A 72089-nucleotide genomic window follows, 5' to 3' on the forward strand; every position below is an offset into this window, starting at 1 on the left:
AACCACTCAATAAAACTAAATAAATTAGATGACAAACGCAATTTAAAAAACAAGACTAATTGAAAACAGAACTTCTCCAATAATTATTGATTCCCTGTTAACATGACCGATTTGATATATCTTATGTTCAATACCTTTTCCCGTGTTAAACACTAACGACTACCATGTCTATAATTTATACGTTTTTCACTGCCAATTATTGATTATAAATTATGGAGCAGGTTCACGTATCAATTCTATTTTATCGAAGGGTCCGAAAAAAAGGGAACAATTTCTGTATGTGCCTGAACCAAGACAGGAGCTTAATTGTTATTCAGATGTTGTTGTTGGTCACTGTCTGTCACATTTGTTGTTTGTTTATTGTTTGGTGGAGACATCTGGTCTCGATTGAATTATTTATATTTCAAAATATCGGAGTCCGCCTATAGCCTACTAGTCAATATACGGTTTTGCTCCTTATTTCAAATACTCTATGCTGAACTACAATTACTTACACCTACGTGTGTTAAGTCTCTGATGGACTGTTGTATCATTGGCAGTCATACCGGTACCATATTTTTTTATTCTTATATATTTACTTGATCGTTGAAGAAGTACAATTTCCTCCTTTTGGAAAGTATTTGGATAAACATAATTCTCGTAAGAAAACTTTAAGAAACGAATTAATTTATACATATATTTCGAAGCTAAATGTTTGTTCTAGAACTGAGACTTGATTTTGATCGCATCGATTCTATAGAATATTGAACTAACGCTGTTGCATATCGTGTTCTTATGTTTTAGTTTGCGAAATAATAATTTTACTTGTCAATGAATACTAGTAGTTAATACCTGGTTTATTGATTCAACGAAGATTAAACATTTGGAAACATGTAGCTTTCAATATAAAAATAAGGAGATGCGATATTATTGCCAAGGAAACAAATATCCGCAAAAGTTCATTTGACTTGGATATGAGCAATTATAGGCCGACGTTCGGGGTCTTTTACCGAGAGAAAACCCCATACCATGTTATCACGAAAAATAATTCAAACGAAAAAACCAGCGGCTTAATTTATTCATAACAGTTCAATTTACGAAAAAAACATATTTTACAGGTATGAACCAACGACAAACACTGAATCACAGGCACCAGACTTTGAAAATATATAAAGCCTGTGGCGGTGTTAAACATGTTTGTGTGTTGACACCTAACCCCTTGTTTTTATCATATTGTTCTGTTGACATAAATTTGTTTGACGCCATGAATTGTCTTACATTTCTCATTTAGACTTAAACTTTTAATTTGTGTAGACGCATACGTGAAACATTCAGATGAAGATTGCAATACAAAAACTATTCGTTTTATTTATTTGTTTCAAATATTTATTTATTAACTTTAACGGCACATACTTCTCTTCCATTATCTTAAAATAATAATTTGATATAATAAAATATTGATATATTTTTTCATATAGGCATTTAAGAATATAAACCTAGATGACACGAAATAGCAAGGAAAGAACAAACTCGTAAATACTGAGTGTTTAAAAGGAAAGGAACGTCAAAAAGAATATTAACTTTTTTTCATCTGTCAGCTACAGTTTTAAGTGTTTGAACTTATTTCAAAGATATAATTAAAGGGATTACATGTTGATTTAAAAACATTAAAGTGTTAAAGGTTTTAGCCTCATGAAACTTTTAAATAAATGTGAAGCTTTTAAAATATTCCTCTGTCAATTACTTTCTAATTTAACATACCCACACGATGTATTTACATGCATTCATTTAAACTAAGTCTAGTAACCTAGTAAAGGTATTTGAATGTGCATCAAGAAAATCCGCATTAATTGTACAACTTATAAATAAAGATGATGTATTGATCACGAATTGAAATTGTATACCATTCAATGTGTTAATTGATTTATATTGTATCTACTATTTCTATAAAGTATCTGCATACAAATTATATCGGATTTGTTGCACATGACTTAAACAACATGCAGATATATTCCTGATTTCAACCACGCATTGTGTAAACAGGTGTACTGTTTATTATTTGTGTTTACATGTTATCCTTTGTTTTATAGGTGCTGATCCTCTTTATCTTTATTACTTGATTTGATTCGATTAACAGGAAGTTGATAAGCGCGACTACTCTATACATTTCGCAGATTATCATGTCAAAACAAAGCTTGTGACCAAGTCTTACGTAGCTCTGATAATGCAATATAAATCTTTAGAACGGAAACGCCAGGATATTCCTTTATTTCGAAATGGTCCAAAAAAAAAGAATTGCTTGGACACCGTTTGAAATCATAATATCTGAAATCTCTCAACTTTTTAAGGAACTACATATTATAAAGTATAGAAATACAGAAAAACATGTGAATGTACTATCGTTAGTAATAAAAACCAAACCAAAAACTAGATGCATTGACCAAGTGAATCTTTTTTTATTGCATTTAGTACGCACACATATTGTTTAAGAATGCATATTATAAAACCCACAATTAACCTTTATCAGGGTCTGATTTTTATTTAGGTGTGAGCCGGAGGGGGACTTGGGGGCGATGAGGATTATCATTACTTCAATCTCCAACTTTATTGGCCATTTTTTCACTGTTCATTATTTTTGGTCCATTATGTAAAGCCAACTTACAACCTCATTAATAAGGAATTATCGACACCATGGAAATTCCCCCCAAAGTTTAAATCTTTTTGGCCTCATTTAGCAGACAGATGTATGTCTGTTATAGTCAAGGGTATAGAAGCGGTAGTTTTTGAACGATAAAAATATCATAACAAAATATTTCTAGAAATATTTCACATATATCGGAAGCATGAATATACTTCTGGTGAACGATTTTTTTTTAAAGATTATTTGCTATCTTTTAAGAGTTTTGACTTTTCCCCAGTAATTTGCATTTCTTTATATTATAACAATTCATTCTTGTCTATTTTGTATCCACTTTCCCTGATTTATAAATTTTATGTTCGTTACACTTAATTTAATTCTGTTAACCACATCAGACCCTATTAGATTTGATTAAGGACTTTCCGTTTTGAATTTTTCTCGGAGTTCAGTATTTTTGAGATTTTACTTTTTATATCAAAGACAATCTTGTATAACTCGTATAACACGATCATAATTAATCATTTTAATTTACGTAAGATTATACAAACAAGTCAATAATATTGATCCCAATAACATCAATGATCGTAAATTTTGAATTACAAAACAACAACTTCATAAATAACGAAAAATATTTATAAAGTGTCCTTTAAATATTTAATAAGAAAATATATGTTTTGTTTATGAACTTACCTAATTCTACCGTGAACTTAATCTTAAAACTTTGATCGTAAATCGTTAATTAAAAATCAAAAACTATAATATAAAGCGTCATTTAAACTGTTTAACAGAAAATGTAGAATGTCAATCGTAAATTACAAAACAAAACCTTAATAAAAAAATATAAATAAAATAACACAAAGCGTTTTTAAATATTTAAAAAGAAAATGTCTATTTTGTTTATCACCTTACCTAATTCTTCCGTGAACTTTACTTGATCGTTGAGTTAAACCTCCTTACACCAGTATTGTCTAGTAAATCAACACTAATGTTTATCGTGTATATGTTTATATTGTAGATATCCCACCTATAATCCCATACGTTCATGTTAAAATTGACTTTAAGTCTATTGATCACCTTAAGAAATAACCGTTCAATAAGTTATACACTTTATCATTAGTCTGACACATTGTATAAGGAAATTAATTGAATTTGGATAAATTTTTAAAGAATAAAACGCATTGCAATTTATTGTAAGGTTTTGTCCCGTGTGATATACTTACCGTATATCAATAGATATTCTTTGAGGATATAATCTGCATTGTTTGGTTTTGTTTGTATCTGAATACATTAATTTTTAGAAGCGTTTCGTTACTGCTCTAAAGGAGGTATGTGGGACGTATTACTTATTGCATCGAGTCTCTGTCAGGTCAAGAAAAAATAGTCCAAGCTAACCCCACGTAAACAAATAATTTCAGCTGTATGCTGTCTGTTGTTTATCGATATACAAGATGCATATGTGTATACACAGTCATGTCCAATAGAGTACATAGTTTACGAGAACAGAAATAACCGTTTTAACACGAATTCACATTTAGATCATAACGTTTGCTATGAAAAGTGTCTGTTCGAATTATGGATCATAATGACGTAAAGTTTAACGCCCAGCGGCAAATATTAGGAATATTTCAATCGAATATCGATATAAATCCTGCTTAAAGCTAAAAATGAAAATGTAGAATCGGATTGTTAACGCGCTATATCACAAGGTAATAGTCCGAAAGAAAACACGGACTTCACCCTATCAGGTAACAGTATTCACAACAATCTCAGTCAATATAGGAAACGCAAGCTAGATATTGATATACCTTAATTTTGCCATGTTATAATGTATGATATTGGCTAACTTGCTGTAAGATGCGAGAAAGATGATGTTTTATCTTCAGAGGTACTTCATATAAATATTGAATGCACTGTTTGAATCGATAAACTTACAATACGAATCGTCACAAATCTCTTTATAGTCTAACGATTTAAATCCCTTTGTATAATCTGAATTAAACCTGTCAAATTGTTTGATACTTGTTTGCAATAGGAGAGTGGATAGCTGTCATCTTAAGTTCGATTTTCTCTTTAAAGATGTTTATCTAGATGATATTTTACTTTCCACAATAATTGACATATGTACTTACATATGTATTCTGTTAAGAAACGCCTTTTGTAAATGTGTTAGAATTCGTTTTAAAATCCTTGTAGGCGACAAAAGTGTACTTTGTCTTTTTATGTAGTTGTTGACATTAAATTATGGGTGGTTTCAATCAGAGTATGTATTTTTAAACTCTCAATTGTACAAGTAAAGAAAGGAAATTTGAAACCTATACTTAAAATTGATTATATATTTTTCACTTTTAAGAATAAGATAACTGTTTATCAAAGTACATTAACATATGAAAAGTACCAATTGTTTCGTTTTCAACGTATATTTGTAAAAAAAATTGGAGGCTATATTCATGTTTTATCAATCAAAAATGTTTAATAAAAAAATATTGTAACACATTGTAAGAAGTGAATATTGAAGGCTTTTTTTGTATAAGGTCCATTTTAAATTTGTTTTTTATATTTATGAAAACTAGTTAACTCTATTTAGGGGGAACACTTGACAAACACATATACCTGGAAAATTGCAACAACAACAAAAAATGGCAAATTGGTAAAATGCATTTGTTGCAATATTACGTTTTCGACATCAATATCTAAATGCATTTTATATTTCATTTGTTGGATTCATGAAAAATATATTTGCAGTATTCATCATATAGATGAAGAACACACATATATATATATATATCTTGACCATTACAGTACTAGTATTGAGGGTAACATATCCATTTCGTGGACCTTTACCTACATAGGTCATTTTGGTCTTTTTACTGCCAACAGTAGAACCTGTTTCAAAATGAGACGTATGTTCAACTATGTGTGATGGTTAAGTACTCAGTAACGTCTGGTGAAAAAAGACGATAAATAAAGGCTACAGTAGTATACCGCTGTTCATAGGTCATGCATTGGTTGAGAGAAGAAAACAAATCCGGGTTACAAACTCTAACCTAGAGAAACACATCAAGTTTAAGAGGAAAAAAAACGAAACAACGTTCAGAAACACTGCAGTGCAACAAAAACCAAACGACAATACAACACAATCAAAAACGAACTATAAGATAACAACTGCCATTTTCCTGACTTGGTACAGGGTATTTTAAGAAAAAATGGTGGGTTAAACATGGTTTTGTATGCCGGATAAATATAGGCCCCAAGATGTTTCATTATTTCAGACCACAGCTGGCAAATTGCAACAAAATTATGAAAAAATCGACAGTTCATAGAAAAAGTTTTGCTCACATTGATAATCCTACTTCTTGTATGTTTGGTTATGTCAAATTATCGAAGAACTGAATTGGGAACTTTATAACTACTGCCATATGACCTAATAACTCCTGTGTTTATAATGCTGCTATTTGTATCAGGAAGTTATGTGATTATTTGGTTCATTCTTGACCATTACAGTATTGAGGGTTAAATATCCATTTCGTGGACCTTTACCTACAAAGGTCATTGAGGTCTTTTTACTGCCAACAGTATATAGAAAACTTTTGTAAAAGTACTCAGCCACATTCGGTCAAAATATGGACGTTAAATATGGGACCCAAGCAGTTGAATAATTTGAGTTTCGTATTCATTTATGTAAATACTTGAATCGAACGAGTATTTCTATACTTATTTTTTTTTTAATATTTAGGGAACAACTTGTCCTTAAAAAAATGAAAGTGGTAAATTTTACCCTTAAGAAAGGTTCAACAAATACTTACCTAATACATCTGACCATTTTGTTCAATGAAGTGAATCATATACTGTCTTGTTCGATCTGACGGATATTATATTGGTCATATAATCATTCATTATCACCTACTTAAAGCACATAAGTATATCAAATCCAATAACTATTGGTAATCGATTTCATATAGATTAAAATTCCATATACAAGTCACTCATAACCATCGTCAGAATAAAAAGCAAAGACATCATATAATCATGATAGTAATGTGAAGTTTAAATCAAATATATGTATACAAGTGTAAGGGAACAAAATGTTTATAAACAGTATCATTATTCATATTCTAATTACGTACAAATTATGTTTGTAAGTCATCTGTAAATATGAGTGGCAATAAAGTTGTAAAAATGTCCACTATCAAAACGTTAATTTTTTATCGATCATTGCACTTTCACCCTTCGAAGACACAATGATTGATTTAATGGATATTTTTTTTTTAAAAGATATATCATGTAATATCTGCATAAGTTTTAAAACAACATTGTTTGCTTTTTTCTCATTTGTACTGTTCTAAATCTTATCATTGTTATACTAATTTGAGGAGAGCTATGTTGTTTAGCATGTCACATATTGGTTTAATTGTTTATTCGTGTTATTTAGTAGCAATACGCTTGTATAGATTTTTTCTTATATCATATGTCTTTTGTTCCATTAAAAATTTAGTTGAAAATTGCCCTTTACAATTTTCAAGATCTTTTGACGTACGAAAAAATGTATAAGTTTAGATTCTTCAACGAAAAAAATCTGAAAAATGTACAAGTTTAGATTCTTTACCATCTACAATAGATCTTTACAGCATTGTTGATAAAGTGAAAATTGTACTGTTCAAAGATCTTACGTCAGGTCAGTGACATTCATTTAAGGACGAATCAATAGATGGACATGTATGCAAAAAAACATTGATTTCATCAACCTAAAAATAAAAACCTCTACAAACTCCACCTCAACAGTGCAAGGCTCCAATACAAACTCAATATATCGTAACCTTAAAGGACCTGTCACTATATAAGATCATAGTCTACTATCTTTGTGCTATTATAGGTTAGTCAATTCTATACGTATCAAATTGTAACGTTTTTGGAGATGTTTTAAAATTTAAAAAACGCTGAGTGTGAGTATACTTTTTATAACGAGTTACGCAGATAAAACTTGGCAACTTTGGTGCAACTGATTCAGGTAGATTCACTGTATACCGATTTGCTATCTATGTGTAAAAATGTTTATTTGTAGGAAGAATAATAAGTGATTTATTCTATTATCCAAAATATTTAAATAAATATTAAATATTTGTGTTTTTAAAATCAATTTATAAACTTTGCATTTAAGAGGAGATAACTCTTAAATTAAAATTTCATACTGCCATGATAGTGAAATCTTACATGTAGCTAAAAAAGAAGTTCGGTGACACAATTCCTTACTTTTTTATCCACAAAAAATGTGATTTTTCATGAATAATCTATGCAATTTTTAGGCATTTTACATGACTTGTAGATTGAAACATTTTATGGCTTAACTCTACCAAAAGACATATCAACTAAAACAAGTGCACATACACTAAACGAGTAAATTTGATCTACGACACAATGTTATTGTAAAATTAATAAAATCATGTGTAAGATCTTACATTGTCTTAGATAATATCAGAAAGACAACCATAACCTTGGAAAAAATGCCGCCAAATAAAATAATACAAACAGGTAAATAAAACATCAAACAAATGAAAAACAATTGTCTGGTAGTCATATGTATGACTTGGTACGGTCATATCCTTATATAGATAGAAGACGCCTTTTTTGCTAAGCAAGCACAAAACATCATAACCGTCAATCTAGAAGAAAACGTAATTATTGTTTTAGGTTCCCTTGAAATAGAGATGTTTGATATCAAACACAGATTTAAGACTCGGAATTTATTGTTGATACGTATAAGTCAACCGACTGCTTATGTAGATCACCTGATCACATCCGTTTGTAATCGAGTGGTTACAGTTATCAAAAGTACCAGGATTATAATTAAGTACGCCAGACGCGCGTTTCGTCTTCAGAAAAACTCATCAGTGACGCTCATATCAAAATATTTATAAAGTCTAACAAGTACAAAGTTGAGGAGCATTGAGGATCCAACATTCCAAAACGTTGTGCCAAATACGGTTTAGGTAATCTATGTCTGGGATAAGAAAATCCTTAGTTTTTCAAAATTTGTAAACAGGAAATTTATAAAAATGACCACATTATTGATATTCATGTCAACACCGAAGTGTTGACTACTTCGCTGGTGATACCCTTGGATGCAGGATTATAATTTAGTACGCCAGACGCGCGTTTCGTCTACATAAGACTCATCAGTGGTTAATCAGTCGATATCCACTACAATACGGACGTGTCCGAAGATTGATAGTTAAGGTTCATCAGCAGGATATACAAATTTGACCGTGCCCTATTTTCCCAAAAAAAGGAAACTAATACTATAAGTACAGACATACCTGTTCAACTGAAAGAGTTTAAATGCTCAACAGGAACTATATAATGATACTTCAAATACATTTGATCTTTTATAAAATCATAAACCTACATTTTGATATTCATTTTTTATTAGTCCCAACAGAAAGTGCTGAAATAAACTAATTTCACAGAATAGTTCGACACTTCCCCTCGTTTAATATTTGCAGTGTGTTGTTTTGATGGACTTGGACATGGACACTAGACTGGCAATATATATGTATTGGTTACAGAACAAAGGTAACAAAACAAAACCGACCTTGAATCAATCGTCGCATTATTTTTTTTCAGTGATAGTAGTTAGGTCAATGTCTGTAGCAGTAACTGATAGTTTAAGCCAAAGTTTTCTTTTTATTTTAAAACAAAATGTACAGTTTTACTCCATTAACAATATTATATTTTTTATTCACTGTTACTGTAATCCTAAAAGACCGAAAGAACAAATCTGGCATAACATACACTATGTATCTTTCGTATGAAGCATGCATTATAATATAGAATATTTTCATAAAATTCACAGAAGATACCAGACTTGTAATTCTGTACACCAGACGGTCGTTACGTCAACGTAGGACTCATTAGTGGACTGGATTTATAACAGTTGGATGTAAAATCGAATACAACCTTATAATAGAGTTTTCAAACCAATTATATTCAAAATATCTACCTTTAGCACAAACGCAGTAACACACAAAAACGGATGTTCCGCTTTACGACCAAATTATTTATACTGCCAGATATTTTCTTAATTTTCGACACCAAAATCTCAGGTTTACGGAGGCAAAGATTCAGATACAATATATGTTTCTATTCCACAGCAAAATACACAAATCAGTTCATTTCAATTTATTTTTCTTGTTAAAATTTCATAAAAAAGAAAATTCCGCAAAATGATGGTATAGCCTAGGCATGGCAACGAAACAAGATAACGTCACAAATATGTTTCCGTAAACAAAAAATCAAATGTAAATACAGGGCGTTTTAAAGCTTCTTAAAGATTTGTTTTAAAACAAATAAAATTACATTGGAAGAAAATATATCAGTGAAAAATGGGATTGAAAAAAATAATCATTTAATTATATTATATTACTAATATACTCAAAATTGGGTACAACGGAACAGCCAAAAACAGTATCGTATGTATAGATCTTTCATGGTTTAACAAAATTACCCATGGTTAGATGAAAACAAATCTACGGCTGCCATGAAATATTTCTTAATAATTCCGAAAGTTGTGCATGTGACTAGGTAATATATATGTTTATGAAATATGTCAATATTTTATATCGAACTAATTTACAGGAAACGAACAAATCGATGATTATACCAAGAGTTCCAAATGGTGAAGTTGAAATCATCCCTTCGTAAATTTTACGGACGCCATCTAGAGTTGGTGGCCGTTATGGAATAACCGTTTCACAATTGACATCGGATATGTTCCTTAAGTCGTAACTACAGTCCCCTCCCCTTTCATGAATGTGACCTACCGAATTAGACTATTTACCAGATTTGTTATCACATAAGCAACACGACGGATGCCACATGTGGAACAGGATCTGCTTACCCTACCGGAGCACCTGAGATAACCCCTAGTTTTTGGTGGGGTTCGTGTCGCTTATTCTTCAGTTTTCTATGCTGTGTCATGTGTACTATTGTTTGCTTGTTTGTTTTTTTTTCATTTTAAGCCAAGGCTTTGTCAGTTTATTTTCGATTTATGAGTGTGATTGTCCCTCTTATACATTTCGTCCCTTCTTTATACAAAAAAGCAGACATTTTAATCGATTGCCCTTTGTTCGCTTTGAATGATACAAACAAACAAAAAAACACATTGGGGTAAAACGAGTGTGCAAAAATTGAACGTCTAAACGTACAGTAGTTTCAAAAATTCATTTCAAGACTGAAGTTAATCAAATGCCCTCATATTCTGAACTGTAATAAAAGGAAAACATATACACTCTGATCCAGTATTTTTTTTCCTTTAGAAACTTTAGTCATGCAAACAATAAACATATTCATGTATGTCGTGGCTCTTTGTAAAAAGATTTTACTAATCTTATAAAATGGGAACCAAGTATAGTTGCATTAAAATGATAAATTGATAAAAGCAAAAGATGTTTTATTGTTCAAAACTGCAAAAATAAAAAAAAATAAAAATAAATCTAAATCCACACATGTAGAAGAAAAACACATTTTGTGTGTGGTAAAAAAATCCTGATTATCTAATTCCTCACATCTTTCTATAACTATCTACTAGAACAAATTTCTCTCTCTCTCTCTCTCTCTCTCTCTCTCAAACTTAGCTACCATGTTGTCATGCATTTTAATTAATAACAACATAATCGTAATTACAACAACAATTTCTCTCTCTCTATCTCTATCTCTTTCTCTCTCTCAAACTTAGCTGCCCTGTTGCCATGCAACTAAATTAATAACAACATAATCGCAACAACAATCTCTCTCTCCCTCTCTCTCTCTCTCTCTCTCTCTTTTTCTCTTCTCAAACTTAGCTGCCCTGTTGCCATGCAACTAAATTAATAACAAAATAATCACAAGAACAATTGTCTCTCTCTCTCTCTCTCTCTCTCTCTCTCTCTCTCTCTTTTGCAAACTAAGATGCCCTGTTGTCATACAACTAAATTAATTACAAAATAATCACAACAAATATTTAGGTTATAAACTACACACGTTTTCAATTTTGATACTTCATACAAATTCAAAAATACTTATGTTAAGGTGTAATGGATGACTTTTACTTTCAACATGATATGTTTTTTATAGTACTATTCATTTATAAAACATTACAAATGCGGGGTTGTTTAAAATGAAAGAAAACCAAACAAACAATATCTCAAAGGAATGAAAGCAACACAAGTCCAAACAGTTAGAGACAAATATTAAACCCCTAAATTATGGGGGAGTCTTGTGTCGTGTTTTCGTGAAACGAAATAATCTTGCGATGTCATATTTTTTATGTATTAAGAAGTACGTGACATGGAAAGTAGTTGACGTCATTTGTAGTGTGATGTTGACTTCCAAATGCGTAGTCCTGGTATCAGTATTTACAGTTTTTTTTTCATCAGATGATATTTCTAGAATATGTAAAAGTTTCTTTCATTAAAAATCAACAAAGTTATTGATGTCTAAATAAATTAACACTAACTGTTTGATAATTTTACTACAACAGAGTAAGGAATACTAAGGAATAGTAAATACATTCTAAACGTTGAAAAAAATAGTTCCAATTTTATATCATAATCATAGGAAAGTTCTGTAAAAGTTGATACATATATATATATAAGAAAATTATAAAAGATAATAACGGTGTACTTATACTGCTTTCACAGATCTTCAGGTAATGTGACTTGTATATAAAACGATTGATTGACGTTAACAATAGCATGACGTTAACAAATACAAGGGAGACTACTAATGTCATTTTTAGTCTTTAAAATGTAACATTAAAATAAGAATATTATTTATCATTTAATCCCGGGTTGAGAATAATTATGAATAATTCTTTTTTCTTCCTCCGGAAAAAATCATTTTTACGATTGACCATATATATATATATATATATAAGTTTTTTTTATTGTTGAAGGTCGTACGATTGCCTATAATTCCTTACATTCAATTTATTTAAAAGTTGGTGGATTGGCAATCAAACCTCATTTCTTAATTATATATAGTCTAGCGTTTGCTTCTGTCAAATTTTTTTAATATACCATACGGATTTTGTTATTACATATATGTAATAATTTTTTAGAGTTATTGTTTGTACATGCATAGATTTTTTTCAATGTTATGAAATTAAAAAAAAAGCAGTGACGGGGTCTATGTTAGTAAATGATACCAAAAGTGTTTTATACAAATACAAGTATGAAATTGAAAAAAGTGATTAGTCAATCGGTGTTAAATAATCATTTACGTGTAAAATATAAACCTGTAAATCCTTACACCCAACTATTATTGTCAAGTTATTCTTTTTGAAATACGTAGTTGACAGTTTTCTTATTGTTTGTATTCTTAACAGCAAAATATCCACGAAATCTGTTTCTGTAGTCTGTAAAAAATAAAACAGCTGTATTGTTGCTAAATATTATTGTTCATGTTTCATAGAATCGTTGCTCAATTTAAAGTTTGTTCATATACAATTTACCAGTTTTTCTAAATTAAAATATTTGTTTATGTACTCAGTACAAAGGTGTATATATTAATAGTGCTGCATTTAAAGAAGACGAGCACGTCCACTAAAATTGAGAAAGGAAATGGTGAATGTGTCAAAGCGACAACAACCCGACCATAGAGCAGACAACAGCCGAATGTCACCAATGGGTCTTCAATGTAGCGAGAACCTCCCCCTCCCGGAGGCGTCCTTCAGCTGGCCCATTACAAATATGTTTACTAGTACAGTGATAATAGACGCCATACAAAACTCCGAATTATATTTATATATATATCATAAGAAACTAAAATTAAAAATCATACAAGACTAACAAAGGCACTCTTTGTTTGTATTACATGTATTTCTATTTGAATCCATTTGATAAGTTTAACTTATAAAAAACTAAAATTAAAAATCATACAAGACTAACAAAGACACTATTTGTTTGTATTACATGTATTTCTATGTGAATCCATTTGATAAGTTTAACCTTCGACTTTTTTTTATAGTTCGTTCTTATGGTGTACTGTAACACCACTGTCCCAGGTTACGGAAGGGTTTTGAATCCCGTTAACATATTTCACCCCAACACATTATATAAAAAAGAAGATGTGGTATGATTGCCAATGAGACAACTGTCCACAAGAGACAAATACGACACAGACATTAAAATTATGTATGTATGTGTCTGTTTCAATTCAGTAGTCTCTTTTCCTGTGGTTGTTGTTTGTTGATGTGTTACATATTTTTCGTTCATTTTTTGTACATTAATTAGGCCGTTAGAATTCTCGTTTGAATTATTTTACATTTATGATTACGAGGTCTTTTATACATGTTATATATGACTATGCGGTATGGGCTGTGCTCATTAATGAAGACCGTACGGTGACCTATTGCTGTTAATTTGTCTTTGTCATTTGTTCTCGTTTGGTGATTTGTCTCTTCATTTCTCTTTGACATTCACACCACGTCTTCTTTTTTTTTTATAGTACATGTGTCAATACCTCTAGCACACGTACAAGTTTGACTTAGCTTAACTTTTTCTGATCTTTAAAGTGATGATAATCATAGAATAAAGAGTTAAAAATATAAAGTTATCGTACATGTATGTTGTAAAATATAAATTTGCGGACATGCCAGTGTGTGAAAATATAAATTTTACACTCCAAGAAGCTGTATGACAAAAAGATGAATTGCTACAAATGTTATTTCATAATTATATCGTAAAAATTATTTGAAAATATCCCTGCTTCGAGACAATGAATCTTAAGTAACCATGTTTACGATATGAACTACGGAATCATAAGAAAGAAGGAAAAAAACTGTAATGAATTGCACATATTGATTCATATCTGTTTTTCTTGTCGTTTTCAGCCTCTCGTTGTCCTAGTGTATCATTTGAATGTGATTTATAAAGTGTTCTCTTTTAATAAAAGTTTCGCAGTTTTCCCTATCTGGATATTTTCCTATCTATTTACGATTGTGATATTTTGACTGAGAAGAAATTCCCTTGGCAGGTGGTGCATGCATTGCTAGAAACGATAACCCTGTCCGAGGAAAATTCTAAATCGAAAGTCAAATGGCATAATCAAACACATCAAACGAATGCATAACAACTGTTTTATGCTTCAATTGGTGTATACACTCACTTAATTAGAAAATGAAGAATTAAACCTGGGTTTATAGCTAGCTAAACCTCTTACTGGTATGGTAAGAAAATCGATATATTAACAACGATGTTTGACAACCAACACAATAGGTAAAAATGTCAAAAATAGAGGTGCATGAGTCAACATTGTAATATAATCTTATGCACTATGAAAACAAACAATTAAGTAACAAAAAAACACACAAAAAAGGCGTATAGACAAAGCACATTAACAAAAAAGAAAGGCAAGAATACAAAAAATTACCATAGCACAATAACTCAATGACAGGATTCTTAGTACAGAGCAACGTCATTTTTTGCAGACAAAAATAATGGTTATAGATTCATATATTCCCTGAAATTTCCATATTCCCACACCTTTAAAATAATCAACATTACATGATTTTCAAGGAATTTTGTATGCTACAAGACTAGTAACGATATTTGTATCCAACATTCATGTATTTGGTTATGATGTTGTATTTGTAATTCTGATTGGATATTGTTAAATGTTCTATTTTTTTCTTTTTTTCTATTCGTATGTAAAAGTATAGATAATTAATCACCAAGATCATTTGTAAGATTTAATTTAAGCAACTAAACGTACACACTTTATTTGTTTTACAGTTTGATTCAGAAGAAAAATCGACAAAGCTAGACAATACAATTACTTATCTAATAACTAACACAATTCTATATTTATAGTCTTGTCATGTTATTAAATATATTTACTTGTGACGTTATTTTGTAGCGTCAACCCAGTCGTGTGATATACAAATGTGCTGTTTGATTTGCTGCCCCAGGTCATTTGTATTATAAATTTACTGTTTGCAAAAGTATGAAATATTCTAAATGGTAAGGTTTTTATTATCAAAGGCATAGATAACCTTAGCCGTATTTAACACATTCTTTTGGAATTTTAGGTTATCAGTTCTCTTTACTTTTATACTTGTTTGGCTTTCTGATTATTATGATCTGAGCGCAACTGATAAGTCTTATGTAGATGAAACCCGCGTCTGGCGTATAAGTCTGGTACGTTTGACAACTATTAGCATATTGAAATATATTATTGTAATTTATTTGTGTATTTCTGTGTCCTGTTCCATGACAGGAAAACGGTAGTTGTTATCTTATAGTTATTTTCTGTGTGTGTTACATAGTCGTTTTGTTTTTGTTGCATTTAAGTGTTTTCTGTTGTTTCGTTGTTTTCCTCGTACAGTTGATGTGTTTCCCTCGGATTTGTTTTCTCTCGATCGATTGGTGACTTTCGAACAGCGGTGTTCTTCTATTCCCTTTAATTATAAAAAAAAATATCTATTATAAATTTCAGATAGTTACGTCTATACACAAACTTGCATACTAGTAATACTTTCAAAGCAATAACAACATGAATATACTTACGTATGACCAATGATATTAATAACACCAAACTCAGCAGTGTTAAAACACTAGCGACAACTATAGTGACGACTTCGAATGGAGCTGAGGATTCAATTGCATGTAACTCTGTAAGCAAAACAAAAAAAAACAGCTTTTATTATTTTTATTAGCTCAAAATTCAAATAACAGGAACAATACAGCTGATAACAGTAACATTGTTGATCTCTTTCATTATCCTTTCTTATATGGTCGGATAAAATTAATGTTTACCTCAAAGCAACCTACTTAATGAACTTAGTGTAATTATTAACTCTTTAAGGTGGTACATAACACTGATGTGAGGTAACTTTATAAAATCGGCTGAACGTTTTAATCATGTGCTATTGTTAAGAAAATATGAAGCTTTTCAATGATAAAAAAAGTGTTTGTCAAACTGTAATATATCTTACCAATTTTTTTCCGATAATGTGTCTGGTTCAAGTTTTTGAAATTTTGATATTTTTGCCAAAAGGTCAAAGTAAGTATTTTGTACAAATTTTATGTAAATTTAACGAGCCGAATTAATTTTAGTCAAAAATATTTACAAAAAGGCCATTTATTCTGTTGGTTTATAAAGTTTTACGTTTGATTTTGTCTTAAATACGATATTCTTTAGAACTATATGAATTATTGAGGTTTTTCTTTGATTAAATACATACGCGCATTTCAATCCATCAAAGTTACGAACCCAGTTGGAGATGGGTGTATACAGTTATTAAAAATATAGGGCTTATAATTTTGCACTCGTGTTTCGTCTTCATAAGAATCTTGATACCAATGTCGTTCGATATGGAATCGGATACACAATCCATTCAATAGTTGAAGAGCATTGAAACCAAAAATGTCCAAACATATACCAACTACAGAGCTACGATTATCTTTGTCATTTTAATGATATAAAAGAATATAAAAGAAGCACCTAGAATTTAACAAATGTAGCGTCCTACTTTGTTATTTCGTGTGCGTTTTTCCCCTGTAATGCATACTTTCAGAATGTTGATCCTCACTTTTGTTAATTAAATGTAAATGTAATAATTCTGAATGTTTTCGAGGAAATTAAAAAGATTTGCATCCACTCCCCCTACTTAAAAACAAAATATTACAGATATGGTTCGAGAACACAGTTATTTTGTAGTGCATTTCTTTTAGACATTAAATGAAAATTAAAAAAATCCCACCTGAGCTTTTTTAACTATGGACTATTTTATGTTGAGGTGGACTTGAAATCTTTTGACAGCTCTCCAAAGTGCTGATTCTAAACTTTTTGAGCAGAGGACCAAATCTTTACTTTAAAATTCATTTCCAATTTTTTTACAGTGTCATTTCAGCCCCCTACTTGATTTTTGAGGCATTAAACAAGGAAAAATAAATTCGGAAGAGGTTTAAAAAAAAATGGCAAGTAACACACTGTCCAACCTAGGGACTCTATTTGAAAATCAAAGGACGATAACTGTTTACTCGGACCTAATATCTTGAACTCAATTATGACAATATAATTTAAAATCCATATGTTTTTTTCAGTTTGCTAAAACAGTCTAACATGCGAAAAAGTTGTTTCCTAAAATTATTTCAGTGACAGCCCAAAAAGTGAAAAATGAGACGGTTCCGCATGAAAAAAAGAGTAGAACGATACCAAATTACATTTGCACTTATTAGTTAAAAACAAGCAGATCATATCATGGCAAACGATAAAGATCATCTAAAGAGAACTATTAGTATACAAAACCAAAAACTAAGCCACAGATTGAAGTATTGATAATAACAAAAAGTAATCGAGTAAAACATGTACTAAAACTGAAAAAAACAAGATGGTAATATTATGATAAGAAAACAGAGCAAACTTACCTTGACAAAGAGTGAAGTTTCGTTTCAGCAAGTTTTTTAGTGTGCTATTTATGCAACAATCAATCTTAATATGTCTTTCATATTTTTCTAGTCCGCAGTCAACGACACCCACCACTTCTACTTTCTTTTGAAATTTATTAATATCAAAAACCGTTGCATTAAGTGTAACTTCAGATATAATCTGTCCTTTTAACTTCTACAAGGAAAATAATGATAGCAAATGAGAAACGTAAAAGGTGCGATAAAGGTTAAATACAGATGTTCAGAAAGCCGTGTAATTTGAAATATCAGGATTGTTTATTGTGAGCTAATTATCAATATGTTACCTAGTTGATAGTGAAAAACAAAAACATTTTATGGTCTCAAATCCGATGACGTTTCGATTATTTTGACGTTTTGTTGTATTTTCCAACATACAACACCACCTTTCAATGATGTATACCGTAAAAACAAAGTCGTTGACCCTTTCATTATCTAACATCATGTAAACAGTAATTTCAGTATCAACAACAAAGAGTTTTTCCATAAAAAATATATGGAGTAAAAATTAGAGATTTGATGATTTTTAAACAAATTTTTCGCTGATTTTCTGTGCTTTCCATGAAAATGTTGACCTATTTAAAAAGAATTCAATCAGTAATTTTAAATGACAAAAGAGATAAATGCAATTTTGTTTGATTTCTGTTTCTATTCTAGTTTAAGGAGCCAATGTTCATGATGTTATATGCAAAATTTTAGCAATATTTGGACATAAAGTGCGGATAATGAAATATGATGCCAGCCAAAAGAAATATAAAGATGGTCCAATACTATAAATAAAGATGAACTACAATATTAGATACATCGATTTTAAGTTATGAATATAATGCAAGTTAATATATATTTCTTATATAGTGAGAAAATATGTATGTTCGTTCCTTTCTCGGCTTTAATTTATACGATTGTTATCCCCTTGTTGTATGTTTGTCATTTAGTTTTTGTAATAGATGCCCCGCTTGCACTATATTTTTTTGATGTTCTGTAGACTGTTGAATTGAGATCTTAACTCTTGCAAGTCGACAGACCGAAAAACATAATGCCCAAAAATGAGAAATAAGAATGTTGTATAAAACAAAATAAAAAGCCTAGCATATTCATTGAGTGTTTTTATCCTGTCAAACATCTTGCGTCTTAAAGAAATGCTTTGTTAAGTCTTGTATTGTAAGTTAGACTTAAAAACATTAATGTTACTTAAATGTTATAATATATGTCAGAAACGGCTTTACTCAATAAAATAATTTCAAATATCAGATATCAAAAACTCGGTATGAAATATGCGAAAAAAAATATGCTCAAACTCAGATATCCAAAACTCGGTATGAAATATGCGAAAAGAAATATGCTCAAACTCTTTTAAGATTAAACTCACCTTAGATACCAGGATTGATGAAATTTCATATATACGCCAGACGTGCGTATCGTTTACAAAAGACTCACCAGTGACGCTCGAACAAAAAAATGTTGAATAGGCCAAATAAAGTACAAAGTTGAAGAGCATTGAGAACCAAAAATTCGTAAAAGTTTTGTCAAATACAGCTAAGGTAATCTATTCCTGAAGTAGAAAAGACTTAGTAATTCAAAAATTCTAAATTTTTGTTAACAGTTAATTCATAATTAAAGAAAGCATTAACTATTGAACTGAGTATATTTCGCTTACTGTAATGTTAACCGAGCACAATGGTACAGGATACACTTCTGCAACTGTAATGTTTATATGTAATCTTCCCTTAAAATCTACTGCAGTATTGTCAATAATGGAATTTTGTGCTGGCATTTCTAGTAAAAACAAACAAATGAATAGGTTATCTATTTTACATAATACTTTATTAATTTTTCATTTGATAAGCAACACCATGTAACCTGTTAAATGTTAGATTTTTCATTATTCAAAATAAAGTAACTATTATAAAAAAAAATACTTTTCAATATAAAAGTGAGAATGTTAACTAGAGCCGCTTCACTTTAGTTCAGTGGAAGAAAACCTTTTTCCAAATTGCCATTCTAACTTTAATTCAGAGAAAATAAAACACTTATGTGAAATTCAAAATTAATGATAACACGTTGTTTACAAATAGTGATGTCTTGAAATATCTCACAAATCTAGGTATTAATAAATCAACCGGGACTAATGGAGTTGGCCCAAGAATATTGACAGTATCAAAATCAATATTTGTAGATGCTCTTACCCATATTTATAACCTTAGCTTATGAACTGAGGTATATTTCCTGATATCCTTAAGTATACAAAAGTAACTCCATTTTCCCCAGCCTGTAATAAGGATGGTCCTAACAATTATCGTCAATTTTACTCACATACTTTCCAAGATTTTTGAGAGGACTATGTTTGAACAATTATATTCATTTTCAACTTAATACAAACTACAAGTACAAGTACCACACTCATGCCACAAATGAATTGACAAAATTATTACCAAAAAGTTAAAAGAATTTGACAACTTAACTGTTACTAGATTTTCAAAAGAATTATAAACCATAACACCTTACTATCGAAACCGGATTTATATGAATGTGATGATCACTCTTTTAAGGTGGTTTTCGTTTTACCTTTCAAATAGATTGAATAAGGTTAAAATTGGAACGATTAAATCAAGACACAATAATGAAATATTCGGGTTCGCACAATGTTTGGCATGCCACAAAACCAGGTTCAACCCACCATTTTTTCCTTTAAAAATGTCCTGTACCAAGTCAGGAATATGGCCGTTGTTATATTATAGTTCGTTTTTTGTGTGTGTTACATTTTAACGTTGCGTCGTTTGTTTTCTCTTATTTTTGAGTGTTAATTCACATTGCGATAAGACGTGTCACGGTACTTGTCTATCCCAAATTCATGTATTTGGTTTTGATGTTATATTTGTTATTCTCGTGGGATTTTGTCTGATGCTTGGTCCGTTTCTGTGTGTGTTACATTTTAGTGTTGTGTCGTTGTTCTCCTCTCATATTTAATGTGTTTCCCTCAGTTTTAGTTTGTTAACCCGATTTTGTTTTTTGTCAATGGATTTATGAGTTTTAAACAGCGGCATACTACTGTTGCCTTTATTTACATTAGGACCTTTATTGTTCCTGATCTAAATGAATTTATTCCAGTTTACATTTAAACACACAAAGTCTGAATTACAGCATTGTATATGCTGATGACACAACTCTGCATATATCACCCAAATATATTTTAACTTATACTCTTGTGTAAATTAAGACTTTGAAAACATTATTGAATGGTGTACTGCAACATTATGATACTATTTGATAGGAAGTCTAATTGTATGCCCCTTGTATCTGAGAGAAAACTTGAAAATTGTAATGATGTCTTGTGTGAAAATTTGCAAAACCAATTTCATTTGACTATGTGGAAGTAGAAACACTTATTGGTATCAATATTAATAAAAATCTATCATGGTCAATTGACAGAGATAAAGTATGTGATTTTTTTCAAGCATATTATACTCGCGAAATAGATAAAACGACACTTGCAATAATTTATATAACAGTTATATATTACGAATTATTGACTATTGTTGCACCATATGGGTCTTACCGCAAATTACAACTTTGGGCTGATTCATAATCTGCAAAAACACACAGCAAGATAAATTTTGAATAAGCCTTTTGATTACCCATCAATATTAATTTTTAAAGAACTAAATTGAATGACCATTTTTACACGGGTAAAATATTTTCAAACCATTTTAATGTTTAAATGTATTAATGGATTATATATATATCTAGCGTCAGATTATCTTACTAGTAAATTTACTGCGTGCGATGATTTATATAGTTATTCTCTTAGGTCAACAACATCTGAACATCTTGATATACCAAGGCAAAAATCTGAATACTAAGTACTTTAAAACAGACTTTTCAAAAAGCGACATGTATTATATTAAATAAACCAGTAAAGGTACATTAACAAAATCCTTTATAATAATGTTTTAGAAAAGGGGAACGAAGATACCAGAGGAATAGTCAAACTCATAGATTGAAAATAAACTGACAACGCCATGGCTAAAAATAAAAGACAAACAGACAAATAATAGTATAGAAGACACAAATAGAAAACTGAGGACTAAGTAACACGAACCCCACCAAACACTTGGGGTGGTCTTCGTAACGATTATACTTTATTGTATTCGTTTCGTTTATACAAATCTGTAATTTGTGTTCATCACTTCCGTTTTGGTTTATTGATCATTAAAAATGGCACTCTCCATGTAGTCACATGTTTATATGCATTACCACTCATACGGCCCGAACAGCCAAACACACAACGTAACACTCTGGAAGGGTAAGCTGATCCTGCTGCACATGTGGCACCTGTCATGTCGCTTCTGTTATAACAAATTAGGAACATAGTCTTATTCGGTAGTTCATATTCATGAAAAGGGAAGGGTATTGTAGGTACGACATAAGAAACATATCCGATATCATATGTGAAATGGTTATTTCATAACGGTCAACAACTCGTGATGGCGACCGTAAAATTTACGAGGGGATCATTTCAACTTTAACCTTTGGAACTCTTGGTTTAATAGTTTCATTGTGAGAGCAGCAATCTTCTATACATGAAATCATGATAGGAAATACAAGCACGGGAATATCGTATCATTTGGGAGATATATACTCCGTACCCAGGCGCTGCTGGAATATTGCTACATAGAAATAGAAAGTTCACAATTGGGAAGCTGAAATCATCTCATTTGTCGTAAAGTTTTGTTTTCAACCGACCCTCATTGTTACTTTTTAGATTTAAGTCAAGATATGAGACAGACTTAACTGTATCTTTAGTATCCTTTATCTCTAGTTTGATGGGATATATTCGTTCAACATAGTCACCAAATGTTTTATTATTTAGTGAGAGAACATCATCTATATAGTAATAATAATGAAGAATCAAGTCGACAAGAAGTGGAGAACAATTGGTTCCCACTGGAATTCCGACAGTCTGTTAAAAAAAACGTCCACCAAACGTAACAAATATGTTGTCAACCAAGAAATAAATCATCTTGATAATGTAATTTTCAGAGAATGTTTTTGTTTGAATAAGAGTGGTTCTTTACAAAGTATGATTTTAATCCTCCCCAAGACAAGATACAGACTGAATTTTCAGAAAATGAGGTATTTTTGACTGAACGAATTTATGATGAAGGATATAACCTAAGTTGACGCCATCGAGACTTTTGTTGGCAAAGGAAAGTTTAAGAAAAGATCTTTTTTCTCTTTTTTATCTTTTCCAGTGCGAACTGGTTGGAAAATGCTAACAGTTAAAGCTACATTTGAGTTTTATTCCACTGCTCTAGAAATTTTGAAGAAGATTTGTAAAGCCCATTTTAGTATATGGTAGTTAGATTAAGGGTTCCTACAAAAAGTACAAAACATGACCCCCACCCCCTTCAGATGTTATTAACTCTTTATTTAATATATGTTCAAATCTTGAACAAGAAAAGTTGGACTTGAAACTCATAACTTTGTGTTTCACAAATGGATGTCACAAATAATACTTTCATAATCACCTGGAAACAAAAATAATAGAAATTTAGATTTTAAGGTTATAAAGATTACAGCTATTTAACGGCAAGTATCAAAATCATCTTATTCGATCTTAAATATAAAAAAAATTAACTATGGCACTGTGTTAGAAAATTTAAAGATCAAGTCGAGTGATACATAAGTTATAATCTTGAAATATATAACGTTCTTCACGTAAATGTAAGGGCAATAAGTGGTGATCGGTAAATATTCAAATCGTCAAACTCCAACTAGGCCAGCGAAGGGTTGCTGAGGCGCGAACATATTTTAACACCTTTAGATTATGAATGTGCATTTCCCGAGGCAGGCACTAGTTATTCGCTGGTTGTCGTTTCATGCTGTATGTCATATTTGTGATTTGATTATTTTGTTTTGTATTATATAAATAAGATCGTTAGCTGTCTCGTTTTAAGTGTCATACATTTGTCATGCCTTTAAACTCTTGAAGTATGGTATGGCCTTTGTTCATTCTTGACTGTCAAATGGTCCCATACTTCTACAAGTATTTGGCAAAACTTTTGGGGAGATTTAGGTCCTCAATGCTCTTCAACTTTGTACTTGTTTTTGGGTTTCTTACTATTTTGATCTGAGCATTACTGATGCGTCTTTTAAAGTAGACGAACATGCGTCTGGCGTATCAAGTTATATGCCTGGTTCAATTGATAACTACAACATGTGGAACGGTTTGCCCGAACCTTTCTTGAATGTTATTGTCTATGACATTGTGTTAAAACTTTAAAAGATTTGGGAATTTTTTACTAATGTTACAATACAGTACTTAAATTTATAACGGTCGGACGTATACATCAACAAGTTACCCCCTCTTTGATGCGTTCTGTTGATGAAAGTCAGATTACAAACAAATAAATTCCAGACAAAGTTGGTATTTGGAAACAATTCATAAACTTATTATATTTTTTTTGACTAAGTAAACAAACTGCACAAGCTTGTGCAAATAAAAATGAGAAGACATATTTGAAACGCCAGTATTATCAAAATGAGACTTATATGTAAAGCATACTCACTTAAAATGGAAATAAGGTCTGTAGTCAGGTTTGTGGTCATTTTATGTAATCCATAAGAACACCAGTATTTCACATTTAAATCAGTCTCACTGAAGTTATGAATAACCAAGGCAAATGTCGAGGCGTGATATTGAATCGTTGGGCTATACTTGTCAGTCTCTGGGGAACAGTCTTTATGGCATATGAACTCTGTCAGACCTTTCACTCCCCACTGCGGAATATGACGATCTTGTAAAATTGAAGTCGTGTGGACAGTACACGTCAAGGTAACATTCTTACCAAACTCGACTTGTTTTGGTGACACATCCCAACTAACTGCAATGACAAAAACAAAACAGGTAACAACATTAAAATAAATCGCCTGATTTATTGTTAAAATTATTTCAGCGGTTGAGTTACGTAGTCGTTCACATATCAACCTTACGATATATGAAAAAGGGCATACGATACAGTTACACTATTAGACTATTTACCAGATTTGTTACCACATAAGCGACACGACGGGTGTCACATTGTATTGTTTGTCTGTTTGTCTGTTTCATTTTTAGCCATGGCGTTGTCAGTTTATTTTCGATATATTAGTTTGACTGTCCCTTTGGTATCTTTCGTTCCTCTTTTACAGGGGAGGTAATGACGTTGCGAACGTAATTTTTTTTTTGCGACGTCAAACTATGACTTATCGGGAAAAGATTCAGTTTTCGACTGATTTGTATCATGCAAACTTATTTTACTTGAAAACTAGTCATGGACCCCTCTTTTCTAAAATGCCATTTAGTTTGATTACGTTAGAAGATTATGTATGCCAATTTTTATGAAAACGTAAATAGTGCATTTTTTTTAAAATTTGATATAAGTATAGGGCAATTTTTTTTGTTTTTTTCTACACTTATGAACATTTGATAAATATGAGTTATTTCTGAATAAAAAATGTATAAATTTTTAGGATACTTATAAAATACAGAAATTACAAATTATTCAACAAAAAAAACAATTTGTGTTTATCTTTTAAATCAAAAAATTTATGTCTTTCTTTCGAAAGGGAAAATACGGCCACAAATCCGAATTAAATTTTGAGCAAATATACAAAATTTCGACCTCATTTTACTCCAAAATAAGCACATGAAGGTATATTTTTTATTACATATTTGATTTAATCAGGTAAAAAATAGTCTATATGGATTTTTTTTTATCAAAATGTAAATACGGGATCAAAACTGTATCGTATGCCCTCAAGGAAAGTTTTGAATATTTTTTTATTCCACTGTTTATACATAGTTTAATTAATATTGATTGGTCGAGACTATCCCACAAGTCTTTGAACAAATCTTCATATTCCATTCTGGAGATCATATTCCTTCTGAATTTCGGGATTACATCGTGCTACGTTATGCGCGGTTATCATTGTACATAACGTTTTGAACTTCTTATTTCTCTTAAAATAGTGATAGAAAAAAATCATCATGATGTTCAAATTTATTTCAGACGATAAAACAAAACAACTATATCTAATAATTAAATTTTGATCCGTACTGTTTATCAATGAATTTGCCGTGTTTAGTTATGCTCATAAAAACAAACTGATTAGGGAAAAAATGTATGCAAAGTAATAATTAATGTTTTGATAGTAAACAAAGCATAGGCAGTGGAATAAAACATTTATTTCCCTTTGTCCCGGGAGATATGGAAATCTGCTCACCCTCGAAAAATCATATTTCCCTCGGGCAGAGCCCTCGTGAAGTATGAATATTTTTGTGTTAACACATCTTCAGATCTCCCTCAGACACGGGAAATAAATGTATAATATTTTGAAATATAAATTATGAATATGCTTCCAATCCTGTATTTGCTTTTTATATGTTGTTGGTAGAGTGATTGATACTTCAAAGTAATGAACTGAGATATCATTTGATATGATGCCGTAACTTTTACTGACCGAGGAATTCGAAAAGTTAGAATGCATTTTCTTCTAAATATTCAACAAATTTGACTGCATGTGCCTTCCGTGGCAAATTAAAAATCATTCAGAATGAGTAATTTCACAGTTAGGGCATAAAATGTAATTAAAATTTATAGAGGACTTGAATACTTCTTTTTGTAATTTTACAGTGCTGTAGAGCCTTAAACATGTTTACGATTCATGAAAAAAATCCGCTTCAGTAAAGGCATCAATTAATTGAATTTTACAACAAACTTTTATTGGCGCTAAATGATAAGTTAGTAACTAGCATTACATTTGCTGATTTAAGTAAAGATTTTTATACGGTTTGGATTTAGGCTTTACTATACAAACTTGAAAAATATGGAATAAAAGGAGACTTGAACCCAAATAAAACAGATGTTATGATATTCAGTATAAAAACTATACAAAGTAATTTTTCTTTTGATTTTGATGGCACTACATTAGAGCCAATTCATACGCATAAACATCTTTGTGTAATATTTAGTAGTGATTGTAAATGGAGTAAGCATGTTGATAAGCTGATAGTAAAAACTTCGTAGCAGCATAATGTTTTGTGAAAACTAAAACTTAGACTTAAGAGAAGGGAATATTTGGAAAGAAATAATATGACTTTTATTCGGTCAATTTTGGAGTATTCGTCAGAAGTATGGGATAACTGTGGACAAGCAAATTCTGATCGGTTGGAAAGTATCCAAATAGATGCTGCTTGAATAGTTACTGGATTAACAAGTTACGGATAGGCGGAACAGTATCTATTTAGAGACGGGATGGAAAACATAAAGCGTCAGACGGGAGGTAAAAACATTTTCTATGTTTATAAGATTATAAATAACCAGGCGCCAGATTCTTACACGATTTGGTTGTGGATTTTGTATCAAATATTACTATTCCCGTAAATCGTTTATCAGCTAATCAACAGTCGTATTTTCCGTCATCTATTGCACTGCGGAATTCTTTAGACTTAAGTATAAGACATATTCCTACATTTTCCTTTTGAATTAAACTTGCACAAACTATACTATAGAAATAATAAATCTCCGAGATTTGGTTCTTTAGGAGATCGTTTGTATTCTGTATTACGCACAAGGCTGCATGACAGATGTAGCACACTACGTGCGGACTTGTTCAAAGCAAATTTGATACAAAATGCAAATTGTTCGACATGTGGTTTTATTATTATAAATGTTGAACACTATCTACTATATTGTATTACTTTTTCAGCTCAAAGAAATCTGAAGTTTAACGAAATTAATGTCTTGAATTTCAATATTACTATCGATTTATTATTATTTTGTGATGGTGCTTTAAGTACTGAAGAAAATGATAATATTTGTTTATCTGTTCAAAGGTATATAAAAAATACCAAACGTTTTTCTCTGCATTGATTCTTTAATTCTGTTTACAACACATGTGATTAAAGATATTTCTATATACATGTAATGACAATAATCGAATGATCTTGATGAATATCTACTGTTATGTTTTGTTATCAATAACGATTCAATGGATTTTAACCAAAGAATATGAGAATAAGTTTCAAATCTATACTTACCATTGTGTAGCTGACATCCTTTTCGTAAAATTGGAGAATACATTAAGATCCCACTCTTTATTATGAGAAAAACACACACACTCATTTAAGTTATGTCCACAAGAACAAAATTTGCGCATAGGTAATTCCACTAACTATTCGGTGTGTTTGTGTCTTATTTATACTGTAAAAAGATGCACTCGATTTAAATCCATTCATTCGCTACAAACATTTCCCTTTATGTTTTCAAGTCTTTATTCTTAAATTATTTGTAAGTATGAAATATTCGATGTGTACATTAATTAATGTGTATATTTTGTTTTTGTTTTGGAGAAGACGTTACTAAGTTGTAAAACTTGTGTCTGATCCTTTTGTCATTTTGAAAAATAAAATATGTTTAAACTAAGGCTTTTAAATCCCAAATAAGGGGGCTCGCGGGTGTAAATCATTTTTTTTTAAATAAAGGATTTTGCTATGTTGTTTTTCTATACACGAACTTAATCATATACTTAATAGAAAAATACATTTAAAATACTGGGTTACCGTTCATTAAGCTCACAATCTTTTTATGCATTTTTGTTAACGTACTTTTTTTCTATTGATTTAATAGAGCTTTCTTACAAATTGACGAAAGGTACGAACGAACATAAAAGGAGCTCGTATTTCATTTCTACAATAACAGTTACAAAAGTCTTTGTTTTATCCAGTAAAACAGCATTCTTTTCTAAATCAAGTTTATTTAAAAAAAATAATATCGCAAATAATACACAATTTTAATATAAACAAACAGAGAAAAAATAGTGTCAAATACACTTACGTCCGATACGTTACTTACGTAAACCACGAGTAAACACATTTCCGCGGAAATTTTTTAAGCACGAGTTACACAAGATCCACATTTATTTTTATTTGTTACAGTACACTTTTAATAAATTGTCGAAGTGGAATATCGAGATTTGCTAAAAAAAATTATGCTACAGTGTTTATAAAAAGTAATGTTGAATAAATCTAGAAAAAAAGATTTTGTATATCAAGAAAATAAATCTACAATTTTGCACCATATATATTGTGGACTTTATAATGACAATTAAACATTTCACATGTTTGGAAGATAGACGCGAAGTTGTCACTTATCGTCCAGTGGTCAATGTTTCATGAATGTTCAGGACTATAGGCAAAACGCAGTTATACGCTAAAATAACCGTTCCATTGCTCCGGTGAATCATATATACACATTTAGGGGGGCAATGAATATTATCAGAGGAGAGCATATGGCATAGTATGAAGATCATATTTTTCTCTTCATTTTCATTTTATTATAAGGTATCCGAAGTATTTGTGTTTCTGTTGGGGTTGAAGACAATGTATTTGCTTTGACATTTTTCTTTTGTTAAACAGTGCAACATTGTTATATTGAAGAGTGGGGGAGGGGCCGGTTTTTAGTCTTGTAGGGGCATTTTGTTTGTCTGACTACTCTATATTTAGAATGTTTTGTAGTATTATATCCTCCGACCTGGTGGTATCAATAATCATATTCTAACCTATCGTACGTCCCGAAATCCAAAATATATCTCAAGAAAAATCCAATTTGATAAGTGTCGTTGCATGCACGATAATTGTCCGAAGTTTCACGACTATTATTTAAAAATGTCAAAATAAAGGATCCCTTAAACGAGTCTTACGTATGATTCGTCAAGCATACGTACCTTTCGTCAATTTGTAAGAAAGCTCTATTAATAGGAGAAGAAGAGGTAATTTCGAAATAAAAAAAGAACTAAATAACAGAAATCGCTATTTTTTTTTTAGTTTAAGTACAGATTATATGAAAAAAAAAAAAAAGGTCACCGATGATTTGAAAAAGATATTTCAATTTTAATTTTAAACAAAAACATTTTTGCACCAAAAAAAGATAATGTGGAGCTTTTTCAATAATATAAACATCTCAAAAGTCATCTTGGACCAAAACAAACCGATTAGTTTGGTTTATTTTTGTACCATATCATGAAGTTCCAATTAATAGTATAATAAATAAAATTTGTAATGAATATAAAAATGTTTAAAATTTGCTGAAATTTTTGTACCCTCGAGCCTCGTTAAGAACAAGCATGCTTAGCAGATCAAGTATCATATGGCAGAACCCCCTGATTAATAGGTTCTCATACTAAATTATCATTGGTATGTTATGTATAGTTACAGAGATATAAACGTGTGACCAGTTTATGTATTTAAATTCCTTATATAAGATAGAGGCAAACAAATTATTGTTAGGAGGATTCGATTGACATAATTTTAGTGAAACTTTTCCCCTTTAACACCCTGCCATAAAGGGCTTTACTGTTCTCTCCATAAATGAACCAAATGGAAATTGTTAAACTGACCATAATAGTTATCAAAGGTACCAGGATTATAATTTAGTACGCCAGACGCGCGTTTCGTCTACATAAGACTCATCAGTGACGCTCATATCAAAATATTTATATAACCAAACAAGTACAAAGTTGAAGAGCATTGAGGATCCAAAATTCTAAAAAGGTGTGCTAAATGCGACTAAGGTAATCTATGCCTGGGATAAGAAAATCCTTAAGTTTTTCGAAAAAATCAAAGTTTTTGGAGACTTTCATCAGTTTACATCTTGGATATGTTTTAACTACGATATATGTACCATAATGTTATAAATCAAATTTCACATTTCCAATCCATCCGATCTGAAAAAAATGGCAACGAAATTCTATTGAAATTGAATAATCTTCAACATAAGGAATCGATGTACAAAAAATACGACGTAATGGAACATGTCAATAAATGTTATGCAACTTACTGTTGTCACGTGGTTACAAGAGCTCATTTCCTAATGCTTGTAAATTAAGACTTTGGTTGTCTTGCTTGTTTTGTTAATATCAACTTTTGATTAAGCATTGTAAATGAGATTGACATTTGCAAACAATATAGATTGGATGGATTTCAACCTTGTCAACATTGTCTTGTGATGTTTACGTGTACAATCTGGTGTTGAAATGTTCCCAACATACATGTTCATATCAAATTTGATAATACAGGTCCTTCTATTTTATATTGTGTGTGTAGACGTCAATCTCTATTACAATGCTTGTGAAAATATCAATACAAACAAAGCAAGGCATCCCACCAAAGTCTTCAGCTACAAGTGCATGTATAAGAAAATTATCTGAAAAGGGCACAATACAAATTTCAAAGCAACTATCAGCGTGTATCCAAGCTCGCGATTGAACGTTTGTAAATTATAATACATAACAAAGGCTTAATGGGAATTTATTTGTTATGACATGAATATCAAAGTAATCTATTATATCCTCTCATTAATTTCAGGAATGTTGGTTTTTGTTTTTGGCTCCGAAATAGATGCACTCAACATCTACCCAGTAGTAATTTAAAATAATAATGTCGGGTTTTACGATTTGATAATTATGTTCATTTTTAGCATATGTAAACATGCTAAATCAGAGATACTTTACTAACTTTCAAAACCTCAAAGGTTGACTGGGGAATAGAAATATGGCCATCCATTTGTTAAATATTTCATGCAAAGATTCTTGATTGAAGTTGTTCATTCGCGTTAATGAATATATACTAGTATATTAGATAGAAGATCGATCTGTAAAGCAGATTTTATAATATTGGATTGTCATTAATGTCAAATTGTTTTGGATATATGGGATGTAAACACTCGCTGAAATGTTGGTCATTGAGCGACAAGACATAATCATCATATTTGTAAATGAAACTTAACTGTGCAAGACGTTTTTCTTTTTCTTTTTGGCATTGAAAGGTTTTGTATAAATTCTGCTTCATTTCAGTAAAACCAAGGTCGGCCCACAGTTTACTACTGGCCCGAAATAGAGATATAAAAAGTTTAAGACAATTTCCATTTCCAAAGCATCGGATTTTAACCCTCTTCCGATCGAACATTTCTACGTATTTATAGGTTGCACTTTGTAAATACAGCTGTTTCTCAAATCACGTCTCTTTTGGGGAGGATATAGAATATTCAATGATAATTTTTTTTTGACATACTGGTTCCCAGTTATGATCTCTATGTTTCATCTTAAAGAGACATAGTTACCAGGAAATATACACATACATATTGTTTATATTGAAATATATGGTAATCCTACAGTTAAGGTAGGGGTAGTTAAGAAATTTAGTGTTAATTTAAACGCTTAGAAATTTGGGGGAAATAAACGTTGAAAATAAGCCACACAGCCCTAAATTTTGACATTTGAAAAAAAATAGTAGTACATATGAACATTCCATTCTAGCATATGATTTTTTTCAAAACTTCATAGAAAAAGTAGTACAGTTTTAACCGTAAATGGAATTTCTATGGGACATTGCATTGTCAATATTTACAGGAATTCAACCTGTACGTCCTGCACAAGTCATTCAAACATATGACCGTTTCATACGAAAGCTTTTATCAAATTTCTATATCATCGTCGACTTTCTATATACAAACAAGAAATATCAGAGAACAATGAAACCCATGTTTGAAAACAATAAAAGCAAAATCGGAATAACAAAGTAAAATACAAATAAAAAATCAGCATTGTGAATGATGTAAGCAAACTTGTAAGTTAATATAGTATTGGTTCTAATACACGTGCTTAGAAGTTGTATCTTTACTTGCGTAACTTACCAGGAGCAGTAAATGCGGTTATTGGTATGACTTGAGACAGGAAACAAGGAGTCAAGATGAGCCACATTTTTTATTACATGGTATCTAAAACACACAAAACAGTTTCATTTATACTATATAATGCACTAAACTATGAGATCACTTAATGAGTTTACCTTAAAAATTCAACACCAATTGGTATTAAATTAATGAACACAATCCACATAGGGAAGGTTACATTTCAGTCCTTTCGTCTTGTAAGACATTTTACATTTGCTGTTTACAGTCATTATTAATGAATTTTGTTCTTTAATTCAATCATGATCGAGAAGGGATGGTGAGTCAACATTTAACATTCCAAACTCTTTTTTTTCATTATGTTTCCCCCTTTTTTTCAACATTCCACATTCTTTTTCAACATTCGTTTCTCAAGATTCAAGATCATTCTTTAATTTTAAAACAACTTGACATCTGTTGATATATGATTTTTTTTTTGCAAGACAATAGAAAACATTAAAATGGTTAAAATCTAATTTCAATCCTTCTCTTTATTTTGTCGGTTAATGTAGAAATTTTCATTACTAGTCACAGTTGTTTCAAATGTGAAGATGAAAAGCTTATCATTCTCGAGAAGCTGATATAATTCCGTATTTTTTTAGGTGTTTGTGTCATTCTTTAGTTTTTAATGTTGCGTTTGTATACGGTGGCATGTCAATAAGTTATTATTCGCATTTTGCCATTACATTATGAGTCTGATTGTTCCTTTTCACATCTCTGTCATAGCATGTCCTGTTTTGTTGATTTGTAAAATAATGTAAAACAAGAATTGTTGCCAAGTAATGAAGTATCCCAATTAGAATAAATGATCTCTCTTGGGAGAACCTATTGATATTTTAATGTTATTACACTATAAGGAATCTATTTTCAATTTTAATAAAATGATCGTAAGTCCAAAGCTTAAGCAACAGGCTTTTTCACATTTGGTTTTGAAGATGACAAATTTTCATTTGACATTTTAGTTAAAGTTCAATTATAACATATTTCTATAATATGATTTATAATTATTGTTTTTGGTTTGAGCCAAGGTAGATATATTGGGAAATCTACCAATAGAAATCTCTAGTTATCTTTTTGTTCAAGATGTTCAACCAGTTTTAAATGATAACTCAGAGATACAACGAATACGCTCTATAGATAGCTATTTATTTTCCCTTTTGTTCATTTATTTTAAGAGTTATCATTTTTTTCCTATATCATGTCTGATTTTGTTTTTGTTTTTTGTATACACTAATAATGTTTATATGACAATAAAAAACCTTATGATATAATGGCCGTATTTTTTCCTTTTTGTAATATAAAGAATTGTTAGAATTTTATTTTTTACGTATAGGGATACAGGGAACAATTTCCCCATATAAACAGGAAAATCAAATTCGAACAATTTTAAAGGAATACATATGGTCAGGGGTACCTGATGAGGATAAAAACAGAAACACTTTTTAAACAGAGTCTGTGTTATTTATTGTATTAATTTTATTCAATAAGGAACACGTAGTCAGCCCAGTAATTCTCTTATAATAACTAAGTAAACATACTTTAAAATTACAGCACGCTTGAGTTTCTTAAAAAATTTACATAACAAATGCTGAAAAAAGTATTCCAAAACAAAAAATAATTATATTATTGAGTAAACCAATTCTAGATAACTAAATTTAATGCATGTTCATAGTATGTGGAATGTATTACATAGGATTATGATAAGATATCAAATCAAATCAAATCAATGATTTTCCTAATTAAAAGGTCCGCAAAAATCATGAAATTAGCATGTGAAAAGTAAAATCACAAAAATATTGAACTCAGAGGAAAATCTAATCGGAAAGTCCATAATCATATGGCAAAATCAAATAACAAAACACATCAAAAACGAATGGACAAGAACTGTCATATTCCTGACTTGGTACAGGCATTTTCACATGTAGAAAATGGTGGATTAAACCTGGTTTAATAGCGCTAATCCTCGCACTTTGATGACAGTCTCATCAATTCCGTTATATTTACAATGATGTGTTAACTAAACAGACATAATAAATAAAATAGTCAAAATATGGGTACAGCAGTCATCATCGTGTAACAATTTTAAAAGGAACAATTTAACTGAACACAAAAACATCTACAAACACATTAGGGCATATGAATTACATTTACAAACAAGAAAATAAATGACACACATGTATACATCAATATAGACAATGACAATCATTTAACTTTATTTTGTGATTAATATAAAAGCTGATATACTGGAATGGTCCTGGACCCGACGGATTTTAAATATGTTTATATGATATGTATGTTACTGGATTCCTTCTCCGAATAAGTTACTACTATATGATCAGATGAATATTAAACCCAAATGATCAATGATTTTCAGTTTCTACCAATGATTTGCTGAATGCAAACTTTCAATTTTTCAATTACAGTGAACAGCAAATACATTCTCACAATAAAAGATAACAAAAATAGTAGCCCTATAGCAGGTTACAAGGAATAATACAATAACAGCTAAAGAAACAATATATATATAGAATAACAAATTTCAAAGAATTAAATTGCTCCAAAACATCATAACAGTTATACCATGTATACCCTTTGCTCCCTCTAATAATAATATTTTTTGTTTATACGTTGGCGTTACATTGTATCTGTATAAAATTGTCATGTTTAAATATAACATACTTAATGTGAACACAATTTAAAACAAATACCTTGTATATGATTATAAAGGATTAATTTGACATCATCCATTAATACAAAGCCACGTATTAATTGTTGTTTATACTTCCTGGTAAGAAGAAAATATGTTTATTTGTTGATGTTTTAACGTAATAGTATTACTATATATATATCTAAATAAAATCAATTAGTTAAAAACATCTATGTATAAAAGTGTCAATTTTGTTTATTAATTATTTACGAAACTATCGACAAATGATTGACAAGCTAAAAATAAATACAAAAATTAGCTATAAAAAGACTCGTTACGTAAACTAGATAAGTCTCGATCATCCAGTCGCTTTATTTAGCGACGTATCAGCATTTAGTCTAAATAACCCAGATGGATATATAAATATAGCGCTTTAATTGACTAACCGAACTATTCAAATACTTATAGGGAAAGCGGTACTATTTATTCTGCCATAGGCGACAATACTAACATTTTCTAATCTTAACACTTTTTATAATAAAAACCTGGATAAAACAGTTATGTGTGGTGTTAGTACTTTATTACTCTATTTTTAAAATTGAGGCCAAATAGTATCATGACCAATTTCCAACGGAGCTTGTTTATGTTATCCATGACCACCGTCATTTTGCACAAATTTATAAAATTTTTAAAGCCTTTTCTAATAATTCTCTAGAAAATATTTCAATAGGTTTTAAAATTTATAGTGTAAATATAAACACTGCAGTTATTCATAGATAAATAAAAAAAAATATTGTACCCTTACATCCATTCACGGCGCTCCTAAGTTGACTTCCTTCACCTGTCTTGGGTACACAAAAGGCCAACCTAATGCTAGGAAAATGTAATAGTACCGTTTTCCCTATAGAGGTCGTATTAAAACTAACTATTGAATATAGAAAATAAGTGCATATATCATGTATATAGAGCATTTCTGTTTTCCCAAAAATAATAAAACATTATGAGTGTATACTTACATGTCAGTTATACACTATCTATCTGAAATGCTTGTAACTGTGCATTTTAAATAAGATACATGATTTAAAATAAGGACTAAATTGGCTTGAACTGCCATTTCACACGTATCATTAATTATACCCGAGGCTACTTGTCCCTGTTTTAAGGATTAATTTAGGATCTATCCCTGACGGATCTATAGTCAAAATAATTGTATTTTCCCGCGGTTCGTATAGTAAAGCGGGAAAATATTGTATTGTCGTTACGTTTTCATAAATATTCATAAGGCATGACAGAATTGCCCAATCAGAAGTCGAATTTGTCTTACGATATATTGTTTTTTTTTCAAGCGCTTCACTTTCTAGCCGTCGTTCAACATAGTTAGCTGCATGGACGCCGATATACGTGCCGAAGTGCATAATGCTGTACAAAACACCCAAGAAAAGTTATTGGACAATATGACAACTTTACTAGAGTCTCGTTTAGACGGTTTCCAAAGAAGAATTCAGGAAAACCAGAAATCCTTGTCAGACACACAGATAGCCAAGATAGATGAAAAGATGTCCGACACATATAAGTTCCGCAAAAGAGGTAACGAAGAGCAGTACAAACACAACCACAAAGTATTCGTGAAGATAACATGGATAAGGGAGGCCACAACTGAGATGGAAGCAGACAACATCAGTCAGACCAATATTAACAACGCGAAACGGAAGGTATGGACATTATCAAGAACAGACAAAAGCTAATAAAATTAGCTGATTCGTCAGACGCAGGGTGGCGGGTAGTAGCTGAGTATATTGCTAATCCTTTGGCTGAGAATTCCGAGGACGAAAGAAAAATTTACAAGGCACAGGCACGGGCAGATACCAAGATGAAAAAAAACCCTGAAAAAACGAACAGACCAAAGGACAACACCATACAACAAAACAACGACACCAAATTTTACGGGAAGTCAGTCGATACCTGTTAATGTCAGCACTGGATTTGGAAGACCTTAGAGATGTTTTTATTGTCACGAGAGTGGGCATTGGATAAGGCAAATCTTATTTTAATGCTTTTAAAAGATGGGAACGTTTCATATCTCTCCATGGACATGTTGCTTTACCAGCTCAACCAGTGCACGTCGCACTATACCTTACAGACTTAGTTAACAACGGTTCTACTTATCATGCGGTATATCATGCAATATATGGTATAAAATGGGCACACGAAATCAACAGTTTAAAAGATCCTACCACTAACACTTGTGTTACTTCAATACTAGAAGCGTCTAAAAGAGTTGCGCCAAAGAAGACTAACAAGAAAGATCCAGTAACTACAGACGTTTTGATAGAACTTTGTGATAATTTCAAAGATTGTTCTGACCTACTTGTCTTAAGAGATTTAACTATGATGCTACTTTGGTTTGCAGGTTTCCTTAGAAACGATGAACTTAGTTCTTTGCGTTTCCTTGACATTGATATACAAGATTCTTTTCTGATTTTACATATAACTAAGAGTAAAACTGACCAATACAGGCAAATCAATGAGGTTATAATAGCAAAAGGTTCTACAATCGCATGTCCATATAATATGTTAGTTAAATACACACGTTTGGCTGGTTTAGTAGTCATGAGAATAAATTTTTATTTCGTCCTATCTACAGGTCAGGAGAGTTGTGTAAATTGATAAATAAGGATAAGAAACTCAGTTACACGGCGGCTAGTGAGTATCTTCTGAAGAGAATTAAAATTATTCGTCCTGGTTGTAACATAGGACTTCACTCGTTCAGATCAGGTGGTGCCACAGTGGTTGCTAATGCAGACGTTAGCGACAGGTGTTTGAAAAAACACGACAGATGGAAAACTGATTCGAGTAAAGATGGTTATATCGTAGACTCCATAGAAAGGTTTGAAAATTTCTTAAGTTTTAGGTTTATAGTTTTCATATTTGGGATCGTGTACCCTTTCTTTGTATATTTCTATCACGTTCGACGGGCTGTCGGCAAATTTATATTTGTGTTTAAGTAAGATTTAGTAATAGAGTAGAGGTAATACTTGTATTTTCCCGCGGTTCGTATAGTAAAGCGGGACAATATTGTATTGTCGTTACGTTTTCATAAATATTTATAAGGCATGACAAAATTGACCAATCAGAAGTCGAATTTTGTCTTACGATATATTTGTGTTTTTCAAGCGCTTCACTTTCTAGCTGTCGTTCAACATAGTAAGCTCCTTTATTTTTAATTGCTGATTGCAATTTAAGTTGTTTTTATGATTTTCTATTTGTATCTGTATTTGCTAATTGGCACGGATACAGGTTTCCATTCATATTCATATATCATGTGAACGATTGTTGGTTTTTCCTGGACGGCCTTGACTATCTATGAAGGGTAAACATTCAGATATTTAAGCCAATACACTGTGGATACATTGAAATTTGAAATATTGTACATATATATATGTCTTTTAATAATTGTTAAAATGTGTACTGCTGGAAATTATTTGAGATACAAATTAAATACGGCGTCTATCACGTTCGACGGGCTGTCGGCAAATTTATATTTGTGTTTTAGTAATATTTAGTAATAGAGTAGAGGTTATACGATTTAATATGTACATCTTTACATAACAATACAGAGCAAGTAACATTCAGTTGTCGTATAGTTTTTTAACAATACTAATGTTAAGTTTTATTTTGCTTTTTAATGATTTCTCTCTGAATGCATTTTGCATTTTTCTACTTTATAGCTAAATGATTTCTCTCTGAATGCATTTTTCATTTCTCTACTTTATAGCTAAATGTTTTATAATCGAAAATAGAAAATTAATTAGAACTTTGACAATTTGTATATCACCCCGGGGCAAGATCTAAATTAAACATAATTAATATACAAGTTTTTTAAACAGTAACTTTTTATCAGTAATCAGATTTAATTTTACGACTTACTTCATTATATTTTTGATCTAATATTGCGTAGACTTTCATCTGCATATGCAACCTCTATCGTGCAAGGCTTTGTCATACGAAATGACAAAAGTTGTGAAATGCAAAATCAACATGAACGTAATTAATGTTTACTTGATGTTACGAGTAACACGCTTACTGATTTCAAATTAAAAACTCCACATTATTTTTGTGACATCAAGAGAAAATGAAATATTTATCGGTTTTCAGACATTTTCAAGAAGTTTGCTTGTCTTTTCTATCTGAAGTTATTACACACAACATAATAGATCGGTAGTTATAGATGATTAAAAGTCAAACTTTGCCAGGAATCCTCACAGACATGTCTTATAATGCCAAATGACATCGTATTATGAAAAATGTACATTTGAAGGGTATTATAGATAAGTTCTTCAAACATCAATTTAAACTATCGGTTTGACAACACAAGTTTTCACTATTAACCATAAGAAGTTCGTATGTTTGGATTTGATGGGTCACGGCCAAAATATCATAGATATAGGAAGATGTGGTATTAGTGTCAATGAGACAACTCTCCATTCAAATAACAATTTACAAAAGTAAACCATGTCTAGTTTTGACATTTAAGTATTGCCTCTAGCAGTAACTTTCGGATTGTTTCATGTTGTATTTTCAATAGATTTGAATTATCACAATGGCTGCGGAATACAATGCAAATGCAACTTTTGAAAGAGAGAGGATTCACAATTAAAATCCATCTGCACAATTCGGTGCCGCGTTGAAAGCATTTTCACGCGAAAATTAAAAAAAATCGACTATGATCATCCATGCGAGACAGCAGACTCTTTATGCCGGCTTCACACATTGGCGTATAAACTGGCGTGCACCAAACGTACAGAGAAAATTGACAAAGTCGGTATCCGTTAGTTGCACGCCAGAGGAACGTTAAGCAATCGTTAAACGTGCGTTGCATACGTTTGAAGTACGTCGAAATACAGAGGTCTCGCTTGGTGAACGGTACAACTCGAGGAAATTTTTATGCAGCATAAAAATTTCCATCCATCTCCAGCGAGTGTCTAGCGTATACATGTACGCTACGCTACACGCACGTTGAACATACACTACATGCGCGTTTAACGCGCTACAGATAAGTTTGAGACACGTTAAGGACACGTTATATACGCTTCTAGATCGTTCGACTTTAACTAAAACGTATGCGGGTGTGTTTGTTACAAACACCCCATAATAGAAAGTCCAAGATATGACCGGGACGCGTCTCAAATACGTTCAAGAAACTTATTTTTCCTTCGTAGCGTGCATTTTATCTATGTTAGACAAACGCCAGGCATACTCAACCATACGTTTCTTGAACGCCCGATAAACGCTAAGTTCGCTTCTCGTACCCTTGCACGGTCGGTATAGTCGTCTTAACCTTAATGTTCCGTTTTGTGTAGTGTGGTTGCGGTATCCGTCAATTTCCTAGTTCTATTTTTATGTTCGAAGCTTTGGTATATGGTTTATATTAATCTTCATTTGGATCCTTTAAAGTTATTTTTTTAATTTCCTTAACATTGTTTACCAAATCCGTAGTTAACACAAATCTTACCGAACAATACATATGATAAAATTATAAGCCTGGTATTTTTGTTGTTGTTTGCATACATGTGAAGAAAACTACAATATTGCGGCTGATGTCTAACATACATCCCGTCATGTTATTTTGACACGACTCAATTTTGTTAATATATTTCTTTGTTTATATATATCTAGAGTGATTAAGATCATGATAACACAATAATAACTGCTGTACCCTATTATTGACATTTTTCACCTATTGTGTATGTTTGTTTTGTTCACACATCGTTATCAGACAATATAATGGAATTTTATTCGACTGTCATACAAGTGAGAGGTTTAGCTAGCTATAAAACCAGGTTGAATCCACCATTTTCTACATAAGAAAATACCTGTACAAAGTCAGGAATATGACAGTTGTAATCCATTCCTGTCATGTTTAAAAGGTAAAATCACAAAAATACTGAACTCCGAGGAAAATTCAAAACGGAAAGTTCCTAATCAAATGACAAAATCAAATAAAAACACATCAAACGAAGAGAAAACAACTGTTAAATCCCTGATTTGGTATCGGCATTTTCAAATGCAAAAAATGGTGGTTTGAACCTGGTTTTATAGCGCCAAACCTCTCACTTGTATGACAGTTCCACCAAATTATATTATATTTACAATGATGCATGAACAAAACAGACTTAATAGATGAAATAGTCAAAATATGGGTACACCAGTCATCACTGTGTCACAATCTCAAAACATCTATCAAATTTAAAAACCACATTCATTGCTTCGCGTGTTTGACGTCAGAAAATAAAAACGTCACACAGAAAAATGTAAAAATAATTTTATAGTTCAAAGTACTTAAAAAAAAAAGATAATTTCACATCGGGAATGGTGGTATACAGGGTTAAAAAATCCAAAAAATTTGTTAGAACTAGTTTCAGAAAAAGCTCGAGATCTAAAATTATCGAGAAGTTCTTGAGAATTTGAAAAAAATCCACATATGGTTAATACCACTACGCGAGTAAAATAATTTTGTCGTTCAAAGTACTTTCAAATTTATAATAGAATAACATAATGTCATGTATACTAGATCAATTACATTATGTCAGGATCTTTAAAAGTACAGAGCCACGTCATATGTATCAAAGCACCACAAAAAGTCACGCGTACAAAACACACCAGCAAAAAATGAAACATAATACAAACACATTGACGGGATGTATAAGTACTGTAAGTACCGAGCCACGACAAATTGATATCACAGTAAACAGGGCAAACAGTAAAAGTAATATTAATATAAATACAAAGACATATAAAAGAACAATACAACACGTTATTAAGATGATCAACAACGTCAGTACGCAGAATCTATACATCAAGACCATCATGTATTATTTGTTGAAGTTGATACGGAATAGTTATCAATAAGGTGTTGGTACCTTCCGATGAAGTTGTTTTAGAAAGAGGACGAGACGTTCATTGACATTCCCCTGGTTCATTAACTTTCTGCTCAGACGCTGGGGACGTTTTACAAAGACTGAGTAGGAGCTGCAAGCTCTTGAATATCGAATAAGTTGGAAAATGTATATCTCATATGCAGATGAAGTTGGTATATTGCTACTAAGGTAGGGGAAATTGATAATTTCAAAATTAAAATCTTCTCGTTTGTCATACATTCTGGTACTTAGAGGTTTGTGAATGTCAAATTCGAAGTATAAGTCTAAATGTTTTAGCTTTTGATTTTGACATTTAATAAGGAATTTTCTTTTCTGAATTTTCCTTGGAGTTCAGTACTTATGTGATTTTACTTATCTCTGATAACGTCTTATCTTTACATGATTTCATGTGTTCTGTAATATAACCCTGTTGTTCTAAATTATGTGTATGTTTGTATTTTGTTTTATTTTTAGGTGTACAATATAACTATGTTTATCTGTTACATGCTCGGTTACATGCGTTAGCTTAATTTATATTTTCATTTTCTTCTTTTCCATTTGAGCTTTCGTAATGGCGTATTTCCTTCAATGAATCGCTCAATTCTTCATAGCATTGTACATTCATGTAGGTTGGTGTTTCGTTGCTCACAACATCATCCAGTTCTGAAGCCTCTTCCCTATTCTCCAGTGAATAATCCCGCCATGTGACAGAATGATAAGATACGTCGTCCATGTCCTCATACTGTGATTGGTAGATGGGCTGTATATAAGCTACCTCCCGATCTGTATCAGGGTGGTGACTAAAATGGTATAAACTTTATTTAAGAAAGTCGTAATAAGCATTTGTGAGCGACGAATAGAAAGTATATTTTTTATCAGTTTTTTTTTGCTACGAATATCCTTCAAAGACAATAAGGGCATTCAAGACGATGCATGATTGTCGGTTTGGCTATGTAGAATGAATTATAACTACGCAAACACGTTTGGTTGTATTATGAATGCTAAATACGGTGTTCTGTTGCAGGATGTTTTGATGGAAACTTAAGATTAAATAAAGCAGAACCTTTGATGAATTTTTCAAAGAAGATTAAGCGGGAAGTGTACTCATATCACCTGTCGAGTTAACCATTAAAAATCCAGTAATAAGTATTTTATCGAGATTGCTCAGACGTCTAGTGTAAATTTACAGGACTTAATTGAGCCATGGGACATCAGAATGCAGCAAATACAAATTTGAAATTGCTGACCAGACTGAGGGTCGCACTTTTAAATATTTGGGTGGTAGAAAGTCATACGCCAGAAAATTAAGACTAGGTTATGTCAACAACGCAGAAATTCGCATAGGAGTTTTGCTAGGACAAAAGTAACACAACCGTAGTCATGACGTCCTTTTTACCAACCCAAATAACTGTTTTGTGTATATTTAATAACTTATAAGTCTCTTTCTAATGATGTGAAATAAACATATGATATCACGGAACAGATATTTCAAACAGATACACTATTATATATTCTTCTGCAGTCGGAAACCCGGTTGAAATAGAACAAAAGAATCGAAGCTATTTGTTAGAGAAGGCGATAAATGTGTACTGTAATGTTTACTATAGTGACAAAAAATTTAAAAGTTAATAGAAACAAACAAAATTACAATTTTCTCCTCAATTACGAAGTGTTATATTTTAAAAACACCATTTGCATAAGTTTTTAATTTATCTAATACATAGTTAAGCAGAACAATTAAATATCAATCAAGTCGACGACATGGGTAACTTTCAAGTTGGATGAAAAAAATGCATAACCTCCGATTTAGAAAAAAAATAACAACGGACGGAAAACATATAAATATATCAGTTCAGTAATTTTCGTGTCTGCCCTTCCATTATGTGACTCAAGAAAAAATTGCAAAAAATGAGTAACAATAGTATCGAAAGGAAAAAATCGAGTGCACCTTTTAATGTTAGGGCGTGTTTGAGTTGAATATTTTGTCTTGATATCGTACAAATCAAGAATATTTCATACATCGTCTCGCTTCAGATTCTATCATTTTTATATATCAAAGCTACAGGTTGACTTTATAACATAAAAAAAATCACAGTACTAAAAGATGCAATATATGGATCAAGTGAAATACCTATCTAATGAATCACAAAAACAGAGTAGGTGGGTTCGAATAGCTATTTTTTACTGAAAGTACTTGACGACAGTCTTTCAAGTTGGATGATAAAAATGCATATCTTCGAAAAATTATATTTTTGTGTGTGTGATTACTAGGGTTTATAGTCTTCAACCACTAAAAAAATCTAGTCTGCACTTTCACCAAATATTTTATTAGAATTTTTGTAAATGTTTATGAATTTTCGAAAATTCCACCTGACAACCGATCAGACTATAGTTTTAAGTTGAAACAATGCAGACAAGATCATTAACTGATGCTCATTAGCTAGTTGATACATTTGTCTTTTAAAATACAACTGACATAAAGGATCGTAATAGTATGTGGATACATTTATCGGTTTCCGAGAGCAAAATTGGTAGCGCGTCATCCCTACAATGGCTTCCATTTCTACGATTTTGAAAATGAACTGGCGTAATGGGGAGATTATTTTGACGAAGTAGAATCCTGACTGTCTGTGTTCACAATCAATGATATATGAAGTAAAATTCTATTGGAACCAAAATTGATAGAATATGAAGAATAATACCTTATTACAAAACAAAATCCTTTGTAGAAATATGGATTGCTTATCAATGATAGAGCTGCTTATAAAGATGTTATGTCGTTTTGATCATGTAATTTGTTGTAAATTTGTTCCATGAAAGATGAAGACTGTTCAACATTTTTAAAGACAAACAGGTGCAGATCCAGACATGTTTTAAAGAGGGTGGTTCAAATTCAGGATAAATGAGGATCCAACCACATGTCCCTATTCCTAAGCATTGATCTTACAAAAAAACGGAAACCAAGACACCCCCCTAACTTTTGGATCCGCCACTGACAATGTACGCCAATAACATTTGTAAATGCAGAATTAGCACATTTTATTTTTCGTCGGTTCGATGTATAACGAAGTTCAATGTATCAATAGATCTCTCCGGACGTTCTGATGATTGGTAACGTAGTTTGAAATGGCGAAAGTCGAATTTCCGAATTTTTTCATACCTTATTACATTCTTTGCAAATTGTACAATACTTTATATTCGGAATCATTAATTCAAGTGCAATGATACATAATGTAAATTGCTTGCATCATTTATCATTTTTGCGATTATTGATACTAAGTGCACTCATCATAGATATATCATGGAAAGACAGGTAATGTTGTGCGTGATGTATGCATAAATACGCTGTGACTTCGGATCTATTTGGGACGTAAATTTGATTACAAATGTTTTTATAAAACATCTAGTATTCTTCAATTTGTAAGTCATTAGAGATTTCCGTGACTATACCTTCTTAAACATCATGTTAAATGTATCGAGATGACAGGAATTTTATTACTATCTTAAATGAACTACATTTAAGGTGTGAATTATAATGTTTTTTTTTTTAATGTAATCGCTATTAGGCAAAAAAACTAAATACTTGTTGGCAGATACTCTGTTGCTGTCTTGAAGGTCAACTGAAAAGAAAAGAAAAATTTTAAATTTAAAGAAATCGGCTTTTATTGTCATAATGAATACATATTTAAACTTGCATTACCAAAAGTTTAATTATATACAAGTTTGAATGATTGATATGTGTATGCCAGATATCAAGAAAAAAATATGTCATGCATATTCAGCGCAAGAATATATAACAATAATTCAACAGATAGGATTTGCAGGGTGGGTCCACTAGGATGCGAGTACGAATTTCGACTGTAACTGGAAAAGAAAAGCACCAACATTTTCCGATTTTTCCTTTTTTTACCCTGTCATTTGCATGTTGCATTGGGTCTGTAACTTTTAAAGAGCCGATACAATTTTCATAATTCGGCGTTATTTACCTCTCCAACTGGACGTGTCTGTGCATTGCAACCAAACGAGTGACTCTGGTAAATATGTTTCTATGTATGTTGACATTTGTATTTGTTGCACTTCAGTTTTTCTGCTGTGGCGTTGTTTTCCTCTTATCGATGATGTGTTGGCTTTAGTTTAGTGGGCATAGACTTTGTATGTGGCGTGGAAGCCTTTTATGTGACTATATGTTTATATACCAGTCCTGTTAGTATGCAGGATAAAACTATCTTTTAAAAATGATACGTTTGCTCATAATTACGCCTTTTCTTAGCCGAATGATATACCTACCTGAAAATTTCATATTAAGATATTTTCCCACAATTGCAGCAACAATCAGTACAGAAATCAAAACAACAGCACAAGGAACTGCTACATAAATATACATAAACTTCTGCAACAAACCGTTGTCTAGAAGAAAGAGGGAAATATATTTCATTTCATTTTAATTTTTATATACAATGAACGTACATAGCCTTTCGTTTGAATTGTTTTATAGTTTTGTTTACTTTTATGGTTGACTTTGCAGTATGAGTTATGCTTATTGTTGAAGGCCGTACGGTGACGTGTTAGATTCTATCTCATTAAGTCTCTGACTGAGAGTTACCCCATTGCCATTCAAGAGCAAAAAGTACTATTGGTATTGCGTTGACATTAAAGTCTAGCCATTGCTTAATTACCAATTGTTTAGAACGTTGCAATGCTAGCCAATCAAAATGTGTTGAAATACACGTTTGAAAATATTTTCAGAATTTCTTTAGTTTCTGAATGAGGGCTTACATGTTTTTCTCAAATTGTTATGTTTTGATTGTATAAATTTTACCAATAAATCGTTTTGAAAACGTAATGCAAAACGTGTACACCATACAAATCTTAGTTTGTGATTTCTGAATGGTTCACCGGTTGTCACTCGTATTTATTTTAAGATTGGGATAGTTGGTATGCAAAGGTGTGTGTAGTTTTATTATATAGACATTCGTAATAATAATTCATGTATATTTCAATACATTTTTCTATAATGTACTCAAGTATATTTTTTACCAACTACAATGTTTTAGCATCTAGATTTAACAGTTTATTTGTTTATATATCATTTGTTTGTTACTTGTATATTTGTGACGTCACACACGTGGGTGGTTATTATAGCCATTGAAACAAGTTAAGTCTTAGATGCATGATTTTTTTATTAGTTGTTAGTAGCTTTGAACTAGCTGTCAGATAACTGCGAGTACTCTCAGATCTGTTCCTAGTGTCTTTTTGTTGTCGAAGTGTACAAGAATCCGGTCACGTCCACTTGTATTTTGTCCATCTGATGAATGAAGCCTTTTGAATTGATTTTTTATAGTTCGTCCTTACATGTATGTTGTACTGTTATGCCACTGTCCAAAGTTCGGGGAGGGTTGGGATCCCACTAGCATGTTAAACCCGCCACATTATTTATGTATGTGCCTGTCCCAGGTCAGGAGCCTGTAATTGAGTGGTTGTCGTTTGTTTATGTGTAACATATTTGTTTATAGTTCTTTTTTTTATTTAAATAAGGCCGTTAGTTTTCTCTTTTGAAATGTTTAACATTGTCATATCGGGGCCTTTTATAGCTGACTATGTGGTATGTGCTTTGCTCATTGTTAAAGGCCGTACGGTGACCTACAGTTGTTAATGTCTGTTTCGTTTTGGTCTTTTGTGGACAGTTGTCTCATTGCCAATCATACCACATCTTCTTTTTTATAAGCCAACCATTTGTTTCCATCATATATAAAGAGATGTGTATTGATTGCCAATGAGAAAAATACCCACCAGAGTCCAAATGGTGAAGATAAAACCAATCATATATTTTGTTTTTATGTTGAAATATCGTTATGCTTGGTAAAATTCTGTTTCCATTGCTCACTTTTCTTTAGAAATATTCAGACAAAGGTATCTTTTTAGAATGTCTCTTCAGAAAAGAGTTAAATTGTCATCGTATCATGTAAGTATGGGATTATTTTATTTACCTGGTTTATTTACAAGTTCATCTGAATGTGAAGTAGATATTAGATCTTCAGAAATCGACCCTGAATCAGTTGTGCTCTCATGTGTTGTACATGTTGTATTTCTCTTTTCCTTATCATTTGCAGTTATACTGCTTACATCAAACATCGGTTCTCTGCCGCCTATGATATTTTTCAAATGACAGCTGATAGTATCCATATGCGAAACTACTGCTCTGGGAAATGACAGCTTACTCATGCATACACGCTTAATGATAGGAGTTTTATAGTACTTCACATCGACTTCTACTTTGATGTTTTGTATAAATATATCGCTATGGTTACTAGAATTGCTTATATTTACGGACTCGTCATTAATATACCATATAATATACATCAATGGTGGTTCCGAAATATAAATGACCGACAGCGTAACATTTGATGAATCGGCAATCACCTCTTTTTTGATTATCACAGGTGCTCCTGCAATTAAAGAACATAATAAAACATCATGGACTTAATGTATCAACTGTAGAATGTAGTTTTTGAAGTAACATTTATCTCTATTTAGAAATAGCCCATGATACCACCCTCAGTCTTTAGTTATAAGTGTTGTGTTTTGCATTGGAGCCTCTGTGTCACCTTACAGTCTTTAGCTGTAAGTGGCGTGTTTGTATTTTTGTCGTCTTTGTTGTTGTTGTTTTTTGGCATGGCGTTTGTATTTGACCTGAATTATGATTTTAAATATCCCTTTGTATCTTCCACCTCTCTAATATCTTTAAATTTTCCGAATTCTAATATTTAATATTCGACTTATCATTTGAACAAACGGGATTCATCCTGAAATTTACAATGATGAGCGAATGCCAACATAAGATCATTACGAAAGATGACTTTATCCAACAATGGCCTTGCAGTCGATTCCTTTAAGACAACATTTAACAAGCACCTGCGATGGGAATTTTCCTATCCCGGATGTACGTCAGATGAAAGTGTATCGTATCTTACCTTGAACTATGACGTAAGCGGTTGACGTCATGTTTCTTCCGTTGCATGCTACCGTGCAAGTATAATCACCAACATCTTGATAACTGCAGTATGGTATAGAAAGAATTGAAAGGTGTTTATGATCGTCGCCGTTCAGTCTACGAATGCGCACACCATTTAAATGGTGATTCCAAATGAATGTTGGAAAAGGGCCTTCGACATTTTTAATTTTACACCTCAATTTGACGGTCTGTGTGGTATTGCATACCACATTTTTTGGATGCAAATCAACCATGTTTTCTGAAATATATATAAAATTAACATGCATAAATCCGTAAAGTACTATAGGAAGAGACCGAATTTATTGAACAGCATCTCCTCTGAAACCATAGACAGTCGGAAAGCTTTGTGATATAACTTATAATCGTAGTGTTGTGTACTTCCTTTAATTTTCCGTGGAAAAATCTTTTTCCACAAAAAAGTCCAATTTGTTTTTTTTAGAAATATCAAAATTCGGAGACCGTTATCGTTTCGTGTCTTATACGTTTCAGCACATGATCAGCCAACATGCTGCCCGCGAAATGTAAAAACTTTTCGTTTCAACGCTTGTCAAATTGTACCACGATCTCGCTGGAAACTTCTAGTATATAATATATAAATGGAAGATTTGTATTTCGCTAAATTAGTTTTTCCTTGCAATAATTCCTGTTCCTGTCCAAATACGAAAATGAGGAGATTTCGAGTGATTACCAATGAGATAACAGTCTCAAAGAGACCAAAATATGACCATAATATAATGAAATGAGGAATGATTGTCAATGAGACAATTATCAAAAATGTAAAATTTTGTTTTCTTTTTAAATTTGACACAACTACATTTTATTACCTTCAATAAATCTGATGCATATGTCTATACTTCCCTCTAAATTTCTAATAACAGCTCGATATAAGCCAAATTGGTCTCGTGCTGCTAAAAGAACAGACGATTCTAAACGATGGATTGAAGTTGTGTTTGACCAGGTTGAAATTTTCCAGTTCCCAAGTGTTCCACCATTTCCGGTTCCCCATGATACCGTTGGTGCGGGATAGCTATTCACATCCAGCAAAATCCTGGTTACATTTCCAACAACTGAGCTTAGCGTAAAATTTCTGTAATTTTTATAAAATTTTGGCTTAACTGAAAATAAACAATTAAAAATCTAAACTTAATGTTTTGATGATTTTACACATTATGATGCCTACATGTAAAGTAGGTGATCACCATGTTTACTACATTGTTTAAGGCTAAGTGATTTTAGGCAGCAATATATGGATAAATTATTCAAAATACTATGAGTGATAGAAAGGGGTAGTACAACAAATGTTATTAATAATCAACTATTACTCATAATTATATTAAAATTGAGAATGAAATTAGACTGCTCAGCACTAGAGACAATGAGTAATCAGCAAATAGACAAATTGCTAGATATAAAAAGGAAAACACAAGACCTATGCTACCATTTACACATGAAGCGTATACAACTTTTATGTGATATCAAGTGACATGAAAATATAACAGTAATATTAATTATAGTCTAAACAGTCTGCATGGGATGCCAAGCTAACTAGTTCAGTCATTGAATATCAATATACAAAATAATAGGATATAATTTAACATTTGCTTTGGCAGGGCACCTATTGACTAGATATTACAAGGTTGTAAAATTTATTTATTCATAGTGGCCTGAAATCAAAGTGCCGCAATTTGTGATGTGTGCATAATATTGTTTTTTATTAATATCTTTTATAGGACATTTTAAATCCTTTTTTAATTCACTTTAACTAACTAATTTTATTTTTGGTCTGTGACGTAATTTTGGTTCCTTTTCGCCATCGTATGTGACGTCATTTTTATTTATTGCGTCTAGGCCTGGACTGAGTCGGGTGTGTCTATTCTGTGTTGGTCTTAGCATTATGTATTCGGGTTTTGTTTTCTGTAATTAGTTAATACTTCAGTTTCATTGTGTATATCTTTTATATTCATTTGATAAAATTTACTGTTTGCAATTGCATTAATTGTTCTAAATAATAAGGATGTTCTTATCACAAGCATAAAAACATAGACGTATTTGACACAACCTTTTTCAACTTTTGATCTTCAGTGCTATACAACTTTGAACTTTTTGTCTCTTTCGATCTTTTATATCTGGGCGTCACTGGGGAGTCTTGTGTTGACGAGGCGCGTTTTTGGCGTATTGAATTTTAAACCTGGTGCTTTTTGTTATCTATTAATCATGTGTTTCTTTGTCTAATATGTTCTCCTATTTATTTGTATTGTAGTCCTGTAATATTTTGTTGTCATTTCAATGTTATATCTAACATTGCCATTAGAGTGCGAGGTTTGGCATGCCACAAAATCAGGTTCAACCCACCATTTTTTCCTTTAAAATGTCCTGTACCAAGTCAGGAATATGGCCATTGTTATATTATTGTTCGTTTCTGTGGGTGTTACATTTTAACGTTGCGTCGTTTGTTTTCTTTTATTTTTGAGTGTAAATCCACATTGCGTTAAGACGTGTCACGGTACTTGTCAAAATCATGTATTTGGTTTTGATGTTATATTTATTATTCTCGTGGGATTTTGTGTGATGCTTGGTCCGTTTCTGTGTGTGTTACATTTCAGTTTTGTGCCGTTGTTCTCCTCTTAAATGTAATGCGTTTCCCTCTATTTTAGTTTGTTATCCCGATTTTGTGTCTTTGTCCATCGATTTATGAGTTTTGAACAGCGGTATACTACTGTTGCCTTTATTTAAATTATATTTTTCATATCGTAAACATAAAATATCCGCTTTTTCGGTTAAGTATTTAAGATTTAAATGCTCATTCGACAGATGAAGTGCTCCGATAAAAAGGGGGTATATACCAGAACAGAACAGAACAGAACATAATGGTTCCTCTTCATGAACTATGAAAAATCAGCTTCAATGGAAAATCTTTTTTTTTCTATTTAAATATGTCATCAAAATTGTTAAGAACGTTGAAATATTTTTAGGTCAAACTCTGTTCATTCATGATATCGATTAAAATTAACATGTTGCTACAACATTTTGATATACTATTCACTGTTACAGTAGTAGTTGGTATGTACATGACTGTATGCTTGTCATTCTGCTTACAAAGTTTTTTCGGAAACCAAAAGTACCATTTACAAAAAGCCTTTCATTGTAACGGTCTTTTTCATCTGTATAGTAACGTTAACTGCAGTCTTATTTAATTTGCTAGTACCTATTTCCGGTCTTCAATGTGAACAGCAATACAGTAATTTTATAGCATTTTTTTTAACGTATATATTAAAAATGTACTTACATATTAATGTAATATTGAAGTCGTACCAAACTGGAATGCCATTATTATCAGTAGAACACCGGTAAGTTCGCAAATCATCTTTTCCAAAGTCTTTAATTACGAGGTTTCTATCATTATCGAGAGACATTTTCTGAGAAATATTGAGTTCCTGATTGATGTTATCGTTTAATGTATAAATTTTGTCTGCTTGTGCATCCGACCAAGTATACACTGGTTTAGATGGACACTTCAGGACTGCCGTAGAACTTTCCGTAACGTTTAGGTATATATTTTTCATACCCTCAATTTTACATACTGAAACAAAATATAGTTTTTTTTGTATACATGAGTTCTTATACTTCCTTTCATCAATTTGAAAATTAAATTCAACCGTTTTAAATCAGAGTACAATGAATCGAATATCTAGAATTTGAGTTGCTTTTATATCTCAGCAGTGAATTAAGAAGGCCCAGAATCAAATGGAACAAGAACTGGAATTATCACACCCTTCGTCTTTATGTTGCATTTTTGATATCGTGCTTTTTTTTTTTTTATCTTTATCTATTTGTGTAGTGTTCTGTTATTGTTGTTTGTTCGAACCTTTTGTCTTTTGTTCCTTTGTAATAATTTTTATTTTTTCCACATATTCTAATTTTTTTTATTTCGTCATTAGTTTAGTACACCGGGCCCCGTAATAAATACAAATTAGAAAACAGATATGCATTTACACATGCACATAAGGAGGTACTCATTTATTTGTTAATTGTTCTACTTTATTCACATTATACCTAATTGTGTATACGTTTCTAAAATTGATTTATATTGTTCTAATTTTTGTCCAAAGGTTAAAAATATGAACACAAATCTGTCACATATTGTTTCCTAAAAGACTTTGAATACGTTACCTATCACCAATACAACAATAACTTGACTAAGTGAAGTCTTCATTTCCGCTTCCGCCTAAATATGATTTCCTGAATAATTGAAATTAGTTGATATTTTTATAAACATGATTAAAAGGATGCGTCCTAGGTTTAATTTGTTCGCTTAGCTAGTTGAATGTTCAAACAACATTGTATCCACCTGTATATATATCTGAATTGGAAATTTAAGATTAAGCTAATGAATCAAAACGTGTATTATTAGATTACTGTAAAACAACTAAGTCTCGCGAGCGATTTATTTTCGCGAGAAGAAAAATAACGCGAATACAAATCGCAGCGAATATTTAAAACTTGGATCTTTCCTTGTCTTGTTACATCAAGAACATTTGAAAACCGCGAAATCAAATCGTCAAGGCTAGAAAGGGCTGGACGCGAAATAAAGCAGCCACGAAAACTAGTTGGTTTAATTTATTTAGTCTAGTCCAGTATCTGCACGTACCCATGTCGGTTCCAAGTAAAGATCCTTAACAGGGTTTGTATTCTGTTTCATCTTAACGTTTTTGCTTTATTTTGCTTTTATTTTTTATTGTTCAATTTATTCACGCCATAAACCTTTTCGGAGCCGTACTAAGTTAATCTCTGAAAGAAATAAAGGACAGGTCCACTCAATATTTCATAAGCCAGGACAAAAATAGAATGTTTGGAATACCAAATGTCTTTTGATCGAGCAATTTCAACAGATATTTGATTGTGTGTCTTTTGAAGTTGGATTGTACCACTACTGTCTCAGATTAGAGTGAAGGCTAGCGACTGTTCAAACGTTAAACAGGTCTATTCGCCTATGTTTTATTTCGCTGGCAATTGTGTTTGCACATCAATATGGATACTTCTTATTGTTCGGTTGTACTGTAGATGCATAAAATATTTCCCACTGGAAGTAACACAAACAGCAAATAACACAATATATGTATTTTGGTAAGGCATAAGTCTATATGAAATAAAAAGATACGATAAGAGTGCCAATGTGACAGCTCTCTACAAGAGACCAATTGACATAGAACGTAATACAATGCAATGTTTCCCATCTCCAACAGCATGTAAAACACATTCGCTCGTTTATCTTAGGCCTTTTCAAAAATATAACAAGGCGTTTTGTGCTATTTAATTTGGGAGGATACACTTTTAAAAATCCATTTAAAAATTTTGTGCATGGGAGCGATGAGAGATCTTTTTTTTTTAATTAGATTGTTAACCATGATAATTACAATTCTCATAAGCATGACTAAATGAGCTAAAATCTTTGTGAGAAAATCAAGAATACTGTTATGTTCTGATGCTTTTAAAGAAACGTTGTAAATGTAAGCACTTTACGATTTTTCTTTGAAATAAGGTATAGAAAAAACCAAAATCATTCTTACCGTTTTAAAATAAAAAGTTCTAAGCATCGATTAAGGCTAAATGGAATAAATGAACTCTAAAGTTTATATATTATTACTTCCTGATATTTTCATTGATATAATTTGATAATTATAACACTTTGGATATGATTGGTTTGTTCCAGAATCACTTAAAGGTTCAAGTTGAAAACTTTTAGAAATGCATAAAGTCTATTTCCCCTCTCTAAATAAGTGTTAATGCTAGTAAAATCGTACAATTAGCTTTAAGTTGTGTGAATATTTATAACAAGTTTAACCTCTTAATCAGTAAATTGTATTATATATTTTGTATGAAAGTATATGGTCTTTGTTCAAAATTTTCCGACCGACGTACAGTACACAAGTGAGCACCTTCGGCTCTTCTTCAAACTGTGGTAAAGGATTGTATAAATGTTCGTAATGTTCGCCAACGCCGCCAACATTTACGAAATCATTACTGTTCGCTAACGACGTCAAAGTCGCCAACATTTACACAATCATTACTGTTTGCTATTTATAAACGTCGTTAACATTTATGAACTCATAACTGTTCGCCAACTTCGCGAACGTCGCCAACATTTACGAAATTATTACTTCGTGTTTTTCGAAAATTACGGATTAAAAATGCAGAAAGTTTCCATATTTCAAATGATGATTATACCATCCATAATTATAAAAGTTTTATGTGTTCTCTACACATATTTCAGTTTAAGTGCAGGGTTTAACAATACCATTGAAAGTAATGCTATACATATATGAACTCAATGGTATTTCAAAACCCTGTATATAAAACTGTAATATGTGTGACATATTCAATTATATTTTGCACAATATCCACAAATGCTTTAGACATATGTCATTGAGTACATGTATATCACAATAATCTTATCAGCCAATGACAATGTGACAAATCCAATTACACTGTGCACAATATGTCAATCGTTGATAACAGTAATGTTGCACATAAAAATAATTACTAAGACATAACTGTCCATACATTCTTAATTTCACACAAGTATGCTGCATTCTCTGATTAAATACTCATAGTATAGTGCGATAAGAATAGATGATAATTACAAGAGAAAAGACAGAAGGCGAAATGGTTTGGAAAATTGTGCCAAATAATATGCACAATGATTAATCAGTACGTTTTAGATACAGTTACATTGTAGATCTACAAATACACGGTGTTATCAGAAACTACAAACAGCTCAATATTCGACAAAATATCGGTGAATGCCCTTCATCTTTACACGATAAGAAATTGTATCAAGACGCAGTAAAAATACTAATTAAATTGAAAGTGTTTACATTATTGAGAAGTGGAGGATATATATATATATCGCACAGAAAAAGATGTGAAGCAAAATTGTTTAGAAATGTTTCAGAAAAAGACTGATTCACTGATAGACATCGTATGACTATTATAAATTATGACTTTGATGGAGAGTTGTCTCATTGGCACCCATATCACATCTTCTTATATCTATTGTATGATTCAGTGAAATAACCTGTATGGATTAGTGATATACATTGTAAAGTATGTCAAAATGTAAGAAACAGCAGTGAGAGACATTGCATATCATGTATAAGGAATAAAGGACAGTGTACTTATCTTACCGAACTTACACACGAAGGAGCAGAGTAAATGTTTCTGAAATATAGAGTGATTCAGTGACATGTACATTGTATGATTCAGGGATGAATAAGTGTTATTGATAGACATTGTAAAGCATGTTAATGAAGCATGGGACAGTGCGCCAATCTTTCCGAACTAACACACGAAGGATCAGAAGACATGTTATATATATAGAGTGATTCCCGGATACACTTTTAGCGAATGACAATATTGTATGAATAAGTTTTAATAGTGATACACTTTGTATAGCATATCAAAAAAGTATGGGACAGTGCACCAATCTTACCGAACTTACACACGAAGGATCTGAGGAAATCTATTTCTTGTTGGAGGGTGAACCGTTTGACAAATTTTTACTTTCTAAAATACTACAAATTTTTCTGTACAGTTTAGAAATATATTTCCGAATGGTTTTGGACTTCCGAATATTTCGTGAAATTATTTCAAAAGACCAGTTACAAACTCCAGCTAATGCGGCCATTTTTGTGTTTTTAGCGAGTGACTTGGTTCTTATTTCTCACCATGCTATATTTGCTTTTGTTGTACTGATAAAGGAAAGAATATGGATTCACAAATATGTAGGAGAGATTGATGCATTTCTTAATGCTTTCTTCGGAATATTTAATTTTCTATGTTTAACAATTATGACGCTTGAAAAAGTTATGTATACAAAATTCCCGTTTAAACATTTGCGATTTTTCAGTGTTAAGAAAACAATTCTTTATATGTTGTTATGTGGTGTTCCGACATTTCTCTATTGTTTGGGGATCCACATTGAATTTCATGTTCACTATATTTCTAACACTCTTTCTATGTTCTATTGTTTCCATGAAGGAAATATTGCAGTAAGACATATCTTCTGGGTTATTCCAGTGCTTTTTATCATTATAATCGTATGCTGTCATGCAAGCATCTTAGTGAATTTATGTTACAATCGGTGTCATATTCCACAACAGCCGGGATTTACTATGGATCGAATGGATGGCGATTTTGTTGGAAGATTTATCCGGGCGACTATAAGCAATGTTATATTGACAACTAGTGTCTTTATTGATTTGATGTTACGAGTTTTGTTTCAATATATTGATACACCGGTTCACATCAACCGTGCTTTGTGGGTGCTTTCCGTTTTGCTACGCATGCTCAATCCACTGATTATTTTAGGAGGAAACGGACCTTTAAGGAATTATGTTTACAATACAGGATTTCAGCGTTCGCCATCTTGGTTACCTAGTAAGATGCAGTTTTACATAGAAAAAACTGATAAAGATAGGCAATTTATCGCTCGAATTAAAGGCCAACACAAGGTTTCGGACATTTCAATAAACGTTAATAAACCAGTCAGCATTAATAAATCTTATGTTTATAACATGTTTAATAAGAATATCAAATGCACATCAAAAGAAACAAGTGTATGATTATAAATCTGTGTTATGTTTCTCTCTTTTATTCTTAATCAACATGAACAGTTAACTTTGGACGAGTGCCTTATTATCTTCAACGATATCGAATTATGTAATATCGATAATTGTGCATGATGTGTATATTTGTTTTTCGTTTATTTTTTGGTATTTTAATTAGGCCGTTAGTTTTCTCATTAAAGTTACATTTGTGATCTCGGGGCCTTTATATCTGACTATGAGGTATGAGCTAGCATTGCTCATTGTTAGAGGCCGTACGGTGAACTATTATACTAATTAGAAACAGTGAGCTTTGAGGCCAGGGTTTTATTGTTCAAGATCCTTCTGGTTTTATCAGTACACCATTGTGTTATGAATATCATTTAATACATGATTATCAGTCCAATGCATGTCTAAAGTGACATTTTAGTTTTTAAAAAAAATCATAAATTATTCTTGACTTTTCCAGGAAATATTGACGGTTATATGTCTGTCAATTTGTGTCGTTTGGTTGCTGTCATTCTTTCGTTTAGCCCTCATTTTGTTGAATTCATACCAATGTTCTTGGTCTTATTTTTTTAGCCTACAAGAAATGAAAAAATATAATCGCTTTTCTAATATTTTCCAACTGCCTTTGTATTTCACTTGCTATTCATGAGGTTTTTCAAATCTGAGCCCTACAAATGTTTAGCCCGACATGAACAAGAAAGTGTTGACGAATTTGTACATTAAAATAAAAACAAGGTGTGCCTGCGTACGATTGATTGATAGTTGCTTGCTGAATTTCCAGTGGCAAATATTTCATACATAATCAAGACGAGAAAAATTTAAGGGTTAGTACAAGGAATCTTTAGATTCAGCTAGTTAGGTCGACCTTCATTTTTGGCGAGAGGTTTTCAATTATGAACATATACACGCATGATCTTTACTATTGATTGATTCCTATATTGCAGTTTTTCATGCGGAATGTCTGGAAGATTATGTTTTCAATTTGGTCCCTACTATTGATTGCTGCGATACAAAAAAAAAATGAAATATCGTTGAATTACATTTGAAGGATTTATGCTTCTTACTTGTTATGAAATGGAGAATGTCATGTTTATTTGATATCGTAATCGCTATTATTAACAGTGCCTCTAAAAAATAAGCATCTTCTTCGTAATTCCTTGTCGAGAAGCAACAATTTTACAGAGACAGTGAAAGGTGTATTTTATGAAGCTTCATACAATTTAAGAAAAATAATAAAAGGTTAGGTTATAGGAAACATACAAAAATGCAAAATAATTTAAAAACCAGAACTTAACAGAAACTTGAACAAATCAAAAGAAGTAAACTACTGACACTGAATATGAAATATCGCAGAATATCCTCTCTAAAGCTACATCTAAGAGTGTTCTGTATGTATTTAGTCAAGACGTATATACACAGGTATAATATCACCTTGGTTCGAACTGTTTCGCGCAAATGATATTCACTTGAACAAACAGTTGAGCAGCACTAGAGATAGTAAAGAAAGTCACTTTTAGTTTTCTTACAGCTTCCAAGGATTGTGATTTATATAAAATGGAGAAATATATTGAGCTCTAACATGTTGATATCTATATGCACTTTTAATGTTTCATTTCGATGTTAAAAAATACATTATGAGCTAAGTATCTATATTAAATAGCATATCGACAGTAAGACTAATTTTATTCCGTGAAATTATCTGTAACCTTCCGGTTAAATGTGTTTTCATTTATCGTAAGCTATTCTGAAGGATGTTTGGATTTTCAAAAAGGCCCCATTAAAAAGATGTGATTCTTGCAGCAATGTTTGTTAAACAAACCGATGAATAGCTTTCTATTGGAAAAGTATGTAAAGTTACCCGAGGAAACGTTTTATCTTATTTGAATATCAGCTACAGAGCATAGTATTGTACGAAGAATAAGATAACGAGAGACACTATTTATATATTCTTTCACACTTTTTAAAGTTGACACAGATTAATAAATGCTATAACGAATTTAATACTATAATGAAATAAGTATATGAAAGTTTACATTAGAGCGTCAAATAAGGTAACAAAGAAACTGTTCAAATATAAACAAACAAAAACAAAAAGAAACATAAATGACATTATACATTAATATAACATTTAAAGCCAATAATCCATAGATTCAAATTCAACAAAGTTCCTAAAGCCAGCCTTCGTCATTGTTATCTCGCCAGAAATGAAATCTGTAATGAAAACATTTAACCAAAATAACAGAGGAAATAAGTCTGTATTATTTTATATAATCACACGGTATATACATGTAGCTTATCATATGCATCATATTCGATCGTTTAAGAGTACCATAAAACTTGCAAAGCCAGAATAACAACTGATATATATGAACATAAATATAACTTTACTGAAGTGTATAATGTTTAGAACTGTCTCGTAATTTTACTCCTTTTTTTAATATGTTTAAAGTAACAGAACTGTGTGTGGTTTAACGAAATTGTACGTACCTTTTATGGTTTTATGATGACTGACAAACACAAACTGTCTTTATCATTAAAAGTTTTTTTTATCATATGCATCATATTCGATCGTTTCAGATGTAATCAGAGGCCGGACCAATCATTTGTCGTAAGAGACTAGATATGTCAGACTTTATTTTAATTTTCTTTCTTTCAAATTGATTTTTGTAATAAAATTGAGAATGGAAATCGGGAATATGTCAAAAAGACAACAATCCGACCAAAGAGCAGATAATGCTGGCCTAGTTGTTTTTGTTTAGATGTAAGTACTTTTAGTATTTAAACGTATAATAAACATACAAAGTTCCATCTCCCGTATTAGATCTGTGGGTTATGTTCCTAGACAAATTTGTACTCTCGGTGCTTATTGTTAAACTGTCAGATATATCTGGAGAGTCTCCGGATGATATGGACCAGCCATCAGTTGACCAGAAATTCCACAGATCACTGGGCTTACGATAAGGCATAGCCGAGGCTGCAGTTGTGCTGACTTCTGAAAGATAACAAAAATATATCTATCACTGAGCGCACAATAAGGCATTACAGAGGTTACAGTCAACTCTGAAGGATAAAAAATTCCGTAAATCACTGGGCTTACGATAAGGCATAGCTGAAGCTGCAGTCGTGTTCACATCTGACAGATAAAAAAAAGATAAACAAAAAAAATCAATAAATCACTGGGCTTACGATAAGTCATAGCCGAGGCTGCAATCATGCTCACCTCTGAAAGATAAACAAAATAAATTCCATAAATCACTGGGCTTATGATAAGGCATAGCTGAGGCTGCAGTCATGCTCACCTGTGAAGTTAAAAAAAATCCATAAATCACTGGGCTTACAATAAGATATAGCCGAGGCTGCAATCATGCTCACTTCTGAAAGATAAAAAAAATCATAAATCACTGGGCTTACGATAAGACATAGCCGAGGCTGCAGTCATGCTCAACTCTGAAAGATAAAACAATCCATAAATCACTGGATTTACGATAAGGCATAGCCGAGGCATGCTCTAAAAGAAAAAAAAATCCTTAAATCACTGGACTTACGATAAGACATAGCCGAGGCTGCAGTCGTGCTCACCTCTGAAAGATAAAAAAAAATCATAAATCACTGGGCTTACGATAAGACATAGCCGAGGCTGCAGTCATGCTCAACTCTGAAAGATAAAACAATCCATAAATCACTGGATTTACGATAAGGCATAGCCGAGGCTGCAGTCGTGCTCACTTCTAAAAGATAAAAAAAAAAAAAAAATCACTGGGCTAACGATAAGTCAAAGCTGAGGCTGCACTTCTGAAATAATTAATGTATATATCCAATATAAACATATTTACCTGCCAAAACGACACTTGTTTAAGATCCTAGTCAATGTTTTCAATAATAACAATATCCTGTGTTATAAGTACTGTAGTCTATTAATTGAACAGGGATTTTCACGACGGATTTTTAATATAAAACTCTACAAAAAGAAAAATACACGTATTTTTACAATACTTGTATAAGAAATAAGTCTTGTGCAACACTACAATAAGTAACTGATTTTTTTTCAAACGGGAAGAAATCTCCCCCCAAAAAAATACTTCTGTAAAGAGAGGAAACTCTTCCAAAATAATGCAAAGCATTTTCTATTCAACGAACATTATTTAGAAAATTGTACGACTTTAATATATTCTAAAATTGTGACATTCAAAATAAACGACTTTATACCTATTTCAGATGTTCTTTTTGGTGCTTCTTTTGCAGCAATTGGACTAAATAGTTTTACTGTCTTTGGACGTTTCGCTGGACGCCGTCTTATTCTACAAAATATTGTTCAGCAACATCAATTCATTAGTAAACACGTGGTTTCTTAAAAATTACTGTATATTAGGTGCTTAAATCACTAGCTACGAGATATAAAAAAAAACTAGAGTTAGATTTTTTTTGTTCAATCAATAATGAAAGTGAAATAGTGAAATAATAATTCGCTTTTAGCAGCCAAAATGGTTCAATTTTGTCAAATCAAGCGAAGAAACATTGTTAATTACTCATTCACTTGCAAGTGAATTAGTCGACCTCATTAAATCCGTATTCATGTGAACTTCAATTTAACCCCTTGATAGAGATTGACAATGCATGCATTGTACGTGCACTGGTTATTTAAAGAAAAAGATGAAAAGTGAAACTATGGTAAATCATTTGATTACTGATTCGATGCGCATAAAATCAATCTTATACGGTAAAAAACAATGAGAAACATATATTTTTAATCTATAAAATAAACTCAAACAGACCTAAAAAAAATCCAATTGAACGTGTTGAATTAATCTATTCATATCTTTGTTCCAATCGGAACAACTCGGCCTTTCTGGTTGAACGAAGAAATAACCTCGTATGCATTAGGCGGAGGAATCATTGTCCGGAAAACTTTCCGATTCGATTCAAAATTATATTTTTTCGACTGGACTGGTACTTTTTTTTTTACCACTACTGATTTAACTTGCTCCTGTCCGGAAAATTTTCCGATCCGATTGAATTTTATATTTTTTCGACTGGAATGGTACAATTTTTTTACCATTACTTATTTACTTTGCTCCTTCTTTCGCGCCAAAATATTTGGCAGAGTTAAAGTTCTTGATTACTGTGATATGTAACCAAATTATAGCGCCACCTGGAGGATAGAACTTCTTTGTGTCGCGGATCACTACAATTCCGGCCAACAATTTAAGAAGAATTTCTCCGTAGTGCATACGAGGCTATGGTACTGCGTAGCGAGAATGGCCGAGTAGTTACTGCGTAGCGAGAATGGCCGAGTAGTTACGATTGATCTTTGTTCATGTTTACATCGCTTATATGGTCATCTGAGGTCAAATCGATAGTTAATTAGATGGCGTCTTGACTAAAATACACACGAAACGAACCTACATATTATCTAACCCATGCTCTGTAAACTGTTTGTTTTAGACTTTTGGTAGTTTGGATAAATGTTTTACATTATTATAAATCAAATATGAGAATTTGAGTCAAATCGTTGACCACGAATTTGGCAGCTAGTGCCCCTTTTAACTTAACTCTTAATCGATGCACAAGAGTTCCAAGTTTTAACTTAACTCTTAATCGATGCACAAGAATATACAGTTGGAGACCGACAATCATGCATTAACACATCTATAGGGAAAAATAAAGAAATACATTTGCATTATTAAGAAATATTGAGAATTAAGCAAGTTATTCATAACTCTTAATCGATGCACAAGAGTTCCAAATGGTGAAGTTGAAATCATCCCTTCGTAAAATTTACGGACGCCATCACGAGTTGGTTGACCGTTATGGAATAACCGTTTCACAAATGATATCGGATATGTTCCTTACGTCGTAACTACAATCCCCTTCCCTTTCATGAATTTGACCTACCGAATTAGACTATTTACGGATTTGTAATCACATAAGCAACACGACGGGTGCCGCATGTGGAGCAGGATCTGCTTACCCTTCCGGAGCACCTGAGATCACCCCTAGTTTTTGGTGGGGTTCGTGTTGTTTATTCTTTAGTTTTCTATGTTGTGTCATGTGTACTATTGTTTTTCTGTTTGTCTTTTTCATTTTTAGCCATGGCGTTGTCAGTTTGTTTTAGATTTACGAGTTTGACTGTCCCTTTGGTATCTTTCGTCCCTCTTTTATAAGAAAGAGGTAAAGTGATAAAAAATTAAAAAATGTCGGACGCCACGAGCAAATTGAATGAAATGACTATTCATTTTTTTTTATCCATTTAACAGTTAAAACAAACAATCTTTGCATAAATAAAATGAAGAATACGTTTTCCAAATTCACCACTTGGTATGTGTTCCGAAAACTTAATTTAAATTTTTAATGCAGTAAAAAAAAAATTATAAATCTTAAAGAAATACAGTTGGAGACCGACAATCATGCATTAACACATCTATAGGGAAAAATAAAGAAATACATTTGCATTATTAAGAAATATTGAGAATTAAGCAGAAGTTACTTTTCTTTGAGATTTACATGAACAATCTTCAACTAAAAAAAATGGCGAATATTTAAGTTCAGAGGCATTCATAGGTGCATTTTTGTTAGTCATTATATCTGTCCCTTTATAGAATCCATTGATTTCTAGTGGCAATCCAAATTACCCAACTTTCACCCCAGCCAACCTTTGAATGTTTATGAATAACTTGCAATTGTCGTTACCAAAGCAACAATTAATCAACACACCTTTTTATTCAAAGGTATGAATGATGTGAAATAAAATTGAGAAATGAAATGGGGAATGTGTCAAAGCGACAACAACCCGACCATAGAGCAGAAAACAGCCGAAGGCCACCAATTGGCCTTCAATGTAGCAAGAATTCCCGCACCCGTATGTGTCCTACAGCTCAGTGGCTCCTAAAATATATGTATACTAGTACAGTGATAATGGACGTCATACTTAACTCTGAATAATACACAAGAAACGAAAATTAAAAATCATACAAGTCTAACAAAGGCCAGAGGCTCCTGACTTGGGACAGGCGCAAAATTGCGGGGGGGGGGGGGGGGGGGGAGTTAAACATGTTTATAAGATATCAATCCCCCCCTTATACCCTTAGCCAATGTAGAAAATTACCCGCATAACAATACGCACATAAAATTCAGTTCAAGAGAATTTCAAATGTGAAAAAAAATGTAATAAAAGAAATAAATAAAATGACAATAATACATAAATTACAACTTTGGGTTATCAATAAATATGTTTATAACTAAATACCTTTTCGCTATACAGAAATCAGTACAGAAGATAAACACACCAAGTGTAAAGGCGAGTATAAGTATGGCTAATGCTGTCAACCAAAGTATATTTCTAGGATCTTCCAAAAATGTAATTGGTATTGTCGCGATCGGTAAATCAGTGTTTATCTGAAGAAAATAAAACACACACAAACGAACAATTAAATAGACATAGTCTCTTGGAATTTAAAGATAAGTGACAAGTGTTATGCAACCTTATACATTAAATTTTATCTTTGTAAACATTCAAATGATCGCAGACAATGTTCAATATGGTCATTAAGAAAATAATCAAAAATGATCATAAGGACTTTACAGTATAAACAACGTTAGTCTGAAATATGGAAAATAGAAAAAAACATGAGAACATTTTCGCCGATCTTTCTAAATGTTTTATACAATTTATCAAGAATTTGTTTTATATATTTCATTTAAGTAAATTAGAGTGAAAAAAACTTTGTCATTTTGGAATCTTTATAGCTTACTTTGTGGAATTTGTGTTATGTTTTACTTCTAAATAATTTGGGTCTGATGGAGAGTTGTCTTATTGGTAATGTTACCAAATTCTTCTTATTTCAATATTAAACATGTTTAGATAACGTTATTGTGATAAAACGTTAAGTAAAAAAGCACATTATCATTCGCAATTAAAGTAAGATACCATACATTAAATTATTTGGTTTCAATGGCGTAGAAAGTGATTTACCTCTGCAAAAACAATCCACACCGTAACCGTTGTCTGTAACCCGCCATTATCCTCTGCCGTTACCGTAAATGTCATAACATCTCCATAATTAAAGTCATTACTCAAAATTTCATTGATATAAAGAGTTCCTTCATTTTTTATTTGTATGAATAAGTTTGAGTACATTGTCATATTTAAACTATATGTTATAGTTCCAAATTCAATATCAATGTCGTAAGCGGCCACTCCGCCTATATTCATCCCAACTGCCCCATACGGCGTTATGTAAAACGTATACTGCGTTTGATTGAAGTATGGTATATTGTCGTTAATGTCGTTAATGTTTATAGTAAGATGTGTTGTACCAATATTAGATCCATTGTCAATTACTTTCACTGTACAGTTGTATTGTGAAATACGTATAGTGTCAAGATCATAATCGTATGCATACATTATCTCCCCTGTTTCGTTTGACATAGAAAACCCCCAGGTGTCGTTACCACAATCTAGTGAATATGTAAATGAGTCCGATACGTCAGGGTCATCAATGATAAAACCAACCAATGGAAACGCAGTACTTTTCTGTAAATCATAAATAAATGAATGTATGAAAGACAACGAATGTTATAATTACAATTTTAATATACAGGATTTCGAATAAATTCTTGTGGGTTAAGTTATCCATCAGAAATAAATGAATTCGATGCCCTTAATAAACCACAGGAACGCTCGAATATGACATGAAAAAGAAAGGTATGCCATCATGTAAGTACCAAAACACTGACTACTGGAGTTACGAAACACCGAATGATCAGACTAATTATTTACTAGCAGCTTTTAAATGAAAACCTAAGTTGTTTACACAAATGAACAGCTATTCAAGAAGTGTATTTGTTCAGATTACACAATGGACTTTGATTTGGAAACTTTTTTTAAAGCGTTGAATCAATTATGTTAATTCATTAAAAAAAAGAAAACACTTATATAATTGCACAATTACACTATCGAATTTATTTGCTTATGTACATCTGTCTTGTCATTCAATTTCAAAAGTATTCTTACAGCAGATTCATTAACTTCAACGGAATACTGTATCTGTTGGAACACTGGAGCCTCATTTTGGTCTGTTACTATCAGAGATATTGTAGCTGTCGCTGTATTCTTTCCGTCTGTAGCGGTAATGTTCAGTATGTAAGATGTATTGGTTAAAGATTCGTAATCCAACGTAGACGATACCGTTAGATAACCATCTGAAGTAACATACAAAACAATGTTTCAGATTACTACTAATAAAAAAAAACTAAAACACTTTTAGAACATATTCAGCTTTCTTAGCAAATGTTAAATGAATAAGTGGTAAGTGCGCTTTGAAGCAACTAAACATGGAAGACTGGGATCTGTATACTCAACATTCATTTTGATCAGCAAAATGATATTCAAATAAAAAATGATTTAAAAGGAAACGAAATTTGCATTGTGTGCTTTGTGCTTTCTCGTGTGCCTTACTACATACCTCACATCTTCGTTCATTAATTATTTATCTTGAATCAAAGTGATCAAGTTAGAAATGATGTATTTTCTGGATAAACAAAATCTTTTCTTTTAGGACAGTTTAAATTCATTTATTTCAGTACTTTACCTAATATATATATGACAAACATTCAATAGTATATGACCAAGTTTTAATGAGACAAACTTACAGCTCGTTTTAACAAGGTACTTGAGAACGAAGATGTGAAAAAAATATCATTTCGGTCCACTATCAATGAAATGCTTACTTCAAAATCTTTCAGCTTGTGCACCCATTAGTAATGACGACAAGATTTGAACGAAAATACCTAACGTCTTTTCCGATGTATCACAATGTAACCCATGTCTGCATATTGATGAATATCTTGTAAACAATTAGCTGAATGCTTAGTTGATTTGGATTTGTTAAATATAGGTCGTATTTGTCTGCTAAACAAGGACTATATATAAGTTTTTATAGCATGTGAATTGTGTTTTTTGCAACCGAATTGAAAATCTAAGTTGATATCCTGAAGGTATGTATATGTTTTCAAATTACAGGGTTGAAAATTATATAAACAAACGATTTCAACTTCAAAAGTTACTTTACCTGTTGTCAAATTAAAGTACGTTAGGCCTATTGATGGTTCAGATGTAGCATACATTTGAATGTTATCATTAACATTCAGGCCCTGAACACGAATGTGATATATAATAGTACCAATAGCGGTATTCTCTTCTACCAGGAAAGGCTCTGATAATGGTAGATTACTTATAACTAGAACATCATTTATACCTGAAACGAAAAATATTACTAAGACATTTGCATTTGTAAATAAATGAAATAACTTTACATAAACGTGACATTTATTCATTTGATACATTCGGTTCGTTTTTTCTTTCTTTTTTCTTTTTTTTTCTTTTTTTTTTTTTTTTTTTTTTTTTTTAAAGATATACAAATATTTATGTTTGAAGGACAACACTTACAGAAAAATTAAAAGTTGAGCGAAATTGTAACAAATACTTAATGGATACAAAGCATTAACATTGAGTTTGAACATTCTGCTTAATAAATATTTCATTATTTTTTATTTAATTAAAAAAAAAACAACATAGCTATAAACCAGGTTTAATCCACCATTTGCTGCATACGAAAATGCCTGTACCATGTCATTTAAATGACAGTAGTTTACCATTCGTTTGACGTGTTTGAGCTTTAAATTATGGCTTTTAATTAGGGACTTTTTGTTTGTAATTTTCCTTGGAATTTACTTTTTTTTTATAAGAAACATCTATCGTTTACTGTCAGGGAATATCATGTGAATGGCGTTCGTAGATAATACAAATAATAACTTGTCTATAATGGTGGGAAGGAATTCCTTTTCTGACGAATTTAACGTTTTAAAACTAAATAATCTTATAATGATAAAGAAGGAACCAACCTGTTACATGTACTGATAGTGAGCGAGGTCCTACATTTGTTTTTCCATCTAATACATATACGACTAGATCGTAAGCGGGTGTGAAGATTAGCGAAATATTATTCGTTGCTATTATTTCACCATCTGAAAAAGAAAAGTTTTTCGCAGATCTTCCTTTGGTATTATTTATAATGTCAATATATGTATTTAAACTACGTTGAAAATTCAATTCCAAAATGTGAGAGGAATTTTCTGAATGTGTTTTTATTTTTTTAAAGCTATAAAAAATCACATGTTTTGAAAGACACAACGAACAGTCATATTATTTTCGACCGGTAATGGAAATATAAAATAAATACAAATACCTTCATAAGTTCATACAGTGTTTTCAATTAAACTGTATTTCGTATTCAATCATAGTATTTTCCTTCATATTAATCACATCAAGTTTGTCTGTTTGGGTTGTTCGTCCATTTTATGTCAATATAACAGAGCTATATACAACTGTCATACAAGGGTGAAGTAGCTAGCTATCAAACCAGGTTGTTCTTATAAAAAAGACTACGCTAATTCAGGAAGAATACAGTAGTGTTGATTCGTTTTGTTTGTTGATATAATGCAACGTTTGAATTTTGAATATTTTATACCCATCTCTAGATCTGGTATTAATAGACCTTGTTGTTTATTTTTTTTCTCATTGTTATATCATTTATTTGAAGTTTACATTTGTATTGTAAATAAAGGCAACAGTAGTTTACCGCTGTTCAAAACTCATAAATCCATGGACAAAAAACAAAATCGGGGTAACAAACTAAAACCGAGGGAAACACATTAAATATAAAAGGAGAACAACGACACAACACCGAAACGCAACACACAGAAACTGACCAAGCAACAGACAAAACACCACGAGAATAACAAATATAACATCAAAACCAAATACATGAATTTGGGATAGACAAGTACCGTGCCACGTCTTATCTAATAGATACATAAAATACCGATACCGTTAACGTTAGTATATAGCATATCAGTGGTAAGGTTAGTACACACTATATATAATACCCCAATGACGTATATGCAACTGAATAAAAATAAGTTATAAAATACATACTTTGATTAATTTCAAATGGTGCATCACTTGGTTCTGTTGTCATATTAAAGGTCACTGTATCATTTTCATCGTCAAATATCTGTACTGTATATATCACATCACCTAACACGGTTGAAGGTGCATCAATATCAATAGACGCTTTAACGAAAAAAAAGACAAACGTTGATTAATTTGACCAACACAAAATATTACTACTGTACCTCTTTATTCATTTGAACAAAATGAGTTGTCAAAATGATGGATCGTATCTGGTTTGTTCGAAACGGTGTTATTTGTTCGATTCGATGTGTAATGGCTTTTTTATCAGATATTTGTACATTTTGGGTTCATGGTCATATCTGGTAACGTATAAATATAATGCACCACACTACAGGTTACCGCCAAACTTTGTTGGCACTTCAAACATACGGATTGCAGTATATCAAATTAGGTTACCTGCTTTCGACACTCAATACGTTTCTAATTTATGAATTCGCTAAAACATATGCATTGCTCCTGTAACACGTATGCTAACAGGCTTGTACTATTTAAATCAAATCAACACATTATAATACATATTAATATGAGATACAATCAAAATATGAAACAACATCCTTATCAACCATGTAAATCACTTTCTGTCTCTGGTTAATAATATAGTTACCTAGTAAATTTATAAACAAAGAAGTATTAAATAAAATCAAAATACGAAAAACATGCAAATAACTTACTGACTCTGTTAATTAGAATAATTACCTGGTAAATTCACAAACAATGGGGGGTGATTTTTCCCAATGTGAACGAAGAAATAACCAGTAGATGCGTCGTTCTTTCCATCATCACAGGATATAAATAACTGGTATGTCTTTATGGAATTATAATCAAGTGATGGGTTAGGTTGTATATAAATACCATAATCTAAAACAAAAAAGTCAAGATGATAAACACCAAACATATTCCAAATGTTAATTAGTTAAATTCGTATTCGGCCCTTTAAAAAAAGGAAATCTATGGGAACAAATAGAACAACAACACAGTTAAGAGTTTTGTTGAAAGAAGTTATACATAGAAAACGTTTTAAGTGCATAAAATGAAAACAAGTTCGTAGGAACCAAGTTGCATATCCCACTAGTTGATCTGCCATAACATATTAAACTTTCGATTATATCTTATTTTTATTTTAATAATTTCAATAACCGGTTACATGTAAAAAAAAAAACAATGTGTTCGTGATCATATTTATAGAAATGGTTTATCTTGATAATAAAGGAAATATAACTGTCGTAATGGTCTTACATGATATAAAAGAATATAAGAATTACAAACAGTCTTAAATAGATATAGGAAGATGTGGTGTGAGTGCCAATGAGACAACTCTCCATCCAAATAACAATTTAAAAAGTAAACCATTATAGGTTAAAGTACGGCCTTCAACACGGAGCCTTGGCTCACACCGAACAACAAGCTATAAAGGGCCCCAAAATTACTAGTGTAAAACCATTCAAACGGGAAAACCAACGGTCTAATCTATATAAACAAAACGAGAAACGAGAAACACGTATATATTACACAAACAAACGACAACTACTGTACATCAGATTCCTGACTTAGGACAGGTGCTAACATTTGCAGCGGGATTAAACGTTTTAATGGATCCAAACCTTCTCCCTTTTTTTGAAACAGTAGCATAACATCACAACATAGAAAAACATACGATAAAATATAAATCGGCAGACTTAACTCAATCAAAAAACGTATGATTACACAATGAACGAATAAATTTGATCTGCGATATCTGAATACCAATGCACAGTTAACTAAATATTAGAGACAAACATTCATGACCAAAAAGCTAACAAAGAAATTCAAACACACTGAGAAATATTTAACCAATCAATGTTCACTTTAGAAAAAAACGTTTTTTTATAATCTTGAAGTTTATACAAATGTTGTAAGAACAAGTGAAAAATTGAAGATATAACAAATAATCAAAGCTGGTGTACAGACAAGATCCATATAAATAAAAAATAACAAAAAAGCATTATAAACAGTATCAACAGGTCGAATTAACAAGAAAATACGATTTGAGAGTACTCGCAGTTACT

At 31.6% G+C, this 72089-nt stretch overlaps 4 protein-coding genes across 7 annotated transcripts in view; 1 reads left to right on the forward strand and 3 right to left on the reverse strand.

Moving 5' to 3' along the window:
- Window positions 1-6479, reverse strand: part of LOC134681237 (uncharacterized) — a 20333-nt gene extending 13854 nt beyond the window's left edge. The window contains exon 1 of one of the 2 annotated variants that reach the window (XM_063540758.1): window positions 6421-6479. The gene's annotated coding sequence lies outside the window, so the exon portion shown is untranslated. Of the gene's footprint in view, window positions 1-3526; window positions 3654-6420 lie in introns of those variants that run through there. The other variant, XM_063540755.1, reaches the window with a different exon arrangement.
- A 4564-nt stretch (window positions 6480-11043) lies between these two features.
- On the reverse strand, window positions 11044-35602 carry LOC134681238 (uncharacterized). 3 transcript variants are annotated; one of them, XM_063540760.1, is made up of 8 exons: window positions 35534-35602; window positions 32790-32873; window positions 24627-24941; window positions 19715-19833; window positions 18019-18214; window positions 16156-16260; window positions 12885-13004; window positions 11044-12033 (listed from the first exon to the last, which is right to left on the reverse strand). In XM_063540760.1, exons 2-7 carry the CDS (start codon window positions 32854-32856, stop codon window positions 12919-12921), a joined length of 888 nt encoding a protein of 295 aa, XP_063396830.1. In that variant the 5' UTR covers window positions 32857-32873; window positions 35534-35602; the 3' UTR covers window positions 11044-12033; window positions 12885-12918. The 3 variants fall into 3 exon arrangements, with proteins under 3 accessions (XP_063396830.1, XP_063396831.1, XP_063396829.1); XM_063540761.1 differs by having other exon boundaries at window positions 11044-13004; window positions 19715-19752; XM_063540759.1 differs by having other exon boundaries at window positions 11044-13004.
- A 1255-nt stretch (window positions 35603-36857) lies between these two features.
- On the forward strand, window positions 36858-42876 carry LOC134727849 (uncharacterized). The gene is made up of 4 exons (XM_063592243.1): window positions 36858-37059; window positions 37508-38071; window positions 38227-38359; window positions 42864-42876. The coding sequence occupies exons 1-4, from the start codon at window positions 36858-36860 to the stop codon at window positions 42874-42876; spliced, it is 912 nt and encodes a 303-aa protein (XP_063448313.1).
- Window positions 42877-61612: 18736 nt separating this feature from the next.
- Window positions 61613-68172, reverse strand: LOC134727850 (protocadherin-like wing polarity protein stan). The gene is made up of 6 exons (XM_063592244.1): window positions 68081-68172; window positions 67024-67211; window positions 65983-66543; window positions 65257-65405; window positions 62220-62311; window positions 61613-61668 (listed from the first exon to the last, which is right to left on the reverse strand). Exons 1-6 carry the CDS (start codon window positions 68133-68135, stop codon window positions 61613-61615), a joined length of 1101 nt encoding a protein of 366 aa, XP_063448314.1. The 5' UTR covers window positions 68136-68172.
- Between the last annotated feature and the right edge of the window lie 3917 nt (window positions 68173-72089).

Source organism: Mytilus trossulus, chromosome 8, assembly GCF_036588685.1.
Source record: "Mytilus trossulus isolate FHL-02 chromosome 8, PNRI_Mtr1.1.1.hap1, whole genome shotgun sequence".
Taxonomy (NCBI): domain Eukaryota; kingdom Metazoa; phylum Mollusca; class Bivalvia; order Mytilida; family Mytilidae; genus Mytilus; species Mytilus trossulus.

What these genes read in the sequence shown, in the direction of transcription:
- LOC134681238 (XM_063540760.1), bottom strand. Translation starts at nt 32,856, where the DNA reads ATGTGGCTCATCTTGACTCCTTGTTTCCTGTCTCAAGTCATACCAATA. An exon ending in AACCGCATTTACTGCTCCTG is followed by an intron (nt 24,942 to 32,789) that starts GTAAGTTACGCA and finishes TTGTCATTGCAG; the next exon opens with TTAGTTGGGATGTGTCACCA. An exon ending in TGTGCTCGGTTAACATTACA is followed by an intron (nt 18,215 to 19,714) that starts GTAAGCGAAATA and finishes TTTTCCTTGTAG; the next exon opens with AAGTTAAAAGGACAGATTAT.
- LOC134727849 (XM_063592243.1), top strand. Translation starts at nt 36,858, where the DNA reads ATGGACGCCGATATACGTGCCGAAGTGCATAATGCTGTACAAAACACC. An exon ending in ATATAAGTTCCGCAAAAGAG is followed by an intron (nt 37,060 to 37,507) that starts GTAACGAAGAGC and finishes GCATTGGATAAG; the next exon opens with GCAAATCTTATTTTAATGCT. An exon ending in TAAATACACACGTTTGGCTG is followed by an intron (nt 38,072 to 38,226) that starts GTTTAGTAGTCA and finishes GTTGTAACATAG; the next exon opens with GACTTCACTCGTTCAGATCA.
- LOC134727850 (XM_063592244.1), bottom strand. Translation starts at nt 68,135, where the DNA reads ATGTATGCTACATCTGAACCATCAATAGGCCTAACGTACTTTAATTTG. An exon ending in TGTGGATTGTTTTTGCAGAG is followed by an intron (nt 65,406 to 65,982) that starts GTAAATCACTTT and finishes TATTTTCTTCAG; the next exon opens with ATAAACACTGATTTACCGAT. An exon ending in AAAAAGAACATCTGAAATAG is followed by an intron (nt 61,669 to 62,219) that starts GTATAAAGTCGT and finishes TTTATCTTTCAG; the next exon opens with AGTTGAGCATGACTGCAGCC.